The 72,089-nt window shown below is 42.5% G+C and overlaps 1 protein-coding gene across 6 annotated transcripts; it reads left to right on the top strand.

Annotated features, from left to right (window-relative positions):
- The first annotated feature begins 19,824 nt into the window (after positions 1-19,824).
- Positions 19,825-69,809, top strand: LOC103697695 (nuclear transcription factor Y subunit A-7-like). 6 transcript variants are annotated; one of them, XM_039119702.1, is made up of 8 exons: positions 19,825-20,092; positions 20,935-21,225; positions 22,635-22,747; positions 22,937-23,008; positions 23,490-23,654; positions 68,924-69,011; positions 69,120-69,412; positions 69,503-69,809. In XM_039119702.1, exons 2-7 carry the CDS (start codon positions 20,958-20,960, stop codon positions 69,353-69,355), a joined length of 942 nt encoding a protein of 313 aa, XP_038975630.1. In that variant the 5' UTR covers positions 19,825-20,092; positions 20,935-20,957; the 3' UTR covers positions 69,356-69,412; positions 69,503-69,809. The 6 variants fall into 6 exon arrangements, with proteins under 6 accessions (XP_038975630.1, XP_038975628.1, XP_038975626.1 ...); XM_039119700.1 differs by adding an exon at positions 20,264-20,329 and having other exon boundaries at positions 68,924-69,412; XM_039119698.1 differs by adding an exon at positions 20,264-20,329 and having other exon boundaries at positions 19,825-20,173; positions 68,924-69,412.
- Positions 69,810-72,089: the final 2,280 nt, after the last annotated feature.

Raw genomic sequence — 72,089 nt, 5'->3', positions numbered from 1 at the left:
TATCATATTTCTTGTTTTGTATGTGGATGACTATCTTTTAATCGGGAATGACATTCCTGCATTACAAGGAATAAAGGTTTGGCTATCATCTCAATTTGCCATGAAGAATTTGGGAGAAGCATCTTACATCCTAGGGATGAAGATCTATAGAGATAGATCTAGAAGATTGCTTGGATTATCTCAATCCACATACATTGATACTATACTGAAGAGGTTCAGTATGATTAATTCCAAGAAAGACTATCTTCCGATGGGCCATGGAATTAACCTCTCTAAGAGGGATTGTCCGACAACCCCTCAAGAAAGAGAGAGTACAGATAGAATTTCATATGCTTCGGCAGTGGGATCTATAATGTATGCCATGACATGTACTAGACCAGACGTGGCATACTCACTAGGAGTAGTGAGCAGATACCAATCTGATCCAGGTAGCAACCACTGGAAGGTTATAAAAACCATCCTTAAGTATTTGAGAAATACTAAAGATCAGTGGTTGGTCTACGGTGATTCTGACTTAAAACTTGAGGGATATACCGACTCAAGTTTTCAGTCAGATCAAGATGATAGCAAGAGTATGTCGGGATATATCTTTACTCTTAAGGGTGGGGCCATCTGCTGGAAGAGTTCCAAGCAGCATACAGTGGCAGATTCTATATGTGAAGTAGAATACATCGCAGCATCTGATGCCGCCAAGGAAGCTGTATGGTTGCGAAAGTTCATCACCGAGCTTGGAGTGACACCCTCCATTGATGGTCCAGTACCTATATTTTGGGACAATACTGGAGCCATAGCTCAAGCAAGAGAACCCAAAGCACATCAGCGGACCAAGCATATTTTACGTCGCTACCACTTGGTTCGAGAAATCATCGAACGACGTAATATTGATCTTCAGAAGATCGACACAAAAGAAAATCTGGCTGACCTATTTAATAAAGTCCTCGGCATCAAAGAGTTCAACGAACACAAGTCGAAGATGGGTATTAGATACTGTGCCGATTGGCTTTAGGTTAAGTAGGAGTTGTTGGAAATTGTATTCTAAATGTCAATCGTCAGCATGTTGATGATTAAATGAATTGACAAATCAATAAAGTATTTTTTGGCATTATTCATCATTTTACATCTTCAAATGAACTCTTATATGATGAAGTCCTTAGGACTTATTAATGATAAAGGAGGATTTATCTTCGAGTCCTTAAACTAGTTCGCAACCAAATGATATGTTGTTACAAGGACGACAACATTATCAAGATTAGGTCGTTGTGTGACATATACGTTGGTTGTCCTCTTAACCAAGGAGTGTGGAGACACTGGTATGCCACACAGGTGAAGTGTAGGAGTACATTTCACTGAACGTGACCAATTCTGGAACGCTCTACTGTCAAGAGATGTTCCGAGTGGATATGGGTATAATTTTGGCCCTCTGACCTGAGACCGTAACTTGTGACTAGCAAGCAACTCATTATACTTTGGTACCGGACTACCTGGATTTCTAATTCATTGACGGAAGGTCACTGGGTGCAGTCAAGTACTTGCGTAGTCAGTTGTGAGTCGAGATGGAATTGACCCCTCCTGGAAACAGGAGATAATGTCTTGTGATTAATTTAGCAAAACCTTGGCCAGGGTAATCCCAGTGAGGAGTCACGGGATATGTAAAGTTAATCACATAATGGATGTACTAATTATAAAGTTGACAACGAGCTCTAAGTCATCCTGGCATTAAGAGTCAAAGGGATTGAATTATACAGTAACCATAGTTCAGGGTTCCAGAATATTTGCTTCGCATATATTCGGCCTATCTGGACGTCGGGTACTATTGCTAGATGGTCACATCGATTAGTGTAAGAAGTCGTTCCTATACTAGTGTTGGGGGAAAAACCCAAATTAAGTCAGTTTAAAGGCACTCGATCAGGCGCTCGACTAGAGAGCGCCGACCAGGAAGGCGCTCGACCAGAAAGCGCCGACCAGAGAGGCGCTCAACTGGAGAGCGCTGACCAGAAAGGCGCTCGACCAGAGAGCGCCGACCAGAGAGGGGCTCGACCAGAAAGCGTCGACCAGAGAGGCGCTCGACTGGAAAGCGCCGACCAGAAGCAACCCCGCCACGGTACACTCCGCTAGGCGACCTGCTCGGCTTGGCACCTGTACCGGGCCCGTGCCCTAGCCGAATACCCAATCTCCGCCTAATCCTCCAAAAGATCTGACAACTAAGTACATGACTCCACTACAATCTGCCACCGTCCCTAAGTCATCAAGGCACGAGATCTCCACAGGAACTCGGCACGACCTATCATTAATGCATAAGACCCCCTCAGGCCTCCGATGCACTCAGTCATTAAATGAACACGGCTCAAGACGATCTCCGGATCACTGAACCATCAAGACGTGTGGCTCACCCTGACCACCGGTTCCCTCAGCAATTAATGCACTTACCGTCTACGAACCCCAGGCCCACCACGGCCGGCGGTTCAACCACCCCCAACGGGTCCGATCAACCATGACAGCTCCCTGACTCCGGCCTGATCCGGCCTTATTCTCCACAACACCATTAATGAGCATGATCATGCCCAATTATTACAAAAGGAGACAAATTCCCCTGTCACCTCCCAGGTAACATAACATCCCTCTATAAAAAGGGAACCTGGGGAAAAGAAAAGGGGATTCTCCTCCGGGGATAGATACAAACACAAAAGAAACATACCCAGAAGTAAAAGGGGATTCTCCGGGACACCCCCTCGACATATTAGCCCCCTCTGACTTAAGCTTCGGAGGGCCGGCACCGGGAAGCCCGGCCACCGGCTTTCTTGCAGGATACTCCAGGAGGACCCCACCAGTCAACGCACCGCCATCCACCGTCCCGGCAGCGGAGCTCCTTCCCTCTCGGCTTTGCGGCAGCCCCGGGTCCAATTTCCAGCAACAGTTGGTGCTAGAGGAAGGGCCCGAGTTGCTGCCATGAAACTAAGAAGTAAAGGGGCTTCCAATGCCTCTCGACGTCCTCCACCTAGTTCTGGACACTCTGTCCAGAACTCGCCACCTCCGGCCGAGTCAACTCCTCAAGTTCGGCCGGAGCAGTTTGATGCCCTGGTGCAACAGGTGCAGGCCTTGGCTACTGCTGTCCAAAGCTTGCAACCTAGGGGCGTCCCGACGGTACCGCTCCCTCCGGCCCCAGTTCAACCGGAGCCTCCTACAAGTGGACTTCCCCTTCGAGGTCAGGACTCTCAAGTCCGGGCCTCCCTCTGGAGAGAACACCCAGCTAGAGGCCCTGGTGGCTGGCCACAACCCTCAGAGGCCTGAGTCAATTCCAGGGCAACTCGTACCAGAACGGACCGCTGCAGCGATCTCCCAGAATGATGAGCTCGACAAGAAGGTCGAGGAGCTGGAGCGCCAGATCCAGGCACTCCATGGAAGGAAACCGGGACGTAATGGTGACTTCGAGTTCACCATGAAGTCCCCCTTCTCTCAGCAGATTGATGACGAACCAGTCCCGCCGCGGTTCAGGATGCCCCAGGTGGAGCCTTACAACGGCAGGGCCGACCCCCTTGACCACCTGGAAAGTTATCGGGTCTTAATGGCCCTACAAGGAGCCTCGGAGGCCATGATGTGCAAAGCTTTTTCAGCAACGCTCCGAGGACCGGCCCGGCTTTGGTTCACCGGGCTGAAGCCGAGTACTGTTTCCTCCTTTGAGCAGCTCGGCAGGCGGTTTGCCAGTAATTTTGCCGCTAGCCAGCCCCAGCGGCGGACGTCGGACTCCCTCCTTGATATCAAACAAAAGGAGGGAGAGTCTGTCAGGGAGTACTTGGACTGGTTCACCGCCGCAACATGGGAAGTCCGGGAGCTCGACCAGTCAATCGCCATGTCGGCAGTAAAGACTGAAGCCCGGTCTTACAGGTTCCTCTTCTCTATTGAGAAGAATTTCCCTGCGGACCTCACCGAAATGCTTGTTCGGGTGCGGAAGTACGCCAAGGCTGAGGAAGCCGTGGCTACTAGGCGGAGCGGGGCCGAGCAGACCCCCAAGAGACAAAAAAGACGCCGCGAGGAGCGCGGCCAGCCCAGAAGCCCGTCCCCGCGCCGAGCCAAAAATCCGCCCCGCCCGAAGAGTCCACCCCGACTACGGGGACCGCCTCAGCAGAGGCCATCACTCCACCCGAGGTTCCCACCACGGGCCCATGCACCCGAAGGGAGGTACGAAAACTATACTCCCCTCACCGTTCCTCGGGCCGAAATCCTTATGGAGATTGAGGGTCAAGATTGCATCCGACTTCCACCTCTGAAACGAGATTTCGGAGCTCGGCGCGACCCTCGGAAATACTGCCGTTTCCATCGAGATCACGGTCATGATACTGAGGACTGCTATCAGCTCCGGAACGAGATCGAAGCACTCATTCGCCGAGAGATGCTCGATTGATTTGTGCGAGGCCGACGTGGAGAAAAGAAGAGAGCCGAGGAAGCCGCACAGCCTGAAAGTTCAAATGCCAACAGGCCCATCGCCGGCATCATCAACACCATCCGAGGTGGGGCCTCTGTTGGAGAAGCTTCGGGGGAAGGAACCTCCTTGAAGCGCCTACGCGCCTCTGAAGCTATCTCCTTCTCGGATGATGATCTGGAGGGAGTCGAAACTCCCCACGACGATGCCGTTGTCATCTTCATGATTATAAATAGATTTGATGTAAAACGCATCTTAATCGATAATGGAAGCTCGGCGAATGTTTTGTATTTCGATGTCTACTGTAAAATGGGGATGACAGGAGAGCAACTACGGAGGATGAATGCTCCGTTAGTCGGATTCACTAGGGATTCAGTCCCAGTGGAGGGCGAGGTCGACCTCCTGGTCACGGTCGGACTCGCCCCCCGTGAAAGTACCGTGAGGATGAGCTTCCTTGTGATACGCCTGCCTTCGGCCTACAATGCCATCCTTGGAAGGCCAGGTCTCAACGCCCTCCGAGCAGTGGTCTCGACTCACCACCTGCTCGTGCGATTTCCCACCAGCCACGGAGTTGGCGAAGCTCGTGGGGATCAGACGGTAGCCAGACGATGCTACATGGTGACTCATGAGGCGAAGCGACCAGCTGGGGTGCCTATCCCAACAACCGACCAGCCTTCAGCTAAAACCCTGGAGGCGCGAGTTAGCCCTCAGAAGGAGCGGGTAGAGCCTGGTGAGCTACTAATCCAAGTTCCTTTGCGCGAAAATTTTTCCGAGCTAACCGTGCAGGTCGGCTCTGGCCTCAATGAGTGCGAAAGAGATCGCCTCGTCAACTTCTTGCGAGACAACATGGACGTCTTCGCGTGGTCGCCCGCGAATATGCCGGGGATAGATCCAGAGATCATGGTCCACCGACTCCAAGTAAAGCCAACCTGCAAGCCCGTGCGACAAAAGAAGCGAGGCGCCGCCCCTGAACGACAGCGAGCAGCAGCCGAGGAGGTTGACAAACTCCTTGAGGCTGGCTTCATTCGGAAGATATCCTATCCGGAGTGGCTCGCCAACGTGGTCCTCGTCAAAAAAGCCAGCGGGAAGTGGCGCATGTGCGTGGACTACACCGACTTGAATAAAGCCTGCCCAAAGGACAGCTTCCCACTTCCCAACATCGACCAGCTCGTGGACTCCACCTCAGGGCACGAGCTATTGGCGTTCATGGACGCCTTTTCCGGATACAACCAGATCCGCATGGCGCCAGAAGATGAAGAAAAGATGGCCTTCGTCACTGACGGGGGTACCTACTGCTATAAAGTAATGCCATTCGGCTTAAAGAATGCCGGGGCAACTTATCAGAGGCTGGTCAGCCGGATCTTTAAAGACCAAATAGGCCGAAACATGGAGGTCTATGTGGATGACATGCTGATGAAAAGCAAGGTGGCGCAAGACCATGTGGCCGACCTCGATGAAGCATTCTCCACACTCCGAAGATACCAAATGAAGCTTAACCCAGCTAAATGCGCATTCGGAGTCACCTCGGGCAAATTCCTCAGCTTCATCATTACACAACGAGGAATCGAGGCTAACCCTGAAAAGATCCGAGCACTCCAGGAAATGACGCCCCCGAAGACAGTCAAGGAGGTACAACGGCTTACAGGCCGAGTTGCAGCCCTCGGGAGATTCATCTCCCGCTCGACCGAGCGCTGCCTTCCATTCTTTACGGCTCTAAAGAAGCCGAAGAATTTTCTATGGTCGGACGAGTGCTAGCAGTCCTTTGAAGAGCTCAAGCACCTTCTGGCCTCCCCTCCCCTGCTCACAAAGCCTCAACAGGGTGAACTCCTCTACCTGTATCTAGCTGTTTTTCCTGTAGCAGTAAGCTCGGTCCTGGTCCGAGAGGAGGGCAAGCTCCAAAAACCAGTGTATTACACTAGCCGGGTCTTGAGGGATGCTGAGACCCGATACTCTAAGCTGGAGAAGACTGTCTATGCCTTGGTCATCTCAGCACGAAGACTCCGGCCTTATTTCCAAGCCCACACAATGGCCGTACTGACCGACCAGCCAGTAAAGCAGATCCTGCAAAGATCGGACCGCGCGGGCCGGATTACTAAATGGGCCATCGAGCTCGGAGAATTTGACCTCGAGTACCGACCCAGACCGGCGATCAAAGTGCAAGCACTCGCCGACTTCATAGTCGAGTGCACTATACCGGGTGAGGTCGAGCCTGAACCCAAGTCTACGCCAACGGAGCAGACCCCGAGTTTGGCATGACATTACATGTCGACGGCTCCTCAAACTCGGAGGGTAGCGGAGCAGGTCTCATCCTCACCGGCCCAAAGGGGGTGGTCGCTGAGCAGGCCCTATGCCTCGAGTTTCCTGCTTCCAACAACATGGCGGAGTACGAAGCACTCGTCGCCGGGCTCAAGCTAGCCAAAGAGCTAGAAGTGAAGGACCTGGAGGCCTTCAGTGATTCTCAGCTCGTCGTCAACCAAATTCTGGGTGACTTCGAAGCCTGAGACCCCACAATGCAAAAGTATCTTCAGAAGGTATGAGATCTCATCTCGTCCTTGGATTCTTTCCGCATCCAACATGTTGCCAGGTCGGAGAACCTCAGGGCCGACCAGCTATCAAAGCTGGCGTCTTCTCGCATGAGTGAGCTCCCTAAAACGGCGGCACTGGAGTATCTCCAAAAACTCAGTACGGAGGAGCCCCAGCAGGCCCTCTGTGTTGAGTTTGATATAAGCTGGATGGACAAGCTCGTCAGCTACCTGCAAGATGAAGTCCTCCCCAATGATGAACAAGAGGCTCGCCGAATAAAGCGCTCCGTTACCCGGTACATATTGTATGAGGGAAAGCTTTATCGGAGATCCTTCACCTCTCCCCTCCTCAGATGTCTTCGCCCGACAGAGGCTGATTATGCGATGCGCGAAGTCCATGAACGGATTTGCGGAAATCATCTGGGAGGACGAGCATTGGCCCATAAAATTTTGCGCCAAGGATACTATTGGCCGACACTCCAGAAGGATACCGCGGACTTCGTCCGAAGATGCGACCGATGCCAGAGAAACGCCAATGTCCAACGCCGACCCTCGGCTCCTTTAACCTCTATCAGCTCCCCTTGGCCTTTTTCCCAGTGGGGAATTGACATTCTAGGGCCATTCCCTTTGGCTTCCGGGCAAAGAAAATTTCTGGTCGTCTCCATCGACTATTTTACAAAATGGGTGGAAGCCGAGCCGCTTGCCCGGATCACCGAGCAGAAGATGCGGAATTTTGTCTGGAAGTCAATAATCTACAGATTCGGACTCCCCCGCATCCTCATATCCGACAACGGCCGCCAATTCGATAACCTGCAGAGAATTCTGCTTCGAGCTTGGCATCGACTACCGCTTCACCTCGATCGCGCACCCTCAGATGAATGGAGAAACCGAGGTAACAAATCGTACTATTTTGCAGGGGCTCAAAGCCAGGCTCGACAAATCCAAAGGACAATGGGTCGAAGACCTATACAATGTCCTGTGGGCTTACCGGACTACATTCCGTGTCCCCACCGGCGAGACTCCCTTCAACCTAACGTACGGAACGGAAGCTGTCATCCCATTGGAGATTGGACTCCCTTCCCCAAGGGTAGAGCATCATGATGCCAGCTCCAACTCCTCACAGCTCAGGAACAACCTTGACCTGATCGAGGAAACAAGAGAGGCCGCCCGAGTTCGCATAGCGAGGTACCAGCAAAAGACAGCTCAGTACTACAACTCCAGGGTCAAAATCAAATCCTTCAAAGCGGGGGGCCTTGTCCTTAGAAGAACCGAGGCCTCCCGACCAACCGAGCAAGGGAAACTGGCTCCAAACTGGGAAGGACCTTACCGAGTCACACGCATCTGTCGGCCTGGAACTTACAAGCTAGAGTCTCTAGATGGGACTCCCATTCCACGAAGCTGGAGTTCTGAAAATCTCCGCGTGTACTACCAATAGAACCCCGAGGGGTCCCCCACTATTTAACCATAAATTTCATTTTATGAACGGCTTGTGCACTTGTTCGAACTCACCAATTCTCCTATGTTGTCTCATGGTGCCAGGCTCGTTCTCCTACCCCGACCACGGTCGGGATGCCCCGATACAGCGGGATGCGTTCTCCATCGGCCAACGAGCTCGGCTCGTTCTCCTACCTCGACCACGGTCGGGATGCCCCGATATAGCGGGATGTGTTCTCCACCGACCAACGAGCTCGGCTCGTTCTCCATCGGCCAACGAGCTCGGCTCGTTCTCCTACCCCGACCACGGTCGGGATGCCCCGATACAGCGGGATGCATTCTCCATCGGCCAACGAGCTCGGCTCGTTCTCCTACCCCGACCATGGTCGGGATGCCCCGATACAGCGGGATGCGTTCTCCATCGGCCAACGAGCTCAGCTCGTTCTCCTACCTCGACCACGGTCGGGATGTCCCGATACAGCGGGATGTGTTCTCCACCGACCAACGAGCTCGGCTCGTTCTCCATCGGCCAACGAGCTCAGCTCGTTCTCCTACCCCGACCACGGTCGGGATGCCCCGATACAGCAGGATGCGTTCTCCATCGGCCAACGAGCTTGGCTCATTCTCCTACCCCGACCACGGTCGGGATGCCCCGATACAGCGGGATGCGTTCTCCATCGGCCAACGAGCTCGGCTCGTTCTCCTACCCTGACCACGGTCGGGATGCCCCGATACAGCGGGATGCGTTCTCCATCGACCAACGAGCTCGGCTCGTTCTCCATCGGCCAACGAGCTCGGCTCGTTCTCCTACCCCGACCACGGTCGGGATGCCTCGATACAGCGGGATGTGTTCTCCACCGACCAACGAGCTCGGCTCGTTCTCCATCGATCACAAGGCTCGACTCAACCTTCTGTTCGTGATCAAAAAGTCCGTGGTCCGGGTCCCCAAAGAACGGACCCCGAGCAGAAGAGCGTCTTCAGTAGCCAGGCAAAGTTCATAGCCTCGGCATAAGAGCGCTCACGGTACCAGGTACCCGTTCAATTAATGTCTCTACATTACTTTATTCATTTTCATTTTCGGATTTTTCTATCTTATCGGCATCCCCAAAGGAAGGACCCCGAGCAGAAGAGCGTCTTCAGCAGCCAGGTGAAGTTCATAGCCATGGCATAAGAGCGCTCACGGTACCAGGTACCCATTCAATTAATATTTACATTATCTCATTAATTTTCTTTCTTGGTTAATTAATCCGATCACCCGCCTCGGCAACCCGAGGTCCGGGCTCAAAGTTCGCTGAAGAATTTTAAGTTTGTCCTAAGGGCTCGGTCGAATTCTGAGCTAAGCTCGAAAAGATCCCCCCGAGCCCGAGCACGTCCTAGACATAAGCATCGCTATATTACTGGTCTTAGGACCTAAGCTCGGCTGTGCCGAGCCTAAGCGCAAGTCCAACTATGTGGCGGACGAAATTGGAGCCGTAGAGCCCAATTCCTAGGAGCCTAGAAGCGGATCCAAACGAAAGAAGTTCACCGAAAATCAAATCAATAGCACAAGCCAAGTCGCAAGTTATAACGAATACGTATATTCATTTCAAAAAGGCCCGTAGGCTAAGTACAAAGCTCGGACTCGACCTTAACAGGTATAGAGGCCACTCCGGCTTACAAAAAAAAACAACTAAAAAACTACACACAAGGCTCGGGCTCGGCGACTTCAGGAGCAGTTGGCTCCTCTGCGGTCGAGGCCTCTTCCCCGGTAGCCCCAGCAGCATCGGGAGCCGCCTCGGTGACCTCGAGAGCAGCCTCGCCCGCTTCAGCTGGACCCTCCTGGTCGGCCCCGCCAGAGGTCGGAGCTTCTGCCTCCGCCTCTGAATCTTCAACCCCTGCTCCTGGTTTGAGCAGGTTCAGATCAAAATCCGGAAGAAGTCGCCGCAGCTGGTTACGGAAGTCCTTGAAGCCCTGGATGAGCCCGTTGACGCCCTCCTCTTCCATTAAGTCGCGAAACTCTTCCGATTCACGGAAGAGTTTGACAGCGTCTTGGGCCTGCTCCCGAGCCTCGTTCTCCCGAGCCTCGTGGTACGCGGCTTTCCGCTCGAGGTTTTTTATTTCCCGCTCGAGCTCTAAGGTTCTGAGGCGGGCGTTCCCCGCCTCTTGCTCACGGGCGGCCAGCGCCAGCTCGGCCTCGGCTAAACGAGCCTCCGCGGCGCGCACTTCAGATCTCGCCAATGTGTGCGCGCCCTTCTCTTCTTCGAGCTCGCCGGTCAGAACTCGAATCTCGTACTCGGCCGCTCCAACCCTTGCTTGGAGCGCCTGGCGCTCGGCCTCGGACGCCAGGCACCTTGCCTCGGCCTCCTCGTGCCCCCGCTGATGCCTCCGAGCTCGCTCCCGGTAGTCCTGCACGATGTGCAGCAGCGTCTCCGTCTCGTGCAGATGCTGTAAAAAAGAGACGTGAGGAACGTGAGAAATTAAAAATAAAACTTTTGCATAACTGTACAAGTAGGAAGATTAACTCACCCGGACGGCAGAGCAAAGAGTGGAGTCCATGAAGGTGCTGTAGCTCATGGACCGAATTTTGGCCTGGTCGGCCGGGAGCAGCGCGACACGGAACACTTCGCGCGCTACCCGGGGATTGTCGAGGGCCGAATCGCCCTCGAAGACTGACCAAACGGGAGCGTAAGGCACCCGCTCCCGTGGGCCCGACGAGCCCGGAAGGCCACCCTCGGCTGACCCAGGCGGAGCCGGCCCCATGGCCCCTTGACTGCTCCCCGGCTCGGGACTGGAGGACTGGGGTCGGACAGGCGGCCGATCTGACTGCCGCAAAACTGGAGTAGGGCGCGCGAGCACCAAGCTCGCTGAGCTTCTCCCCTGGTCGGCGATGGGGGCCTCCTGCCGACCAGGGATCTGTGAAAGTGGCGCCGGGCACGGGAGCGCTATCGTGGCTCCACCAGAGGTCGCGCCCTCCCTCCGACCAGTTCCGGAGTGTGCGGGGCGAGGAGCGCCTGCCTCGGCCGTAGCGGTCGCCGAGACCTTCGCTTTCTTTTTCGGCTCGGTTGGCTCTCCTGAGAGCTCGGCCGCCCTCTTTTGGAACCGGGCATATAAAACCTCGCTCTTGGTCACCATCTTTGCGATATCTGCAAGGACGAGTAAGATTAAGACTTAGAACAGTAACAAAATGGAAAAGACACCCTACTGTTACTCTTACCGTGGGGACGCGCCGAGCTCAGCCCAACATTCACTAGAGCGTCCTCACTGATGAGGCCGCTCAGTAGGATACCGCCCCCGAGGCTGCGGATGGCGTCGAGGACCCCCTGCTCGCGCGAAGAAAGCCTGGGGACTTTGTTGACGGACCTGAGTTGGGTTGGCCCCCACCTAGGGTCAAAGCCCCATGTCCGTTCAGAACCCAGGGAGAAGAATTTCTTCCAGTCATGAATGGACGAAGGAGCACCCTGAAAGAGTGGCCGACCCGCCCGAAGGGCGATGTAGAGCCACTCTCCGTCTCCCGGATTCGACTTCAACACAAAAAGTCGCCGGAAAACGTTAACAAAGGTCGGAATCCCGTGCAGTAAACACAGCGACAGGAAACCGACCACTGTCCTCCAGGCGTTCGGAGCAAGTTGCGCTGGAACCAACTGGTATTCCATCAGCAACTCATTCACGAATCCGTGAAGAGAAAATCGTAGGCCGGCCCAGAGTGCCTCCAAGTACACTCCGATCCGGCCTACCGGAGGATTAGTTACCCGATCCCCCCACCTGGCGAGCTCCAACCGGAACCCTTGTAGAGGAAAAAACCATTCCTCGGTCATTTCCACCTCCAGTACACTCATGGTGGACTCGACTTCATTCGGACCGGAACCCATTAAGAAGAAGGAAAAGGGATTCTGGAAGAAACAAAGGAGGGGGGAAAGGGACCTGCGAGGCGCCGGGGACAAGAAACTTCGGACTGAGAAAAGCTGAAGGAAGAAGACAGTAAAAAAGCAGGAGGAAGCCAGGTGGGGATTTATATAAATCCCTCCAACGGCCCAGATCAGCGAGGAAAAACGCAGCTCCCCGTTCAGATTACGACACGTGTCAACCTAAAAGACGGAACGCCTTATTTATTTCGGGTTGGCGCTTCGAACACAGAAGCGCCCCATCGAATCATACGGCCCCATCATGAGCCCACGACGCGAGGACGCTTCGGAGAAGGCGTCCCAATAATGAGGCATTTCTGGAAAAGAAGAGACGCCGCCTATTAAAGGCATCTCGAAGCGCCCAATAATTTAAAATGCGCGACAATTTAAAAATTTCCATAATTCATAATGACCCAACTAAAACTACTTCCCGCGCTCAAGCTGGTAGCCAGCTGGAACTCGGAAGTCGGGGGGTAGTGTTGGGGGGAAAACCCAAATTAAGTCAGTTTAAAGGCACTCGATCAGGCGCTCGACCAGAGAGCGCCGACCAGGAAGGCGCTCGACCAGAGAGCGCCGACCAGAGAGACGCTCAACTGGAGAGCGCTGACCAGGAAGGCGCTCGACCAGAGAGCGCCGACCAGAGAGGCGCTCGACCAGAAAGCGCCGACCAGAGAGGCACTCGACTGGAAAGCGCCGACCAGAAGCAACCCCGCCACGGTACACTCCGCTAGGCGACCTGCTCGGCTCGGCACCTGTACCGGGCCCGTGCCCTAGCCGAATACCCAATCTCCGCCTAATCCTCCAAAAGATCTGACAACTAAGTACATGACTCCACTACAATCTGCCACCGTCCCTAAGTCATCAAGGCACGAGATCTCCACAGGAACTCGGCACGACCTATCATTAATGCATAAGACCCCCTCAGGCCTCCGATGCACTCAGTCATTAAATGAACACGGCTCAAGACGATCTCCGGATCACTGAACCATCAAGACGTGTGGCTCTCCCTGACCACCGGTTCACTCAGCAATTAATGCACTTACCGTCTACGAACCCCAGGCCCACCACGGCCGGCGGTTCAACCACCCCCAACGGGTCCGATCAACCATGACAGCTCCCTGACTCCGGCCTGATCCGGCCTTATTCTCCACAACACCATTAATGAGCATGATCGTGCCCAATTATTACAAAAGGAGACAAATTCCCCTGTCACCTCCCAGGTAACATAACATCCCTCTATAAAAAGGGAACCTGGGGAAAAGGAAAGGGGATTCTCCTCCGGGGATAGATACAAACACAAAAGAAACATACCCAGAAGTAAAAGGGGATTCTCCGGGACACCCCCTCCACATATTAGCCCCCTCTGACTTAAGCTTCGGAGGGCCGGCGCCGGAAAGCCCGGCCACCGGCTTTCTTGCAGGATACTCCAGGAGGACGCCACCAGTCGACGCACCGCCATCCACCGTCCCGGCAGCGGAGCTCCTTCCCTCTCGGCTTTGCGGCAGCCCCCGGGTCCAATTTTCAGCAACAACTACCGACTTAGGTTCGAACCTATGAGGTCACACGCATAGAAGATTCCTGATTGATTAAGAAGGCTGATGAATGATTAAGAATCACTCAGGGGTAATTTGGTCAATTCGATTGGCAAATTATCTTATAAAATAATTAAAGTAATTATCGGAGGATTAATTAGTAATTAGATTGCTAATGAACTCAATTGGATTGAGTAATTAGACTAAGGATGAGCCAAATTGAATTAGATTCAATTCTGAGCTCAATCAGGTTTTTTGACCTGATTGGATTAGGTCTGAATCAAGAGGACTTAGGTTGACAAAATTAAATTAGATTAAATTTGTGCTTAATTAGGGATTGACCTAATTGGATTAGGTTCAACTCATGGTAATTGGATCATTCTAATTGTTAGAATTTAATTAAATTAAATGGGTTTGATCTGAAACTGTTCGGATCTTGAAATCCACTTGTCACATATCCATGCATGGCGCCATAAATTGATTTTTAATATGATTAAAAATTAATTTAATTTATTTAATGGTGCCATGGGATATTTGGCAACACCAGAGACCTCTTTCATCATTAGATGGGTCGAAATGGAGAGATAAATTCATGAAAAGAATTGGATAAGATCAAATTCTCTCTCTTCATGACATATGTCATCCTTATCTTTATCTTACTTCTAATTAAGGTTGAATTTCGAATTTAATCATCACAAAGTCACCACGTGACCCTCTAATCTGTTTGGGGGCATGGGAGTTTTGAAATTGAAAGAGGGAAGTGGCAACATGATGAATGGTTTAGATTAGATCAAGCTTCATCATGTAATGGCACATGAACTTGAATTTTGAATTCAAAATTCAAAATCCCACAAAATCCTCCACAAATATGGGATGGTTGGCACGAAGTTAGGTAGGAGAGCAACATTAAAAGGACCTCCATCAGCTGGTGGTCGAATTCAAGGAAAAAAGAAAGAAAAAGAAGAAGAAAAAAGAGAAAAAAAAAGAGAGGAACCCTAGTTCATGCATGAAAAAATTCTGCATTCAATCTAGCTGACTTCTTCCTCCTCTATGTCCATCGCGCCATTAGTATTAGGGGTCCCTGATAAGAGTCTTTAGATCAGATCTAAGTCCTCTTCAATCCCTTTAAACCTTTCCTCCAAGTTCTTCTAAGAAGGCGGATCAAAAGTTGATAGCGTTGGGAAGATCAAATTTCAGCCTCAAGAAATTCTGCGCAAGCTAGCACTTCCGCAGGATTGGATCTTTTCAGAAACTTTGTGTGGACTTTTCGTAGAGGCCATTCATGTGCGTGGCTGCGAAGTCGAGGATCAGATCCACAAGTTTCATCCATCATAAAAGGTATTAATCCTACATTAATCTTTTATTATGGTGTCAAGATTTAGGTCCGATTCTCCGAGGTTTTACCCTCTTTTGGGGCTCCTCACGGAGATATTTGCAGAATCCATTCAATGGATATTCGGATATTAATTGGAATAGAGTTTTAAGTTTCAGATCTGATAGTTAATCATGCATGAAAGTTTTAGCATAATTGTTTAAACAATTTCGGCATAATCCTATGTGTTCTTAAGGTACTGATTTCTAGATTTGATCTTGTAAGCATGCATGAATTAAATTGTTTGATTCGATTTTTCTGCTGCGTTTTAAAACTTAAAAAGAACTACGTATGGCTTGATTCCTCTTATGAAGGGGTACGTAGGCAACCCGATCAGGTTCAGCCATGGTTTTTTTTAAAAAAAAAAATCAGCATGCTTAACACCGAAGAACCTAGGATTCACTTTCAAGGTAGAGTTTGGTAGAATGGATGAGATTTGAGAATACAAGCAATAAGCTAAGAACGAGATGAAGTTCCCCTTACTTGGGGTCCCCTGGCTTGGTTTATATAGAGAGGAGGGTGAGAGTCCATCATGATCTAATCGTATGATTTTTCGGCGAATTATTATACTCTTTCCTAATCTGCTATTTTGGGCAGTTACACCTTTCCTCATTTTGTGTGCTAAGCTACATGGGCTATTCATCTGGAGGTTCATTTGGCTGTTGATTCAATGAGCCACATGTCACCCATCCATTGGTTAGGCAATCTAGGAGGCACAATTTAGTGGGCAACAAATCCTAGCCATATCACATTTCATGATAGAAAATGTGCTTTCTGAATTTTTATGCTTCCTTTCTAAATTTGATTAGCTTTTTAAAATGACATGCATCTATGTAGCATCTACTTGAATTGATAATAGTGTTAGAAGTATGCCCTAAAAGCCAACGTGGCTGACGCATATTTGTAATCTAGGGCATAAATTTGTAATTTGACACTTATTAATAAATAAGATTAGGCAATTTATTTTTCATTCATATTTGTATGTGTCCATGAATCGTTCAAGAAATTAATAGATGATAACACATATTCTCAAAGAAGTTGAGAATTTGAGGCATGTGTCATTAGGGATTAATTTCTAAATGCTCCTGATCGATGGATCCATCACGAGGGACGGTGATCGATCCGCTGAGATTAGTGCACAGATCACTTAGATGGATGAGTTTCGAGTCCACGGTGTAGAGACACTGGAGTGATTATGCAAGTACTTGTTAGAGAACAAGGTACTGAGCGTGACCAAAGATAGTAGTTACATGGATGTCTATCCACTCATCAGTGACTACTTATGCTGAAGTTGTATGACTGGTCCTTTGATCCGCGATGCCTCAGCTATTCACCGTGAGGTTGCTGTAGTTTGACGAGCATGTGAACTTGGGCCCTAGTTGTTCGGATCCTTGTAGTGCGGATTGGCTACAGTAGGTTCATTTTGGAATAGGGTTGCATCTAGATGGGATCTATCGATCTTGATAGATTAGGAGTGATCCTATATGATTTATGAGACTAAGTTCAATAAATTTCTGGCCAGGTATTTTGGAAAAAGAGTTTTTCATATCTCGAACTGGAAGTCGTATAAATTTAACATATGACGGACGATGGGGTTTGATGAGATTTTCATAACCTCCGTCACGTCGGGATCCATGATAGAGGGACTGTATCATACGCTAACTGCACCTAAAGGTTCAAATATTTTATTCTGCTGGGTTGCCACCACATACTGCTAGTTGTCACTAGTGGATTGTGAGACTCGAAGACATTCACTTGGTGATCAGTGAACCCTGAGAGTAGAACTGAAATCGTTTCAGTCCACTGAAAGGAGTTTCAGTGATATTGAGATGGAGATCTCAATATGTCTCACTACCAGTCAGAATAGAATCTACGGGGTCACACACATAGAGGATTTAGTTAGTTAGACTATTATAATTGTGATTTGGAATCACAATAGACATCAATCATCAATATGATTGGTGATTGAATTAACCCACTAAGTGTTAATGAGTTAATGGAAGAAGAATTAAGTAGAATTGATTGCAATTGGGCTGATTTAATGAGCCAAATCAAATTGGGTTCGACCCAAATTGATTTGGGTTCATGATTGGGTCAATTTGATTAAACCAAGGTTTGTGCGGATTTTAAAGACCACATATCGTCGTAAGATGAATATAACTTAAGTCATATTCACACTATGCGGACTTTAAAGTCCACATGGCGTCGTAGGATGCATGCTCCCAAATCAATTAATTCTTCTAATGAGATTAGGAATCCTAATGTGATTAGAAATTAATCAATTGATTAAGTGGATACATGTCATGCATCTATGAGCACAAGGATTGGACACTTGGCATTAATTCAAGGGTGGGTTATAGTCCCATACTCCTAATAAGATTAGGAGAAGCCCTAAACCCAATCTATAAAAGGATAGCAAGGGAGACATTATGAATCAATTCTCTTCTCTTCCTCTCCACGCCTCCCTTTCTCTTTTCTTCTCCCTTCCCACGGCAGCAAGAGGCTTCCCCTCTTCTTCCCACGGCAGCAAGGGAGATCAAGTTCATCTTCTTCTAAGTGTTGGAAAGAAAGAAAGAAGAAAAACCTAGGAAGAGATCAATTCGCCCAAGAAAAGAAGGAGTTCTTTCCTCTATGCCCAAGCCCATTCCTCCTTCTCCATGGCAGCAAGGGGGTCCTCTGCATCCTCTTCTTCCATGGCATCAAGGCAAGGAAGATCTACGCGCAAAGGTTCCTCCTTCCTCTTCCTCCGTTGCGAGTAAGATCAAAGAAAAAATGGTTCTTCTTCAAGGAGGTATGTTGAAAATATCTTCCAATCTATTTGATAGTCATGAGAGGTCTTTGCAAGGAGCCAGCACTCCGGTAAAACCCTATCTCAGATGATTAGATCCTCGTGTGGATACCTGTAAAGGCCGGACACATGTGCCGCTTAACCAGGAACCTAGAAAGATCATCAGGCTGCGGTGTTCTCCACCTGCAGAATTTTTGAAGATGAGATCTTCAAATTTATAACTTTTGATTTTTGTTTCAGTTTTATAAATTTTAATCAACCCTTCTCAGATCCTAATCTCTTATCCCTAATGAGTTCAAAGATCTTCTGGATTTGGATCCAGAAAATTTTTTGAATTCTACGATCCGAGGCACGTTCATACGATGAACGACGTTCCGTTCGAATTGCGCTGCGAACGTCGCATCGAACAGGGCGTAACTCATCAAATAGAAGCACTCTAGAACATATACTTTCAATATTAAGTATACGGAAACCCAAATATTTTAGGTCATGATCAATCATGATCAATATTGCTGCTTCTTAGCTTAATACCCGAATATTTTAGGTCATGATGAATCATGATCAATATTGCTGCTTCTTAGCTTACTGGTTTGCCTTAATATGTTCAATTTTTTTGTATTTTTAAAACAAATTGTTCCAAAGTTCATAGTCTAAGTAACTTGATATATCCAAAACAAATAATCCATTACTGGATGACTAATAGCATTAGTTGGATTCATGTCAGTTATTCTGGTAACTAAACTAGGAATCTAGTCTACCACCTGAAGCACCCTCACAATATTATTGCATGAACTATAGCGTAATCAAATTAGTCTAAAATCAAGCTCTCTTTCAAACATCGCATTACTTAATTCCACACTTCAACCGGCCAATTCACGATAAAATGAAACAGTATTACAAGCTTATCAGCTAGGTATTAATCATATCCCACCTTTGATCAAGCTAAACTCAATTTCTAGTCCCAATCGATCTCCAAATCGGCGTGGCCAGCTCTATACATCCTCATGCGAATCCTAGTATATAATTCACCAGGGGTCCTCCCTCCAGCCCACCAAACAGCAGCCCACGGCAGTCGCGCCTTTTGTCGTCGGGCGGCCCTCGGGGTTCCCCAAACGCAAGCCGTCTGGCCGCCCACGTGTCGGACGCGTTTGGCCTGTGCGGCCGCCCGGGCACCCCGAGCCTGACCGCTCCCCCTACATTCTAGCGGCCCCCATGCCTCGCGACAGCCTTAACGGCACCGTCTCCATGCCGTTACGCCCGACCGATCCCCGGAGCGCCTGCCACGCGTCGGAAAACCAATACACGTAGTACCCACCAAGGATTCCGCGTCGCTGACGCGTGGACGCCTTGAGTCGGCGGCCAGCGCATGAGCGGGGTGGTTGGCCCGTAACTGTCCGCCGGGTTTATATATCCTGGAACGGTAACGGCTCAAATGACGTAAATGCCCTTGAACTTTATAAAATATTGGCTTTTGTAGAAACATATAGGCGTAAATTTGTCGTTCTGTGATGTACTGGTGTTGTAGTCCTTGTTGGTCAACGAATTCACCGCCGGATTCTTTGGAAATGGAACGAAAAAAATTAAGCTCGTGGGTAAAAAAAATGCCGTAACTTGCTTGGCGGTTTGCCGAAATCTAGCGCAAAACAAATCCGAAATGGCTAAATACCCTTTCCGGCAGGAACGGAGTCCCATTTGGTAAACTAATGAAGCCAAGATAATTGGCCGCTTGAGTAGACGTCAGATTTCAATCAAACGGCAGAGAATTGCAGTGGGACGTGGGAAGATAGATAGCGGAGACGTCATTATCTTAAGGTATAAGGGCAAAATGGCCATAAAGGTGTTTTGAGTTTATTTAGACTAGAAACAGTGGGAAAAATAAGAAGAGAAAAGGCGAGAGGGAAACCTTCGTTGAAGTGAGCATGGATCGCTTTTTTCCCCTTTACGAAGCGGATTATTTTTCCTCTGAAAAAGTTTTTTTTTTTTTTTTTTTATCGAATGGATTCTCCGTGGAGACGATGGACGGAGATGGCTTAATTTCTAGGGCTTATTTGGGAACGGTGGAGTTTACGGTCGCTACCTCCTAATCTCTGTCTCGTTCGCTCGCTCCGATTTTGATCGTTGTTGGTGGTTTGGCGGATTCAAAGAGGTCCGTTTAGGTTTTTTTTCTCTCTCTTCCTCGGTTGGTCTCTGGGTATTCTTGACGAGCCTGGAAGATTCGGTCGTAGAGGTGCTTGCTTGCAGCTGGCTTCCTTAATAAATTAAACTTTTTTATCTGAATTTTGTTTTATCTTTGATGATTTGCCGTTTTTGATCTCAGATAGTGGGTTCTAAGGTTGGGTTTTATTCGAAGGAGTCTTTGTTTGGATTTTGTGAGGCGGCAAAGGTGAGAATTATGCGGTTTAAATCGCTCAATTCTCGAGATTTTTAGGGTTCGAGAAGTGATAAGTTCATAAAGTTTCCTATGTTTTTACCATGAAATTTCTTGTAATTTCGGATTTATTCATAAATCTTCAAAAGGCTTGTCGCTTAGATTTGGGAATTCGGGGATTGTACTTCAGCTGCACTTTAACCGTTCTGATTTTGAAATTATTTCCTTAATGGCGGATTTTTCCTGGTTCGGATGGATTTGGTTAGTCTTTCTGTCTTCTCTTGATCAGTTGTTAACTTTAGGTTTTTTCCCGAAATTGTTAGGGATTTTACTAGATTTATCATGATGGTTTTCCTTCAATTTGAGAATTATTGAGTTTCTTCTGTGTATTCTTCTTTCTTTAAGTCTTATAATTAGGGAATTCTTGTTCATGTTTAATTATAGTTAATGTTCATATTAACTAACAATTATTATTTTTGATCTTAGCATTCTCCCACTTCTAGAGTTGTTTCTCTCATCTTAATATTTCCTACTATGCGCACACAAAACTTGTAATATCTTTTCATCTTTTGCCGATCAAAGATATCCGTGCTTATATTACTTGGGTTGGAACGTTATAGTTTGAAGGTCAAGATTTAGAAGCATGGAATCACGAGCTAAGGATACAAATGCAGTTGAAGCCAATGGGCAAAGTGCTCTTCCATCCACAATTAATCCTCAGCCATGGTGGCGGGGTCCTGGATTTGGTGTCATCTTGCCCGCTGTACTATCAGATAGTGCCCCTAAGTCAACCTCAGTCAACCTCCCTCTGGGAGGTGCTGGGAACAAAGGTGGCCAAGCACAATCACATGATGGGGCAGATGGCATGGGTGATGTTAGTAAAGAGCGGCAGAATGTTGGCACACAGAGAGGTTATTCTCTTAGATCATATATTATTTCTTTCTGATGGTGGAGAGCTTGTTGCATTACTCTGTTCATTGTATGTTACTGATTTCCTCTTTGTTTCTCGGCATGATTAGCCATAACCAGAAAGTTACATCTGCTTATGGGTCTTGTTCTGGGCTTTGTGATTACTTGTAAGTTTGAGATGTGCTTGTTTACGAGTCACTCATGTAATTCCTCAAGCAATTTTGTGCAGAATATAAAAATTGTAATAGTAGTGTTAGCAGTGGTAAATGGCACAGATGGGGTGGAAAACATTTCTACTTTACTAGAATTTTTGTAGTTGTTCCTTTTTAAGAATCAGCTTGTTTACGAGTCACTCATGCAAATCCTCAAGCAATTTTGTGCAGAATATAAAAATTGTAATAGTAGTATTAGCAGTAGTAAATGACACAGATGGGGTGAAAAATATTTCTACTTTACTAGAATTTTAGTAGTTGTTCCTTTTTAAGAATCACTACCATCATCATCATCACCGCTACCATCATCATCATCATCCATTCCTTTTCCTAACAAATAGGGAGTTGGCTATAGAGCATAATTCTAAGTTGATAAGGCTCTATGGAAGGACTGAACAAATTTAACTACCAGCTGTCAACAAGAGTCCTTTATAAGCCAAATTCTTAGACAAGACAGATTTAGGATGACAAGGGCTTGTGATGAAACCTATAAGGCCAGATGTCAGGAGAAAGATCCACCTTATTTATTGCAGTTTAAGCTCCTGCAACCAAGGAGTGACCCTCCAAAATTCTCCTAGGCTAGGCTTAAATAAAGTCTGTACAAAGGTGGAAGATGATGACTTTTGGCAGAGGGAGCTGCATTCATCTCTTATTCATACATAAGCTACAAAGCCAAATGAAACATGGGTCCATGAATCATTATGAGCTGTAATAACTAATCTTTTTTTTTTTTAATGATGGGGGGAAAAACAAACCTGTTTGCTTAAATCTGGAAAAGCAACTCAGTAGATGCTTTGGATTGTCAAAATATTCTAACAATTGAAAGATCTCACAGTGCTTCTGAGAATGAAGTGCATGTATAAGTTTTTATTGTGATTTGGTGATATATTGTTGATTTAATTGTCAATATGTATCCTAGTTTCCATTGTATGAGAAAACTATACACACCATATGACCTTTCAAGCTGATATAAATGAAGAGTATTCATCTAGTATACTTGGTAGCATCCATTTTATATTATGTAGTGATTTCGCCAGTAGGGTTCATGAGCATGTTCATACCTGTATCAGTTGCAATATCAACAACCACTATTCCATATTCTGTAAGTGTCTGATTTGGACTATATATGATCTTGAAGTGGGTTATAGTACTGAGGTATGATACATTGTTACTCACAAAGGCCTTGTTTGTATGGTCAGATGGAAGCTTTGGACAGGAACCCCAGCATCTGCAGCCTGTATCACCTGCCATACCTCCTATGATGCCTGAATACCTTGCACCACATACCCAGCTGGAACTTGGTCAATCAGTTGTGGGATTTCTTTCTTTTCTTTTAAATTTTATTTTCCTTATTATTTTGCATTGTACTGTGTAATTTGAATCATTTAATCATTTTTTTTAGGGCTTCTATGTTGAATTGCCAATGGTGTACGTGTTATCTAATTTTTTGTGTATTAATTTTTATTTACCTGATGATATTTATAGTGTCTGATGTATACAGGCTTGTGCAGCATATTCATATTCTGATCCATATTTCGCTGGCATCATGGCTCCTTATGGAACTCAAGCACTGGTATGTAAGTTGCATGCATATATTAAGGGCATATTTCAGGAGTAATGGTGCCTGTTTTCAGTTAGTTATGTATGGTCAATATATTATTTTCATGCATATTCATTGGAAGTTGCTTAATTTTACTTTCTCCTCTTTTACTGGAACCCTGTGTCTCATATTTTCAATTTGATATGACGGTGTAAAATTCTTGCAGTTCTATAATATCCTTCCCTTTTTCTTTTTTGACTGGAAATCTATTATCTTCAGTCTGTTGTTAAATGTGGAAACTAGAGATGCCTCATGAAGTCGAGGAAAAATGGCCTCTGGATGACATTGTGCTGTTTATGTTTATTGGTTGGGGCATAATCATACAGCTTTACTTTCTAAACTTATAGTACTGCATCACTGTATGAATAGAAAAAGCAATGAACTGTTCACTAATTTCCTGCTTAAGATGTGAAAATTGGCTAACTTAACCTGATCTTCGTGGGTGTTGTCTCAGGTGCATCCCCAGATGCTTGGAATGCCTCATACTCGCATGCCTTTGCCTCTTGAAATGACAGAGGAGCCTGTTTATGTAAATGCCAAGCAATATCATGGAATTTTGAGGCGAAGGCAATCACGTGCCAAGGCTGAACTTGAGAAGAGAGTTATAAAAGTTAGAAAGGTAGATGCAGATAAACTCATATGACACACTTTTTATATAGTTCTATTTATTTTTTTGTGTGCATATAGCATCAAGGTTCCTTGATGCATTTTATGCAAATTTGATCTTTTTGTGGCATAAAAGGATTTTGTTTATAAACTGCAATTTTCTCACATAAGTTATTATATTTTGTAACCCTAGCATAAAAAATATGCTATCAATGACTTGATATTACCTTATCCACAAATAGGTTTGAGGATCATGTGTTACAATTTGTAGCGACGGATTTAGGTCATGTACTTGTAGGGCTGTTCCTATTTTTTATATGAAATGTCCTCAAAGTACCTGATTTGGGAATGCCTGCCCCCTCCCATTCTCTCTCCTCTTGTGATTCTTCCACTCTGGAGACATACGGGAGTTCGTACAAATTAAAAATTCTGTCATTAACAGCAGTCTATGTTTGGATTGTGTATCATTAATATTCAAATTTCTATGAAATTTAAGAGTTTTGATAATTATTCAGTATATGCCTTTCAATTTGTTCTCACTTTGGCTCTGCAACAACCTTAGGTGCTATATCTATCATTAATTAAGTAAACCATATTGATGACACTTGTTAAATCTAGCTCTCTATATATGTATTTCTATCATTTGTTCTTGCAGAGATGGAGGTATTACTTACAAGGTCATGAATTTTAGGTTTCTAGATTAAATTAATATGGGTTTCTTCCTCTTTTATGGGCCTACTTCAAAATTTTGTCACTATTTAATATAAATCAGCTCCCTGGGGAGTGGAGAGGGGGTTTCTCTGATGAGCTAGCTGTTCATGAGCAATGTATCTTTGGCCTGGACTTTGCCTTGACAAGGGTTTGAGGCAGGAGAATGGAATCTATGCGTGCAAGTTGGGAATGAGACTTTCCAAGCTTGCTCATGTTGAGCTCAACTAAGATCAATATATGAATCAATGGATTAATGGAATATATAATTTCTTATGTGTTATCAATAAATAAAAAATTATATTTATGTTTATTTAGTAAATACTTTCATCTTATATATTCAGGATGATTTTATCTCACACATTTGACCTTAATCTAACAACTGCATATTAGCTCAAAATATGTATGAAATGCCATGGGGGATACTATGCTTCTGCTAATCCATCTGGTGAACTATATGAGGGCAGCTTAAATTCAGTTCAAAATTAATTGAGCTGAGCTTAAGCTTCACATAGATCTATATAAGATTGAGCTTGGCCCAATTATAATACAACTCTAGTTATAATACAAATCACTCTAATAAGGGTCATTTTTGAACTTGTCTTTTCCTCTTCTAAGTCCCTAGCGTAAATGGAAATGCTGAGAAAGGGTAATCACATTTCCTGGGTTTCTGATTAAGAAACAAGACAGCCAACAATTGTGTTGAGGACATAACACTTAAAATGATAGGAGGAAAAAAAAAGATCAAAAAACCTTATGGCAGAATGTTATGTAGAAAACACCACTCTTTGCTCCTCTTTCTATTATATGGGTCAGACGACAAAAAGAAAATGAAGAAGAATATCATATCTTACTAAACAGCCATTTCCGTTTCTTTTCCCATATGCCTTTTATTTATTTGTTTAGCTTGCAGTAATTTGTTTCATATTAATGGTTAATATATTTTGTACACCGCCATTACTCCTGCTCTTCATGTTATATGGATTCAAAGCTCATATAGGCATGCCATAGATTTATATAATCCGATTACTCGAGAAATGTTCTAATGTCATTTCTCACTATTAAATAATTTTGATGTTTTCCTGCCATTATAGGAGTATATTCTTGTCAGGTTTTCCTGTAATTTTCTTTCTCCTCCCTGGTCAAAATTAGGATGTGACAGTTAATTGTCTGTTCCCCATAGTCATCTTTCATCTCTAAATGTTCAATTTTACTTGAGAGCCTTTTCAATTTGCTCATAGCTATTCCCTCTTGTAAATTATTTTGATTTGCACAATTCCTTTTACCTTTTCTAGAAGCCTTCTGTACATTCCTTATCATCTATCCCTAAGTTATCACCTTGATCACAAGGGTGGCTTTTTGCAAAGCATGTTCTTTTGTTTCTCCCATGTAATCATCATTCAGTTGCATCATACTGTGCTCTGCTTTCAAAATTCTGATCAAGCATGATAAGTTTCATTTGTAGCCCACAGCTTCATTATATGATAGAGAATATAATTACAATGAGACATTTTCTTTAGTTATGATATTGATTATATCCCATCTGCTTATTGTTGACATATCCTATCTCATCTAGTTGGAATGTGTATTTTATTCTTCTTGGTGATTATTTATGATGTAATATAATAGGTCTTAACACATGGTACCCCATACTATACGGAATCAGGCGGTATGGGGCATACCATTCTAGTTCGATACCCGTATATGGTACGGGGGGCGTACCGATTCTTGGTACACCGAACTGGCCCTGCTATCGAGCATATCAATATAGTGACAGGATGGCATCGGTACAGAGCCTGGTACCGAGACGACGTACCTTGGTCCAAGGACTATATTTCTTCAAGCTCATTTGTTATGCAATTTTTTTAACACATCAACTACTAGAGGATGAGCTTTGGGGCAATGATAAGGATGCTCTATTAGGACCTGGAGGTTACGGGTTTGAAACTTGAAACCACCTCTTTGCATGCAGGGACAAGGCTGCATATATCTGACCCTCCTAGGACCCTGTAATGGCAGGAGCCTCATGCATTGGCTTTCTTGCCACTTATGTCATGCCCCATGTAGTCTCACATAAGTGTCCCATGCCTTGTTGAGAAGTTCTATCGAGAAATCTGACGATAGTTAAAAATTTGGGTAAGATAAACAATTCCTGTTTTGGTTGTGCTCGTTTAAAATGGAAACTGAAAAACATATATCACTTTGTTCTGGACCCATTTTGTTCATTTTTTTATTCAAAGCCATAACCAAAATGTCTTCAGCCAAAAGCAACTGAAACCATCCATGACTGGTAAAAGATGACCGCCGCAGCACTGCACTGGTTTTGGCTAAAATATTTGGTGACTTTGTGTGTAGGCTAATTGAAACATCTTCATAATTGTATTTACAATTTTAAGTATGATGGTATACTGACTACTGAGTCTGTAAAGCACGTCATGCTTTATCATAATCCTATGTTTGACCATCTTTATTTTATGTTGCTCATATGTTTACAATCGGTAATAAAGCAATCACATCTAAGAAGGCATTTCTAGAGCCACTTTGAGTCCGATGACAATTTTAACCAATACTAGTGCTTCATGTGCTCTTGAGGCATGATTATAGGCATTGTACATGGTATAAACCAAGATCCGCCGTACCGGTACTGGTGGCCGGCCGGACCGGTACGGTACCGGCCGGGACCGGTACGGGTACCGTACCGGCCGGGACCGCGAGCCAGACATTTTGATTTTTTTTTTTTAAATGTTGTCTCTGTTGGATCTTAAATTAAGTGAAGATTGATGTTTTTTTATTGCTTTTTTCATGATTTTTGATGTTTTTATATTTAAATTTAGGATTGAAATTTGAAACATATATAATGCATGATTGCATGTTTTGTTTTCCTTCCGTTCCAAATGATAAAATGATACACATAAAATATCTTCAAATTAAGATACAATCATCTACATACATTTAAAGTACTCTAGGATATATAAAATCGGGACGAGTGCCGATGGCTCTCGTAGATATCCGGATCATAAGTATAATCAAGAGGAGGCAAATCAACCCAATCAGAAGGAGCACACGCCAGGTTATAAGAACTGTCGGATCTCTCGCTCTGGCTCTGAGAGGTGTCTTCTGATTGTGTAGGGGCCCATCCAAATATGGCGGAAGCAAAATCCAATGCACCATATCCATATTCGTCAGGCTGAGATTGTGGATAATAGAATCCGTATCCGTATGTTGTCGGATCTGCAGTCGTATCCTGTCTTCCTAAACGACCTCGAGGAGCCCGTCTTCTATATCCAATGATATCCTCACGAAATCTATCAGGTGGTCGACTGTGGTCCGTATCCTGTGTAGCACCCGTAAATTGGGACTCACCGGTAAAATAAAGACCACCCTCCGGCTGTGTCTCATGAGTACCATACTATCCTCCGCTTCCTCCATGGCTAGAAGATCCATCACCACCAGAACCTTCATCGCCGCTAGTCCAAGTCTCTTCCTCGACACTCTCCATTGGGACTCTTTGTTTTTCTTTTCTGGCCCTCTCTGTCTGGCTCCCCTGTGCCTGCGGCTGATCAGCTCTGGGAGTGCGTGGAATATTGCGCTCAGCCCATTGCTTTGGATCGACCCCAGCTTCGGTGGCTATGAAGGTAGCTGGTCGTGGAGGCAATCCTGGCTCGTCAAGCTCGGGCTCCTGCTGCTGGCCTACAAGCCAGCCGAGTAGTGGATCATCGTCATCAGTGGTGAAAGTCCCGTAAATCGGATCTGTATACTTGAGCTCCACTTCCTCCTGAATGCACTTTAGCCTCAACCGCAAATTGTAATGCACATAAACAAGGTCGTTGAGGCGCTTTTGCGTCAAACGGTTTCTTTGTTTGCTGTGGATAAGGACGAAGGTGGACCAATTGCGCTCACATCCACTAGAGAAGACTGTTTGGGAGAGGATCCGGATAGCTATCCGCTTTAGATTTCTCGCGGATCCGCCAAAATGCACCCACCATTCAGCTGCAAAAATATTTATGAAAATTACATATATGATAGTTCCATAATAGTAACTAAGTAACACCAGGTGAATGTTTTCCTGATGTGTCACGTACCTGGATTCATATTGTGTTTGCTGACGACAGCCGCTCGTTGGCCAAAACTGTAGTTGCCCTCTCTAAATAATTTGCTCTGTGAAAAATAAGCATAAGAAAACCATGTTAATAATTAAAGATGCCGATATACTTACACATGCTGGTAATTACTAAATCATAATTACCTCTTCAAGACATAGGGCCGCTTTTTCTGGATCATGCTCCATCTTGTAAATCACATTACGCAAAGCATCCAGAAGTGTTTCATCCATACCAATTCCATCTATGCTGTACTGAAACCGGGGGTTTAGGTAGTATGCTGCACATATACGAGACTATCTTAGCATAATTATATAATTACATTACTATAATTATCACTATAATTATATTTTAGCTTACCTGCTAGATGTAATTCCGTACCCATTTGTGCTCCCCACCGTTGCTCAATGATGTTGATGTACGACCGGCCATGTGCTGGATCTGCCTCCATAATCTGATCCTTTGTCTTGACCATCATGTGATACAAAAATCCCATCTGAGGATAGATCTCGCTATCTACGGCCCGCAGCACTTCATATAATGGTTTGATAGCCTTGACTATTGTAGTAGCCCGCTGCCAGAATGGCTGTCTCGTCACCAAGTCTTCGATCTTGCTTCCTTCAGTGCCGACATAAGAATATCTACCATCATACCACTCGGAACTGGCAAACATCTGACGTAGGGCTCCTCTCTTCTCGAGTATGCTATCAAGTGCGATGAAGTTGATAGCAAACCGTGTGACTCCTGGTCTCAGAATCTCTCCCCCTGCATACTTTCTCATTAGTGAAAGGACCTAGTTATGGTTATAAATATATCTGGTAATGCGTTGGGCTGTCTCCACCATTTGTTGCACCCTACTGATCTTTCCAATGTCCATTAACATAAGATCGATACAATGTGCAGCACATGGAGTCCAGAAAATATGTGGTTGCCGCTCCATCAAGACCTGCCTGGTAGCCTTATATTGCGGCCCATTATCAGTGACGACCCGCACGACATTCTCCTCTCCTACCAGATCATCACATCCTCCATAAGTTTCAGCATGTACGAGGTGTTGTGCACATAAGCCGAAGCATCAACCGACTTGTGGAAGAAGGTCCTAGTATCACAGTATGTTAGGAAGTTGATGATGCTCCGCCCGGTCGGACCGGTCCAACCATCGCACATGATGGTTAGTCCATATATGGGCCACTTGCTCTTGTAGGAGTCAATCCAATTCTCCAGCTCCTCCTTATTGTTGTCAAGAAGCTCACCGTATATGTCCTTCGAGCCTGGAGGAGCTACACCGGGACCGGCAGCTTGTATGGCGGCAATGGCAGACCTGTAGTATGTATGGTCTGCCACATTCGCTGGCATGTGGCTGAAGTGAAACTAGGATGTTGCCCAGTAGATACAACCCAAGAGGGGGGGTGAATTGGGTCTTTTAAAACTTTTCAATTACTTCTAAACTTTTCAATTAATTAAGCTAAGTTGTATAGATGCACGGTGGAATTTAAACTTAGCAATAGTTTGATTCTAATCTGATCAAGATTAAAACTATTAAGGAGCGGACTCAATAAACAATTAGTCTAGATTTTCCCAAGCAAGCATTTCAATATAATGAATCTTAATGCAGTTTTATTAAAAGAAACTTGATTAAACAATTTGAATATACTTGCAACTAAAGGATGCGCGGATAAGAGTTAAGCAAGCAATTCAATTAGATATTTATCTAAGTAAGTAAGTGAGGAAATTAAACAATGAGAGAAAGCATCACAAACACAACAAACGTATAGTGGTTTGGTGCACCCCAGCACTTACATCCACTCCCCAAGACCTCTTGGGAATTTCACTATAATCCCTCAGATTACAACCGGTTGTTTTATAAGCTCACAACCTAACTTATTGTTTTCACGAGATCACAACGAACTCGGTCGGTTTTCACAGGCTCACCGACTATAACCACTCGATTATTTTTTCGGGTTCCCAATCAAACCCTGTCGGTTTTTTCCGGTTCACCAACCACAACCTTACACCGTTGGTTTTTCTTTTGGCTCACCAACAAATCTTAACCCCTTGATTCAATCCCTTGATTGAATCAAGTTACAAGATATTAGAACAAGAGTTTAAAACAAATACAAGCTTCTTAAACAAGCAGATATAACAATGTAAACAAGTAGAGTAAAGAGAAGAAGCCCTCAAACAAGTTTTGTAGATGAAGGAACTCGGCTTCTTCTTTACTTGACCCTCTTCTGATTTCGCACGAGGTAGAAGATCATTGAGGTAGCACACAGTTGGAGAGGAAGCCTTGGGATTCACTCAGATGCTCTTCTTCTCTCTCTTTTGCTTTGAATGACCCTTTTGTGCTTTTGGGAGGTTTCTCTTGAAATCTCTTCCCTATGTGTTTTCTCCCACTTCCTTAACTTCTCCTCTAGCTCTCCCATTGATTTTATAGCTTTTGATGGTGTGGGAACAAAGATCTAGCCGTTAGAGACAAAAATAGAGCCGTTGGAGTTGAGAAAAAACTAGCCGTTATGCCTCCCAGCGTGCTCGAGTCGACTCGGCTGAAGTAGGAGTCGACTTGTGAATAAGAGTCTGCTGGCACTGTAGCTGAGAGTCGACTCGAGCACTGTGCGCTGAAGTAGGAGTCGACTCGAGCACTGTAGTGCTGAAAATCAACTCTCTGTCTTTTTATCTGCTCTCAGTCGGAGTCGACTCGTAGAGTCTCGGAGTCGACTCGAGCACTGTTCCTTGAAACTCCAGAGTGCCAGAGTCGACTCTGAACTTCTAGGAGTCGACTCGAGGACTATTCTTTTGAATCTTTCTTTGAATTTGCTCCTCCAACTTGAATCCTTTGAACTTAAAACTTGGGCCAATGAAGTATAACTTTCTTTCAACTTTTTGAGAGCTTTTGAGGCCTTCTTGTATTTTTCCAACTTGCTATGTTCCTTGCAAAACAAATTATCTTTCTTCTTGCAACACAAACATTAGTAATTATACTTCAAGATTTTGTGATCATCAAAATCAATTTTTAAATCAATCTTTGGGTCATCAATCTCCTCCTTTTTGATGATGACAAAACTTGGAGTATGTGCAATATAAAATATATTGTGTTTTAGAACTAATGCATAGCTAAGTTGCATGAAGTAGAAAACATATATCTTTAAAATATACTTCATGATAATGCTTTAGATTTAATCAACTTAACATAATCAACACATAAAGCATTATGAGCATATACTCAGATATTTCTCCTCCTTTTTGACAACATCAAAAAGGTTGCAAGATAATGAAACATTAAGCACGAAGCAGTAAATGATACTCAAATATTCTTTTTCCTTATTGTACTCTGATTTTCAGTCAATGCATGTCGAATTATTGCACAAATATGAATCATATAACTCAAGACAATAATGTCAGAATAAGATTAATAAGCATAGATCAGAGCCAATTAAGATGATTTTAGAGCAAATTATAATGAGAGCACATCGAATGTGATTCCAAAGATAGTTTTCAAATCAAGTGTAGGTAAAACCTTTTTCAAGTTAATTCAAGGAGTATCAAGACTGATTTTCAAAGAAGGCACGAATGGAAATCTAACCCCCTTTTTTTGAAAGATCTTTAATAACAATTATGAAAGCTTGTTCATTTAAGATCTTTTGCCCATTATATTAAATATATAGCAACATGAGAGCAATCTAATCAATTTTTTAGAGTATAATATCAAAACTTATATACTCGAAAAATATAACATCATGTTAATCATTAATTCTTAATGACTTCAAAGTTCTTTTATGATATAAAAACATTGGGGCACAAAATACCGAAATATGAATTCATGCAATTTATGATATATCTTAGAGCATACATAAAATTTAAAGCTTTGAAGGTTTTTTTAGAGCTCTTTTAAAGACTTTCTTTTACTCCGTTAAAGAGAAACACATTTTGATACATATAAAAATGAATTGGCACAAAATTGAAGCTCTAAAGAGCAAGCCAATAAGAACTCTTTAGTGAATTTCAAAATAGATTTTCTAATAGAGACAGATGGAATTCGTTTTCAAATAATTTTCAAGACAGCTGATTTTCTGATTAGGTGCATTTTAAAATCTATAAATCTATCATATGTAGCAGCTACTTTTAAATTTGTGTTCACAAGAGATACTCAAGAAAATTCAACACATTATTCTTCTCCTTTTTTATTAAACTAGAGGCTCTTAAGATCAACTATTTTAATTGCAATTTGGTTCATGATTGATGCATAAGATATATTAACCAAATAGCAAGCCTCAAGGTGTATAATAGAGATTTTCAGATTTAAATTTCAGATATTTATAATACATATTGGAGAGTATTAGGATCACTTCTCATTTAGTATTCTTTCTCTCGTCTTTAGTTACGGATTTATGCAATTAAGTTCCATATGATCTTTTCCTCTGAAATTTTCTTTCTCCCCCTTAATTGATCATTCCATTTAAGAGTTTAGAATTTGAAGATAATTTTCAATAAAACATTCAAATTGTTAATCTTGAAAGTATATTTTCTACAAATTTCAGCATATTTTCAACTTAACCCATTGAGAGCATATTTGCAAGTATCAAATCATATTCATTTGAAATAACAAACGCTCTATAGAATTAAACTCAAAGTATAGGCTATATATAATTAAGATATGTAATGGCAACATAAGGAGGTTCATCAAAATCAATTCATAAAATATTCAAGGTATGCATCATATGATGGTGACTTTTGAATAAGATGCAAAATCTAGAGAGATTGATATGTCTAAAGCTCCTCCTCAAAAGATGCATTCTTCTTTAATCATTCTTTTCTTTTTGTTGAATTTCAGATGTTAATGATAAGCGTTGAATAAAACTGAAATTCTATGATATCAAGAATGTAAAGTGATCTAGAGTTTTTCAAAATTTATAGCAATCACTCTTTTTCATCTTTCAAGAACAAGTTATGCTTCCTCTTAATCTTTGAGAAAATGTACTGAAATATTAATCAAAAAATAATTTATTTGAAGCTCAATTTCTTTCAAAAGCAATTACAGTTTCTTTCTTTTAAGAGTCATTTGAGTGAGTTAAAATGTTTCTAGCTTTAGGAGCATTCACTTTCTTCTAAAAATAGCTTTTTCTTTTAGTGATGGAAGTAACAATCATGCAGAAAGGGATATAGAAGATCATTCAAGTGAATGTTTATAGGATTTAATTTCTTACTCATAGATTCACAGCAATGTATACATGAAACATAATAAATCTTTTTATATCAAAATAAAATCATATATTTAGAAACATTTGTTCGCAATCAAGATCATTGAAAAATACATCATTTAGACTAATTTTAGTACACTTTAAAAATAAGAAATGATATGTTTCAGATGCGTATCGGAGCAATCAACCAAGGCATCAAAATATTTCTATTTTTCTTAAGTTAAAATTTTTATTTAGGAATCATATTGAGTTATTCTCCTGAATGATGCGATCATTGAAGCATATAACTAAGGTTACAAAGATGTAACGATATAAGCATTTTTAAATTAAGTTGAAACTTTTATACAAAATCGGATTCTGAACTTCATAAAGATTTTTAAGGAGGCTTTCAAAGTTATAATTTGATATATGTATCTTCTACATTGTAGCTCATCTTAAGTCACTAAGATTGAAAACACATATTTCAATAACATTAAAGCACATTCAGAATCTTTGTAATTAATATGAATTTTGGTACAGATTGGAGCAATTTAACATGTTTCAGGATGTTATGTACCAAAGTTTAGGCAAGATGGAAGATGATTCAAAATCAATTCATTTTGCCTCAATTGCAAATTCAGTCTATTCTTTCCTTTTATTTTTAAGAAAATATTCATTAAAATCAGAAAAATACAAGAAGAGTTAATGAATCCAGAAAATAAATATCATTGAGGAGTATATTTTGCAAGTGCAAACCATTTTCATTAAGCTTTAGAACACAAGTTACTTCGAAGACAAAGGTGAAGTAAAAACTTGTGTGTAGAGTTAAAACACATTTGAAATTATGAATGCCACATGTTATATGCAAAAAATAATATGCCTTAAGTCATAAATAATGTATTAAAGCATTAGGAATAATCATGTCAAGGATAAAAAAAATTGAATAAACTCCCCTCATTTAAATATGTAATTTTAGTATTAATTGATCCAACTATGATCCTTTCAGTTTGAGCGTGATCTTTTATAAAATAATGTCTTATTTTCATGTAATTAAATATGGAGAGCATAATTGGATTCTTCATTAAATTTTTGACATTAGAATCATTACATCTTATGAGAATCTTGTTTGATGTCAAGGCTCTTAAGTTTTTCATTAATTCATAATCTTAGATTTTATTTTCTTAACAGATTTTATTATTATTATTATTTTTTGAGTATTTTGATATCAATTAACTGTGATTCACTTGAATTAGTTTGATATCTTTGCATATAAGCATAAAATGAGCATACAATTTGTTCCACAAGTTGTATGATACAATGATACAGCTTCAAACAATAGAATTACCTTGCTCATCATTTTTGAACTCTATAAGATGGGCTCATAGACATACCTTTCTTCATATCAAACTTCTATAAGAATATTCTTGTGAACTCACTTTGGCCAATAAAGATCCATTTTCTTATTTATCTTAGTTCATCCGTTCTACTCATTTCGAACTCATCCTACATGAGCTTACTAAAAACTCCACATAGAGCTTCATTAGTAGCATTACAAATAATGTCATCAATGTATACTTGAGCAATTACGATATCAGAATTTTCTTTTTGATACATAGTTTTATCAATATTCCTTTATATCAAAAAGTTACTTAAACTTTTATATCATGCTCTTGGTGCTTGTTCTAAATTAAATAGTGCTTTATCATATCTGTAATGAATATTTTTCAAATATAGGTGGTATTTATTTTTTTTTCGTTTTTACTTTCTTATGCTCTATACTCTATTTGCTTCCTATCTGGTGGAGTTGAAAGGGGCACGAGGTACTACCACTAGCCTCCCTCTTGTCCTGTCCTTAATATACCCTATACCGAATAGTTGGGTCAAATAGTGCCGGGTACTACCACTAGCCTCCCCATTGGCACCATCCCTATGATGAGCAATAGAAAGGTTAAATCGTTCCTTTTAACAACAAAGTATTCACTCCAAACTCTTCGGATTTTATTCCTTCCAAAAACAAGTTTCATAAATGTGCTATATTATGCTTGTTTTGCTTTTACTTATGATTGGAGTATTTAATTTTACTTAGCTTTTACTTTTCTTAAACAATATTCATGTTCTTTTTCTTTATCTTTCTCTCTTTTGATTATTTTTCAAGTAATTTTCATGAAAGAGCAGAATAAAGACATGATCTAATATGTTATATAACATATGACTATATATCATGTAAGCAAACAAAGTTTTCATCATGCTCAAGGATTCATAGCTTATCACAAGTTATTTTGAGTCAAAATTTAAAGCATATACTTGTATATTTCATGGTTATGCATGACATATGAAAAGGCATATTTTAATTTAGGCAAACCATGAAATAATTTTCAAAAGCATAAGTCAATCAATACATATGTAGACATGATATTAAGAAATTAGTAATTAAAGACTTTAATCATGCCACAATAAGATCTAAGTCATTGACTTTGCTTAGTGATGGGGACATCAGCTAGGTCCCCATTTTATTTGCATATTTGTTTATTTTTATTTCTGGGTTTATTTGCATTTTAGGGTTTATTTGTGGTTTATTTTATTTCTGGGCTTATTTGCATTTTAGGGCTTATTTGTAGGTTTATTGGGCATTATTTTTGTGTAAGGGGTTTTATTTTAATTGTTCTTATTGGGCCCTATTTATAGGGAACTTTTATGTTGATTAGGGTTAATGAAAGATTAACAATTTTCTTCCCCACGTCTCCTCCTCCTCTCTTTCTCCTTCTCTTCTCCTTCTTTTCTTCCTCTTCCTCCTCTTCTCCCTCTTCTTCTGTTCCTGATTTAAAATTGCAACGTGAGTACCTCGTATCCACTGAAGTCTGCCTTCCCGGACTTGGTTCTACACCAACTTGGTATCAGAGCTAATCGGTTTTGCTTCTATTGCCAAAGCCCCTGATCCCGTTTCCCTCAGTTTGGACCTGATCCTCCTTTGTCTCTCCCTCGGTGTTCAGCTAGAAAAGGAATCTCTCTCTTTCTCTCTCGGTTCACACCAGAGGAGAAAGAAAAACCCCCTCATCGAGTTTCCCCTCCCCACCAGCCATCACGTCCGTGCTCGCCTCCGCCGCCGCCATCAGTTCTGCTCACCAGAAAATTCTCACAAGAAGGAACAGAAGGGAACAATCCCTCGGTTTCAAAACAGAAAAAAAAAGAGGAACAGGGTCGTCGCCCCCGTTCGTCCGTTCGCTGATACCATCGTCGCGGTTCCTCCGACGTATCCTGCCCGAGCCGACGCTGTCCCACCACCTGCAACCGCCGTCAGCCGGTGTATGGCCGAGCGTCGCCGATTCTCAGATTTCTGTGGCCGCACGAGTACTATGCCGTACCTCGACCACGGACGCTGGAGCGTGTCGAAGGGCCACGAGCGGTTCCCGCCGCCGGAAAGTAGAAGAGCGTCACCACCCTCCTTGCGGCCTTGTCCCTCGAACCCGCAGTCGCCACTGCGTCGGCCGCCCCGCCTGCAGCCGCCGGTCCGCCTTCTGTCCCGCACGCAGTTGCCGCTACAACCGCCGCCGCGACCTCCGCCCCGAATCCAGTCGCCGCCGACCACGGAGCTGCGGCCGCAAGCTCCGTCGCCACGCCGTTCGGCCGGTCCGCAACCACCGCCGAAGCGATCGGGCCGCTCTCCCGAAGCGATCGGGAGGTTGAAGACGAAGTTAGGTAACAGGTAAGTTTAAACCCGTTACCCACAACCTGATAGTCCGGATCCACATCCAACAAGCCAAAAAAAAAAAAAAAATTTGCACGTGATCTGCACGTGCTGGGCTTCACCGTTGTCGGAGCGGGTTTCAATCGAAACCCGAACCCGATAACCCGAACCCATAAAGGGTAAAAAAAAAAAAAAATTCTGTAGGATCATGTGATTTACACGTTTCCGAAAAAAAAAAAACTGTTACCTCTGTTTTCGCCGAAGGAAACCCTAGGGTTTCGCTGCCATCGCCGCTTCCTCCGCCGTGCTGCCGAGCTTCCACCGCGCTCCGCTCGCCGCTGTTGCCACCGCCACCGCACCCGCAGCGCCATCACCGCCTCCGTCTACGCTCGCCGCTCCGCCTTCCCCTTCCCCGAGCACGCCACCCTTCAGCACCGCCTGTGACGCTTCGCCTCCGCCGCCTCCGCCAGTGCCGCCGCCGGGCATCCAACCCGAGCTTCTCCGCCTGTGCCGCTCCGCCTTTGCCGCCTCCGCCAGTGCCGTTTCCTACCGCCGTCGAGATCCGCAGTCGCCTGAGGTCGTCTTCTCCCTTCCACCGAGCCGCACCACCTTGCCGTCGCCGTCCCCGCCGTTCCTGCGATCGCCCGATCGTCGCCCCTCCTTGTTTCGCCGCTGTCCGTCCCTCCTCTGCTCCATCACCACTTCACCGCCTTTCCCCCTCCCCCAACCTCATTTCCCCCTCCATTCTTCCATTCACCCCCACCTTTCCCCCCCCTCTTCCATCACGGGCCGACTCCACGCGCCCTCCACCCTCCTTTTCCCATTGGGCCCAAACCACCCGCAACCCCCCTAAGGGCCCACCTTCACTCTGACCAGCCCACTCTGTGTTCTCTGCTGCGGGCCCCTAACCCGCAGGCCTTTTGGGTCCAATTTCAACCGGCACTCTTCCACAAATCCAACCTAGTTGCTGTGATCAGATCCAATTGGAGCCGTTTCGCGAGTCCATCGGCTACAACCACGCCCCGAACGTCGCCCCAGTCCACGAGTACACGATTCTGATTGACTACATCCGCCACAGGTAACAGGTTCTTCTTTCTTTTGGGCTTGTTTATCTAATTATGTTCTAGTTCTCTTGCATGACAGCTCTATTTTGAAACTTATTTCCTTGTTACACTGCAAAACCTAGGACATTTACCACCATACTCATGCTACCCACCATTTAAACTAGATATTAAATTAGCACCCCTTAGCGACAGGACAGTTCTCAGCATCCATAGATCAGATTACTTTCGGACTTTAAATGACCGTAAAACTTGTTTGCAACCAAATTTCTTATAGTGACTAATTTTCTACTTTAATTCTGCAGTAACCAACGCACAAATTAGTAATATTTAATTTTAAGTTACTTTTGTGAAAAAATTTGCTGATTTCTGAATTCATAGTAGATTGCATTAGTAGGTTGTCCTGCATTGCATTTGGTCAGTTAGGGTTCATTAGTAACATTGTATATTATATTACCAATTAGAGTAGTCTCTGCATGCCAACCCGTAGTGGTAGAGAGTACCTCCTCACTGACTCTCAAACCCCTTTACCCACTATGAACCCCAGAGTTTTACAAGATATTTTGGACCAATTAGCTGCATTACGAGCTGATCAAGACGAATTCAAAAGAGAGATCCGTGCTCTAGTGCAACACTCTAGGACTCCTGAACCGTTAACCCCAATCGCAACTTATCCTGAGCTTGGTTTGACCACACCACCTGTAGCTTTGCCCCATCCTCCTAGGAACCCACTCCCTCTTGATCACCAGCGCGATCTTGATGAGCGACTACTTTGTACCGTCCGAGTAGATGCTCCCACATTTGCTGGTCAATTAGAGCCGAGTGTGTATCTTGATTGGAGAGCAGCCATGGATAACTATTTTGAGTGGTACGAAATGACTGATGATCGAAAAGTACGGTTTGCTAAAATGAAGCTTATTGGGCAAGCTCACTGGTACTGGCATAACGTAGAACATAGGCGTGAGACCCAGAGGCTTCCACGTATCACCACCTGGGAGGATATGAAAGAAAAACTGAATGAGAAGTATCTGCCATTTTCTTACCGACAACGCCTTATGGATAGGTGGCAGAAACTAACTCAAGGAACGTCAACTGTTGCCGATTACATTGCACGATTTGAGGAGTTTCACATGAGGTGCGGTGTAATCGAAGAGGAGACTGTTACTCTTTCTAGGTTTCGGGCAGGACTCCGCGAGGAGATCCAGAAAGAATTAATCCTCCGAGAGATTACCACCCTTGGCCAGGCATACCAGTTGGCTCAAGATGTAGATAGTTTTTTACGAGTCCCTGTAGTGAGATGTATCGACTCTCGGTTTTTACCCCCAGGCGCCCGACCTAATCAAAGCTATCTCCCGCAATCTAGACCACTCTCCAACCATCCTACCCAGCCCGGCTCTAGCCAAACGCTGACTAAGCCGTTCCCAATGCCTGCTTAAAGTACGTCAACTGATAAAGGACATATTAGGGTCCAACCCGCCCGCAAGAAACCAAACTCTAGTGTTTCAGGTGCCAAAAGTTTGGCCACATCGCGTCCCAATGTAATGCCAAGACTTATTTAATGACTGAACTGGAAGCAGGAACTCAGGAGACTGAATGTGTCGAAGAAGTCTATGAACCAAACATCGAGGATTTTGTAGAAGACTTTGGAGACGAACAGACCGGGTTAGAGTTTGCCCAGCCTACATCCCAATATGAGCCCACTGATCGGAATGACCAAAACCGTAGGCTTCAGGTGGTTAGGTGTACACTAGCCCAAACAAAGACCGAACAAGATTGGCGTAGAACCTCCCTATTTTACACACTTATTAAGATCAATGGTAAAACATGCAAAACCTTATTTGATAGCGGGAGTTGCATCAACGCCATTGCATATGGAGTTGTCTCTCGCCTTGGCCTGAAATCTATCCCTCATCCTAATCCATATAAAGTAGCCTGGGTAGATAAGACGTCTATTTCGGTATCGGAAAGATGCCTTGTCCCGATTCAATTCCTATCTTATAAAGACGAGATTTGGTGCGATTGTCTTCCGATGGACGTGGGTCAAGTCATTCTAGGAAGGCCTTGGTTATACGATAGGGACGTCACACTTCATGGTCGTTCAAATTCGTGTAGTTTTATGTTCCAGGATCGGAAAATTATACTGAATTCATTGCCTCCTAGAGAGCCCGGCCTGAGAAGAAGGGTGCTACACCACGAAAAGATGAGTCACTTCACATCATTACTTCAAAAGAGGTAATGAAAGATATCGAAAGCCACTCACCTGTGATCGCTCTTGTGGCTAGAGTTATCAATGTGGAGTCAAATGCCGAGCATCCGACCGCCATAGTTCCCCTGTTGGAGGAGTTTCACTCTGTTTTCCCAAATGATCTTCCAGATGCACTCCCTCCAATGCGTGATATCCAACACGTAATTGATCTCATTCCTGGAGCGTCATTGCCCAATCTTCCTCATTATAGACTCAACCCAAACGAGCACACTGAACTAAAATGTCAAGTTGACGAACTCTTTACGCAAGGGTATATTCGTGAGAGTCTGAGTCCCTGTGCTGTACCTGCACTCCTCACTCCGAAGAAAGATGGCTCTTGGAGGATGTGCGTCGATAGCCGTGCTATCAATAAAATCACGGTTAAGTATCGTTTTTCCATTCCTAGGCTGGACGACCTTTTAGTTATATGTCTGGTGCTATAGTTTTTTCCAAGATCGACCTAAAGAGTGGGTACCACCAGATTCGGATTCGTCCTGGGGATGAATGGAAAACTGCATTCAAAACCAAAGATGGACTCTACGAATGGTTAGTAATGCCTTTCGGATTAACAAATGCCCCAAGTACTTTTATGAGGGTGATGACACAGATCTTTCGACCTTTCTTGAATAAATTTGTCGTTGTATATTTTGATGACATCCTCATTTATAGTTAAACTCAAGAGCTCCATCTCTCACACTTACGACAGATTTGTGATGTCCTGCGGAAAGAAAGTTTCTTTGCAAACCCTAAGAAGTGTGCCTTCCTAACTGATCACGTCACTTTCTTAGGGTTCATAGTGTCTTCCAAGGGGCTGATCCAGAAAAAGTAAGCGCGATAGTCGATTAGCCTGAGCCCAAGACCCTAGCAGAAGTACATAGTTTTCATGGTTTGGCTACTTTCTATCGTCGCTTCATTAGAAATTTTAGTTCGATAATGTCTCCCATTACAGATTGCATGAAGAAAGGAGACTTTATCTGGACTAAGTTGGCATCCCAAGCATTTAAAGATATTAAGCATAGGATGATCGAAGCACCTGTCTTGCGCCTCCCCGATTTCACTAAGGTATTCGAGGTCGCATGTGATGCCTCTGGCATTGGCATAGGTGGCGTGTTAAGCCAAGAAGGTCACCCTGTCGCGTTCTTTAGCGAAAAGTTAAGTGACAGCAGGTTGCGTTATTCCACCTATGATTAGGAATTCTATGCGGTAGTGCAAACTTTGCGACATTGGCGACACTATTTGCTACCGCAAGAATTTGTCCTGTATTCAGACCATGAGGCTTTAAAGTATCTCAATTCTCAAAAGAAACTAAACCTTCGACATGGCCGATGGATTGAGTTTCTGCAAGCCTATACTTTTGTGCTGAAACATAAAGCTGGAGTTGAGAACAAGGCTGCTGATGCGCTCAGTCGACGGATCTTCCTCCTATCCGTGATGAGCACTGAAGTAATTCGTTTTGAAAGGATCAGGGAACAATATACCACCTGTCTCGATTTTAGTGATGGATACCTGACCTTACGAGATGGAGTAGAGAGAGAGCAAGATGATTTCTTTTTACAAGATGATTATCTCTTTCGCTCCGACCGTTTGTGTATTCCTCGAACCTCATTGAGAGATTTTCTAGTATGGGAAGTACACGCTGGAGGACTGTCTGGGCATTTCGGGAGAGACAAAACCATTGAAATGGTGGAAAGACGTTTCTTCTGGCCGAGTCTCAAGAGAGACGTGGCCAAAATTGTCGCTCAGTGTCGCACATGTCAACTAGCCAAACAACGTAAACAGAACACGGGGCTTTACACTCCACTACCTGTTCCTGATTGTCCGTGGCAAGATGTTAGCATGGATTTTGTGTTAGGGCTTCCACGTACCTCGACCAAACACGATTCCATTTTTGTAGTGGTGGACCGGTTCTCTAAAATGGCTCATTTTTTCCCATGTTCTAAGACTTCCGATGCTTCTAGGATTGCGAAACTCTATTTTGACGAAGTCGTTAGACTCCATGGCCTCCCAAAATCTATTGTGTCCGATAGGGATGTTAAATTTATGAGCTATTTTTGGAAAACTCTTTGGCACATGATGGGTACCAAATTAAAATTTTCCTCTGCCTATCATCCCCAAACTGATGGCCAGACCGAAGTTGTCAACCGAAGTCTAGGAAATCTTTTAAGATGTCTGGTAGGTGAGCATGCTAGGACTTGGGATCTCGTGTTACCACCTGCCGAGTTTGCATATAATAGTTCGGTCAATAGGACCTTAGGCATGAGTCCTTTCGAAGTGGTGAATGGATATAAACCTAGGCAACCCATAGACTTGATTTCCATGTCTCATCAACATAGAGTCTCTGAGTCTGCACAATCATTTGCTTCACACCTGCATTCATTGCATCAGGAGATCAGCAAACATATTCACTCTAATAACTTAAAATATAAATCCCTTGCTGATTTGCACAGACGTTATAAAAAATTGAATGTAGGCGATTCTGTCATGGTAAGAATTAGACCTGAACAACTTCCTTCGGGGACGTTCAAAAAGTTGCAATCTCGTAGTGCGGGACCGTTCAAAGTCCTAAAGAAAATCAGTTCGAATGCTTATGTTGTAGATCTTCCTGAAGACTATGGGATTAGTGCGACATTTAATATTGAAGATTTAGTCCCATACAAGAAATCAACATTCATTCCTTCTGACCCTTTTGTTGATACATCCACTGTTGTTGATCACCCTGATCCAGCACCTGCTATTGAGCCTCCACCTCCACAATTTCATGCACGCAGAGAACACATAGAACATATATTAGATGAGCAGGTTATATCTACCAGGAGAGGAAGCTACCAACGTTATCTTGTTCGGTGGAAAGGTCGACCCGAATCAGATGTGACGTGGATTTCGCGAGCTGAGTTGCAGCGCCTTGACCCTGATCTTCTGGAGCAGTACGACAGCCGGCCAGATCTACACTCGACTGGGTCGAGTTTTTTCCACCCGGGAGGAGTTGATGGGGACATCAGCTAGGTCCCCATTTTATTTGCATATTTGTTTATTTTTATTTCTGGGTTTATTTGCATTTTAGGGTTTATTTGTGGTTTATTTTATTTCTGGGCTTATTTGCATTTTAGGGCTTATTTGTGGGTTTATTGGGCATTATTTTTGTGTAAGGGGTTTTATTTTAATTGTTCTTATTGGGCCCTATTTATAGGGAACTTTTATGTTGATTAGGGTTAATGAAAGATTAACAATTTTCTTCCCCACGTCTCCTCCTCCTCTCTTTCTCCTTCTCTTCTCCTTCTTTTCTTCCTCTTCCTCCTCTTCTCCCTCTTCTTCTGTTCCTGATTTAAAATTGCAACGTGAGTACATCGTATCCACTGAAGTCTGCCTTCCCGGACTTGGTTCTACACCACTTAGCTAATTTACAAGAGAGGTATTTAAAATTACCAATTCATTTTACATTCTTCACGTCAAATACCTGCTAGATTTCTTATGTGCAAACTTTTGGCTGAAGAAGGTCCTCTCTCTTGTTTGCATGTGAATGTTTATTATACTTTACATCGAGGTGTCCTTCAAGTTGAAAATTCTCATTTCTTCCTCAGGATCCTGCATTATTAGCAAAGTCTTTTTCTTTCTTGAAGGAAAGTCATTAGATTCTTCAAGATACAAAACATTCATATAGCATATTTCTTAACTAGATGACTCAACATAAGATATGACAATAATTGAAAATTGAGTCACTCTGCTTAAGAGATTGCCTAAACATAAGCAAGCACAAGTCACTTGAACTAAAGAAACAATTCTATTAAGCAAGATGGTTCAAGGACAAACATGTGAGGCAATAGAAAGATTCACCAAGGTTAAATCAATTTTTTTGTTTTCAGAATCAATTTAGCTTGGATTCTATTTGCTAAAGATAATTATCAATAAGATATACAAGTTAAGTTTTGATCAAATTATCTTAAACAGTTATTTCTATCAAAATTCTAATTATGATTCAGCTTTCAACAAATAATCATGTTTCAGGGAGATAAGCAATCTTCTTTTAGAGCAAATACAAATCTTATTTTCGACTTATGAGATATAGTTAATATTCATGCTTCAAAAGATTTTTATGCTTAGATTAAACATGATAGGGTAAAAATAATCAGCAGAGTTCGAGATAATTTTAGAGAAAGATATTAATCATGGATACAATGATTATGCTCAATGAAATATTTTAATGATCAGATTTATTGATTTTGAATTTTAGAATAGTCTTGAGCATTACTTGTAAGAGGGAAGATGATTTGTTATTATAAAAATTTTAACGTAAGTTTCTCATTATGAGCATAACACATTAATCATTTATGATTGAACCAATTTGAGATGATTATGATGTAACATATAATGCATTTCAGATAATCATATAAGGAATGAATGGTATAAAAATAACATGATGAATTACATTCATACCTTCACAAAGGATGAAATAAGATCTCATAAGTATTATGCTCAATAAAGTTTTAGCATGAAATCAGCATCAAATATTTATACTAGAGAGAGAATTTAGATTTTGAAAAACTTAAAGAAGAAGGTTATACATATTCATTCATTGTTTTCTTATTATCAGGCAAGCACTAAAAAAATTTTATGCTAAGATCACTGAGATAAACTTTAACATATATATAAGGTATTAAAGACTTTAATGCAAAGAGTTTCGCAATTCCAAACAAGGATAATCTCAATACACGATGTAGAATGTTAAACCTTATATTAGATTTAGTGAATAAATTGAAACTTATTTGTAATTACGTGTCAACGCACCTATTTGTATGAAAGTTTCATTTGTTCCATGGGTAGCTTGGCACACCTACATCTACACCCTCATATTTTCAATTTGGGTACCCAAGCTTGCTTGTGTCCTTGAGGGTTAGGACATATGGTTCCTTTTGTAATCCAAATCTGTTTAATAGTAATAACTTTACCATTTGATTTAATTGTACTAGAACTATAGGTAAAGTTGTTATGTCCATTCTTTTGATGTTTGAAATACGTTATCCTTTTTGATGATTTGCTTGACGAATTTATAACCTTTTTCTTTAGGGGTTCATTGCTAAGCGAAGGAGTCAAGCCAAATTTTGATTTATCAAAATCAGCATGTTGGCTTTCAAACATCATTTTTAATCTTCCTGAACTTACAATGAATTTGTTAACAAAAGATTTCAATTGGTGAATTTCTTCACTTAAGTTTTGATTTTCTTTAATTAAATTCTGATTTTTCTGAATCAATTGTTCTGAATTTAACCTTAAGCTTTCATTTTCAGAATTTAGTTTGTCTTGTATTTCAGCAATAGAATTTCTTTCTTTTGAAATTTTCAGATTTGGCTTTTTAAGATTTTTATTTTTCATAACTAATTTTCTACATTCACCATATAAATCATTAAAAGCATTTAATAATTCATCATAAGAGAATTCTTCTTGAAAATTATTTGATGTAAAATTAGATTCAGATTTTACCTTATCTTCTTGTGCCATAAAGCATAAGTTAGTTACCTCTTGTAGCTCTTTGGAGCTAATATCATCATTGTTGCTCCTAACTTTCATTTTCTTGCTCGACTCTTCCTTGGTCAAGGCTTTCTTGCTTTTTATCTCTTTCTTCCTTTCTTCTTGCTTCCTCTTCTTCTTTGACTTTAGGAAGCTTTTGAATTTTTCGGTGTTTGGGAATGGATCCTTGTTTTCATCACCGAATTTTTATTTGTTGTTCTTTCTTCCTCGAGTCGACTCGGGTTTACTTGGAGTCGACTCGACTGACTTGAGAGGCGACTCGAGATCTTCGAAAGACGTCTCATTCTCAGAGATCGGAAAATTGATTCTCTATCTTTTGAACTGATCTGCCTCGGAGTCGACTCGGGCCTTGTTGGAGTCGACTCGGCTAACTTGGGGGTCGACTCTGAAACACTTGGAGTCGACTCGTTCACAGGATCTCCGAAACTGAGTCTCTGCCTTTCAGACTGTTTTCCTCTGGGAGTCGACTCGGACAAACTAGGAGTCGACTCGGCCGATGTGGGAGATTCAACATTTTTTTCTGCTGTCTCACTGTTAGTACGTAATTGAAGCACATGTGAGCTAATTTGGAATTTATCATAAATATTTTTTAAAGTATTCCAGATTTCTTTAGCAGATAAGCATGCAGAAATCTTATTAAATATAGTTTCATGGATAGCACAATATAGTATGTTCATAGCATTAGCATTCAATTGTGCTAAGTCTTTTTCATCAACAGTTTGAGAGTGTGTGTTAAGGTCATTTATTATGATATTCCATAAATCATAGTTTTGTGATTGAATAAAAATGCGCATGCGTGCTTTCCAATGTGTGTAGTTTATGCCATTAAATAGTGGAGGTCTATCAATTAATTGTCCCTCTCCTAGAAAACTATCTATTTGAGTTGTCATGATCTTTGGCTCTTGAACGTAAGATCAACAATTAACCTTAGAGCACCTGCTTTGATACCACTTGTTGCCCAGTAGATACAACCCAAGAGGGGGGGTGAATTAAGTCTTTTAAAACTTTTCAACTACTTCTAAATTTTTCAATTAATTAAGCTAAGTTGTATAGATGCACAGTGGAATTTAAACTTAGCAATAGTTTGATTCTAATCTGATCAAGATTAAAACTATTAAGGAGCGGACTCAATAAACAATTAGTCTAGATTTCTCCAAGCAAGCATTTCAATATAATGAATCTTAATGCAGTTTTATTAAAAGAAACTTGATTAAACAATTTGAATATACTTGCAACTAAAGGATGCGCGGATAAGAGTTAAGCAAGCAATTCAATTAGATATTTATCTAAGTAAGTAAGTGAGGAAATTAAATAATGAAAGAAAGCATCACAAGCACAACAAACGTATAGTGGTTCGGTGCACCCCAGCACCTACATCCACTCCCCAAGATCTCTTGAAAATTTTACTATAATCCCTCAGATTACAGCCGGTTGTTTTACAAGCTTACAAGCTAACTTGTTGTTTTCACGAGATCACAACGAACTCGGTCGGTTTTCACAGGCTCACCGACTAGAACCATTCGATTGTTTTTCCGGGTTCACAATCAAACCCAGTTGGTTTTTCCCCGGTTCACCAACCACAACCTTACACCGTTGGTTTTTCTTTGGCTCACCAACAAACCTTAACCCCTTGATTCAATCCCTTGATTGAATCAAGTTACAAGATATTAGAACAAGAGTTTAAAACAAATACAAGCTTCTTAAACAAGCAGATATAACAATGTAAACAAATAGAGTAAAGAGAAGAAGCCCTCAAACAAGTTTTGTAGATGAAGGAACTCGGCTTCTTCTTTACTTGACCCTTTTCTGATTTCGCACGAGGTAGAAGATCACTGAGGTAGCACACAGTTGGAGAGAAAGCCTTGGGATTCACTCAGATGCTCTTCTTCTCTCTCTTTTGCTTTGAATGGCCCTTTTGTGCTTTTGGGAGGTTTCTTTTGAAATCTCTTCCCTATATGTTCTCTCCCACTTTCTTAACTTCTTCCCTAGCTCTCCCCTTGATTTTATAGCTTTTGATGGCGTGGGAACAAAGATCTAGCCGTTAGAGACAAAAATAGAGCCGTTGGAGTTGAGAAAAAACTAGCCGTTATGCCTCCCAGCATGCTCGAGTCGACTCGGCTGAAGTAGGAGTCGACTCGTGAATAAGAGTCTGCCGGCACTGTAGCTGGGAGTCGACTCGAGCACTGTAGCGCTGAAAATCAACTCTCTGTCTTTTTGTCTCCTCTCAGTCGGAGTCGACTCGCAGAGTCTCGGAGTCGACTCGAGCACTTTTCCTTGAAACTCCAGAGTGCCAGAGTCGACTCTGAACTTCCAGGAGTCGACTCGAGGACTATTCTTTTGAACTTTCTTTGAATTTGCTCCTCCAACTTGAATCCTTTGAACTTGAAACTTGGGCCAATGAAGTATAACTTTCTTTCAACTTTTTGAGAGCTTTTGAGGCCTTCTTGTATTTTTCCAACTTTCTATGTTCCTTGCAAAATAAATTATCTTTCTTCTTGCAACACAAACATTAGTAATTATACTTCAAGATTTTGTGATCATCAAAATCAATCTTTAAATCAATCTTTGGGTCATCACAGGATCCAATAGCTCGCCACATAGTTTTCTTCTTATCCTTCATCCACATTGTGTCTACCCTCTGCTGCCTTGAATCTCTACTGGGAAGAGCATGTGGATCTATATCATGAATTGTCGCTCCTTGTGGAATTTCTCTAGATGACTTCTTTCGGCTACCAAACTACCCATCATAGATGCAATCTGGCCACGTTCTTTGCCGACGCCCTCCCTGACTGAAGTTGTCCTCAAGAACTCTTGATCTTGTCTAGTGCTCCTAGAATCGCCGCCCGACTCGTATGCAGAGGGCCCAAATCGAGCCCTATGCCTGGCCACCTCCTCCTACTGCCGCTGATCATCCAGGTTTGCATGCATGGCCGCCTGAATATTTGCCTCCTCATCTAGATTCTCGACCTCCTCTAGCTTCCTAGAGTGATAGGAAGGTGGCTCTGCCGCTCGGCGATCAACCTCCGCCCTCTTCTTGGAAGCCATCCCCTTCGCTTCTTTGACCTCAGCGAGATTCTGCCTCATCAGCACACGAATCTCGCTAGGACAATTTGGGCACGTAGCAACCTCACCGGAATTTCCGGCTAAGTGTTGCTTCAACCTGGTTACCCCTCCCTTGAAAATCTTGTCGCAAAACTTGCATTGAAACTGGTGTTGTTGCCCCACTTCCAAGTCTTTGCCCATAAGACCAGCCAATATCACGCTTTGCAGGGTTCGTTTTTCTTGATGGCTCCATTTCTATCATAAAAGGACAACTTATCAAAAAATTAAGCTAATAAAGTAAATTTTTGCATTATCTTATTATTTAAGTAATTTATAAAATATTTTTTTAAGTTACTTATTAACAAAATTAATGAAATAACATAGGACAAAAAAAACGCACCTTAAATAGTCTCCGCTGGATTTTTTGGGCAGGATCTCCTCCTCAATTTGTGGGCTATCTCTCAAATCTTCCCGTCTCTAATTACTCTTCAGAGGCTCACTCTTGGATTTTAGTTACTCTGGAGTCTGGACAGAGTCTCTCGTTCGGTTTTTATAACCGAACGAGCGAGGAAGAAGTGGCCGAGAGGCCACTTCGTTTTCGTACTGTCAACTGATGGGAAAGGAAGTGGCCTCTCGGCCACTTCTTTTTTTAAAACAAAAATAACAAAAAAGAAGTGGCCGAGAGGCCACTTCTTTTTTGATTTGATAGAACAGAAGTGGCCTCTCGGCCACTTCTTCCTTAAAACCACACGCTGGCGCATGGTTTTTGAAACCACGCGCCACGCGGTGGTTTCAAAAACCACAGCGCGAGGCGCTGTGGTTCCAAAAAAAAACCGTACCCGTGTGAACCGGCCGGTTCGCACCGGTACGGGCTCCGTATTGGCCAGTTCGCAAATGAAAACCGGAAAATATCGGTTTTCATCTGTTTCTGGTACCGATCAAGGACCGGACCGGTACGTACCGGCCGGTACGGCATTCCTTGGTATAAATTGTCACGATATAGCCACTCATTTTGTTTTCATATGGGTTTCAAGGATGCTCATGCCCCTAATGCCGGACAGCAGGGAAGGGAAAGAAGAAAGAGAGGAGGAGAGGAGAGAAGGAGAACTAGGCTTTGCACCTAGCCGTAGCTCACGGTTTCACACCAAGGCTAAAAGAAAGGGAATCAGAATTTTTATTCATAGCATACCACATACGATGTATGGTCCATATATTTATAGGATGCTGAAAATGCAAAGACCCCTAACAAAAAACTAATCTCACAAAGACCCTTAAAATAATGAAATACCAAAATAATCCCTAAAGGCTATCAAATAACAAAATACCTAAATAAGCCCAAAATAAAATAAAATCACCCCAGCCATAAAAAAACTGGCTGAACCATCCTCCTGCAGCGACTGTAGACCCGAGTGACGGGTGATCTAGCACTAGTGTCCGCACCAGATCTTCCGAGTGGAAAGAAGTCGACCTCGACGAGCGCGGCTTCATGTAGCTCTGGTAATACACCAACAGGTCCGGATTAATTTGCTGAACTCCTCGTGCGTGATCCAAGTAGAATCGGACTTTGTTCGTCCTCGCTAACGAACCAAGAAGCACTGGATGCCTCCATCACTGGTAAAAACTATTTGATCGTCTAAAATAGCATCAATGTGCTCTTTTTGTGCTCGGTGGAGGGGTAAAGGAATCAAAGCTGGAATGGAATCAGTAATAGAAGAATCATTGGAGATTGTTGGTGGGCCCTTGTAAGCAACCAAATTTTCAACATTAAAAGTTGGGCTAATACCAAAATTAGATGGGAGGTCAATAACATAGGCATTAGTGTCAATCCTTTGCAACATCCTGAATGGCCCAGCACTACGAGCCTGCAATTTCTTAACGGTTTCAGAAAAAACCGCTCAGGCCGAATATGGATCATTACATAATCTCCAATTTGAAATTTCTTAGCACGCTTGTGGAAATCATCTTGCAGTTTATAATAAGCGTTACTTGCATGAATGTGCTTGTGGATTTTTTGAAGCAACTCATGAATGTGTTGTGCAAATGCATGTGCAGACTCAGAAATTCTAACATGTGGTGACATGGGTAAAAGATTTAGAAATTTTCTAGCTTTGTAACCATGCACTACCTTAAATAGACTAATGCCTATAGACTTGTTGACTGAATTATTGGGGTGAACTTCTTTGACAAGTAAAGCGGACAACAAAGATTCGTTGAACACTTTCTGCTCAAATTTTGTGGGATGCAGGATGTGGAGATCGTCGTCCTTTGACACTTTTTTTTCTTATTCTTATATGGTGTCTTGGGCTGCAAAGGATTGAGTTTAATCGTTTTGCCCTCGAACACGAAAGAACAAGAGTTGGAATGACCATAGATGGTGACATCTAGGTCGAACAACCAAGATCTCTCCAAAATTAGATGTCCCACTGAGGATGATAGTGTTATTTTGATGATCAACAGAATAATTGAGGAAATATCTAATTAGTACTACAAGTTAACGTGATATATCACTACCGAGTTCGACACTCTCGATACATTAGAAGAATGAGATCAAGATGTCCTTCAACGATTAATAATGAGATTAAATTTGTGATAGAAAAGGGATTGAGAATTCTAAATTCTAATTTAGCAAAGTTTCAAGTGAAATGTATTCTTAAGGGCAAAATAGTAATTTTGATTGTTAAGAGTATGTAGCACTACTATGGCATACATTCAAAACTACTTCAAACATATTTCATTGATTGTATGGATAAGTCTAACCTTAAGATGCAGCAAAGTGTGAAATGAGACGACCCCAAAATCGGTGGAGTCGACCCTGGCACATCATGGAACCATCAGGCACATCTGCAAAAATGGCACGGATGAACAGTAGTGGAGTCGACCCCAAGTAAGCTTGAGTCGACCCCAGGAAAGGAGCCGACCTCAAGGAACCTTGAGTCGACCCCAACTTCAAGTCTCAAGAAAACAAGTCTCTGGAATTTACTGAGGGGGCCGACCCCAACTTTCCTTGAGCCGACCCCAGATGGAGCCGACCCCAGGAATGCTTGAGTCGACCCAATGGAGCCGACCCCAGATGGAGCCGATCCCAGGAATGCTTGAGTCGACCCCAACTGAACATGAGTCGACCCCAAGGCTATGTGGTTCAAAATTGTGTCTTTGGAAACCCTGAGAGGGTCGACCCCACTATGGCTTGAGTCGACCCCAAAAGGATTTGAGTCGACCCCAGTGAAAAACAGCTGAAATACAAGGTTCTGTGTTTCCTGAGAGGGCCGACCCCATTGTAGCAGGAGTCGACCCTAGTGAAAGTTGGGTTGACCCCAGTGAAAGTTGAGTCGACCTCAAGTATGATGAACAGTGGGTTGAGTCGACCCCAAGAAAGTTTGGGTCGACCCCAGCACGGGTAGAAGCATAACGGCTAGTTCTGTAAAAGTACTTTTTGACATTCCAACAGTAAGTAACGGCTAGTTTTTGAAATCTAACCAATGAGGGGTGACCAATGGATGAGGGAAAGTATTTAAAGTGACACTATTCATCAGAGAAAAAAATCTTTTTGCAAAATATCAAAGCTCATTCAAGAAAAAGCCCTAGCATTCTTCACTCAAAAGCTTCATTCAAAGAGCTAAAAGGAAGTGGGTGAGCAGATTCTGAGAGACATTAAGAGCTCCATCAACCCTTGAAGAGTGAAACAATCTTGACAAAGAAGAGAAGTCTTATCAAAGCGATAACTATATTCTAAACTCTTCTTTGTAGTTCATAGTTGTTATATTTGCTCATGTAGGAGTTTCAACTTTCTTCTTCTTTATCACCTTGTAAAGGTTTGTTGGTGAGCCCGTAAAACCAACGGTGTAGGTTCGTTGGTGAACCCGTAAAACCAACTATGAAGGTTTGTTGGTGAGCCCGTAAAACCAATATAGATTTTTGGTGATCTCGGAAAACCAAAGTGTAAAGGTTTTTGGATTGTGAGCCTGGAAAACAATCCAACTGTAATCCGCGGTATTATAGTGAATTCCCAAGGGGTCGCTTAGAGAGTGGATGTAGGTGCTTAGGAGAGCACCGAACCACTATACTTCTTGTGTGTTTGCATTGGTTACTGTTTTAACTTCACTCACTCATCAATTAACTCAATTAAGGTAGTAAAAATTTAGAGAAACCAATTCACCCCCCCTTTTGGCTTGTCATCTTGGGCAACAAGTGGTATCAGAGCTTGGTACTCTCATAGTATTTATTGATCTCATAATCAAGAGACAAAGATCATGACAACCCAAGTAGGATGTTCTATGAACGAGGGGCAATCCACAAATAGACCTCCTCTGTTTAATGGCACTAATTACATATATTGGAAAGCTAGGATGAGGATATTAATTCAAGCTTTATACTATGACTTGTGGAATATCATAACTAGAGGACCACATACACCCACAATTAGTATAAAGGGCACAATCATTCTCAAACCAGAAATGGATTGGAATGAGAGTGATAGAAGACTAGCACAACTAATTGCTAAAGCAATTAATGTACTTTACTGTTTACTAGATGTAAGTGAATTTAATAATCTCCGCGAAAGAAATTTGGGATAAACTGGAGGTCACACATGAAGGAACTAATCAAGTCAAAGAGTCAAAAATAAATATATTAGTACATAAGTATGAGTTGTTTAAAATGGAATCCACTGAGTTCATAACTGAAATGTTTACTCGATTCACGGAAATCATAAATGAGCTAAAGAGCTTAGGAAAGTCTTATACTAACTCTGAACTAGTGCAAAAAATTCTCAGGTCTCTACCAAGAGTTTGGAAGACCAAGGTAACTACAATTCAAGAAGCAAAGGACCTCAATACACTGCAATTGGAAGAACTTCTAGGATCACTCATGACTCATGAGTTGACCATGAGGTAAAACTCAGAAGATGAGGTCAAGAAAAGAAAGATCATTGCCTTGAAGTCTAACACTTCAAAACAGAAAACTGAATCAGAAGAATCTGATGATGAGGAGGAATATGATGAAGAAGGAATGGCTATGCTTGTAAGAAAATTCAGAAAATTATGAGAGGAAAGAAGAAATTTCATAAAAGGAAGCCCTTTCTCAAAGGTAGCTCGAGCAAGGAAAAGGATAAGGACAAAGAAAAAGAAAGGAAAACGCCAATTTGCTATGAGTGTAACAAGCTCGGGCATTTCAAGATAGATTGTCCAGAATTGAAATGGATGGCCAAAAAATTTAAGAAGAGGAACCTCATGGCTGAATGGAGTGAAAGTGAGGAGTCAAGTTCGGAAGAAGAAGATCAACAAGAGGCGGTCCAAATCTGCTACATGGCCGATGACGATGAGGTAGATTCTAAACTTGAATGTGATTTTACAGTAGAAGAGTTACATGATGCATTTTTAGAACTCATGGAAGAACACAAGAAATTAATCAATAAAAATAAAGTTCTAAAAGATGAAAATCAATCTCTTATGAAAGAAAAGCTAAAACTATCTAATGACTATGAAACATTAAGTAGGAGATTCACCAATGAAACCAAAAGTCAAATTGTTGAAAATGTCAAGTTAAAAGAAGATGCAGAAAAATACAAATCCTTAGTGGATAAGTTTACACTTAGCTCAACTAAATTAAATATGATTCTTGATAGTCAAAAAGCTGTATATGATAAAGCTGGTTAGGATATAAAACAAATAGGAAGCAAAAATACTTAAAGAACATATTTGTGAAAGCCAAAAATGAAAATATAACTTGTCATTGCTGCAATAAAGTAGGACATAAAGCATATGAATGTAATTATAGAAAGTCTAGCTATAACAAATTGAGTGATAATTATAAGCCAAAATCCAAGAAAATTTGGGTTCCAAAAGGAACATCAAATACTAACCCTAAAGGACCCAACATAGTTTGGGTACCTAAAGCATATTCTTGATCTTGATTGCATGGGTGTCTTGCAGCTAATAAGGGGGATAGACGATGGTATCTAGATAGTGGCTGTTCAAGACACATGAAAGGTGACGTAGAACAATTTGTCACCTTGGAATCTAAGAAGGGTGGAGTGGTAACCTATGGAGACAATGGAAAATGATTTATCATTGAAAAGGGTAAAATTTATATTACTCCATCCACCTTTATAAAAAATGTTTTATTAGTTAATGGCCTGAAACATAACTTACTTAGCATAAGTCAATTTCGTGATAAAGGTCTTAAAGTCACCTTTGAAGCCTCAATATGCATAATGACAAATCCTAAAGATAATAGCATTGTACTTATAGGACAAAGGCATGGAAATATTTACATGGTAGCAAGAAAAATGGATTATGCTTAATTACTAATGAAGAAAGGAAAAGTGAAACAAGTTGGCTTTGGCATCGTAGACTAGGACATGCTAGTATGGACTTAATATCAAAACTAGTCAAGAAGGATTTGATAAAAGATGTGCCAAAATTGATCTTTGAAAAAGACAAAATCTGTGGACCATGCTCATTAAGAAAGCAAACAAAATCATCCTTCAAATCAAAGAATATAGTATCAACTACTAGGCCTTTTGAACTCATACACATAGATCTATTTGGGCCTACTAGAACTGCGAGTCTAGGAGGAAAAAAGTATGGACTAGTTATAGTAAATGATTTTTCAAGATATACATGGGTTTCATTTCTTGCATATAAGAATGAAGCATTTTCAGTATTTTTGAAATATTATAAAAATATCATAACTGAAAAGAAGCTCACCTTAATAGCAATTCGCAGTGATCATGGAACTGAATTTGAAAATCAACACTTTGAAGAATTTTGTAATGAAAATGATATCTCACATCAATTTTCAGTACCTCGAACGCCTCAACAAAATGAGGTTGTTGAAAGGAAAAATAGGACCTTGGCAGAAATGGCATGCACAATGTTGTGCGAGTCAAATCTTCCAAAGTACTTTTAGGCTGAAGCTATAAGTACTGCTTGCCATATTCTAAATCGTGTTTTAATACGACCTATAACCAAGAAAACTCCTTATGAACTTTGGAAGAATAAGAAACCAACTGCTAAATATCTTGGAGTATTTGGATGTAGATGTTTCATTTTAAACAATGGCAAGGAGGATCTAAGTAAATTTGATGCCAAGTCAGATGAAGGTATCTTCTTAGGATACTCTACATCTAGCAGGACATACAGAGTGTTCAATAAAAGAACTCTTGTAATTGAAGAGTCAATTAATATCATTTTTGATGAGTCTGATAGTGAGTCTCCTAGGAGAGAAAATACTCTTGATGATGATACAGGAATTATTGACTTTGAAAAATTGAATCTTGATGACGTGCCAAATCAAGAAAAGGAAAATGATCGCGTGTCACCACAATCTCAAGACTTGCCAAAGGAATGGAGGTACGCACATGGACATCCTAAAGACTTAATCATTGGCGATCCATCTCAAGAGGTAAGAACTCGATTCCTCTTTTAGAAATTTAAATGACTATCTTGCTTTTGTTTCACAAATAGAACCCAAGACTTATGAAGAAGTTGAAAAAGACATAAATTGGATAAATGCTATGTAAGAAGAATTAAATCAATTCAAAAGAAGCAATGTATGGACATTAACTGAGAGATCAAAGCATAATTCAGTAATTGGAACAAAAAGGATCTTTAGAAATAAATTAGATAAAAATGGGGTAGTTATAAGAAATAAAGCTAGACTTGTAGCTAAGGAATACAATCAAGAAGAAGGGATAGATTTTGAGGAAACATTTGCTTCCGTGGCCAGATTAGAAGCTATAAGATTACTTCTAGCTTTTGCATGATTCATGGATTTCAAATTGTATCAAATAGATGTAAAAAGTGCCTTCTTAAACAGTTTTATAGAGGAAGAAGTATATGTAGAGCAACCTCCTGATTTTGAGAATCATGAATTGCCAAATCATGTGTTTAGATTACATAAGGCATTATATGGATTGAAACAAGCACCTAGGGCTTGGTATGATCGACTAAGCAAATTTCTACTGAATAATGATTTCAGCAGAGGAAATGTAGATAAAATATTTTTTCTCAAAAGAAAAGATAAAAATTTGCTAGTAGTACAAATATATGTAGATGACATAATCTTTGGTGCCACTAATGATAATCTTTGCAAAGAATTTGCTAAATTAATGCAAGGAGAATTCGAGATGAATATGATGGGAGAACTAAATTTCTTTTTCGGATTACAAATCAAGCAAACTAAGGAAGGTATCTTTATTCATCAAACTAAGTACACAAAGAAAATATTAAAGAAGTTTGGAAATGAAAATCACAAGGAAATAAGCACCCCAATGAATCCCACTAGTAAGCTAGACAAAGATGAAAAAGAAAAAAGTATAGATATGAAGCTTTATAGAGGCTTAATTGGATCTTTGCTTTACCTTACTGCTAGTAGGCCAGACATAGTGTTTAGTGTGGGAATATGTGCTAGATACCAATCAGATCCTAAGGAGTCACATCTAAGTGCTGTCAAAAGAATCCTTAGATATTTGAGAGGAACCACAAACATAGGATTATGGTATTTTAGAGACTCCTATCTAGATTTACTTGCATATTCTGATGCAGATTTTGCTGGATGCAAATTAGATAGGAAGAGCACTAGTGGAACATGTCAATTCTTAGGGAATAACTTAGTATCATGGTTTAGCAAAAAGCAGAATTCAGTAGCATTGTCAACGGCTGAGGCCGAATATATAGCTGCCAGGAGTTGCTGTGCTCAAGTACTATGGCTCAAGCAACAACTAGAGGACTATGAAATTAAACTAGATAACATTCCTATAAAGTGTGATAACACTAGTGCTATTAACCTTATCAAAAATCCGGTTTAGCACTCTAAAGCCAAATATATTGAAATAAGGTATCATTTCATTTGAGATCATGTTCAAAATAGAAATGTATGTATTGAGCATGTGTGTACCGAGAAACAACTAGCTGACATATTCACAAAACTTTTAAGTGAAGATAGATTTTGCATGCTTAGGAGGGAATTAGGCATATGTGATCCTTTTAATTGAAGACATATAAAAGGAACAAGTTGTCTCATGATATTCTCTTCCCATTTCGAAAAATCCATGAAACATTAGTCAAACTAGCCATTTATAGACTCCTTACTCATGTATCATTGTCCCATAAAGAATTGGTAAGGATTGGAAGAAAGCAAGAATTCAAATTTTTTTTTTTTTTGCCTGAACTGGGGCCGACCCGAGCCAGAATGGGGTCGACCCCATGTTGAGTCGACCTAAGAAAAATTTGGGGTCGACCCAACGGCGGGACCCTATTTTTAAAGGACCCGTGAGCTATTTTAGGGCACTGTTTCATCTTGTCCTCTTTCTAAAACCCTATTCCCACTTTCCAATCCCTTCCTATCATCTCCAAACAGCGCTAGATCGCTTCTCTACGCCGTTAGATCAAGACCTAAGGAAGGATTTTGTGAAAATGGGACCCAAGCAAGCCGTTGCTAAGAGATCCGGGAGAGTCTCATGCCCAACCATTGTAGATATACATGCTAGAGACTCTTCTACAGTACCCCCACAAGGTGAGACACGTGTAGAACCTCCTCCACCTCCTTCCCCTTCAGTACAACTTGCAAAATATGCGGGGAGACCGGTAATCATGGGGAGAAGGATCCACTCCGAATTTTTGGATCAAGAAGGGTTCCGTTTGGGGGATTGGATCCGAAGGCAAGGATGGGAGTATCTTTACTCCCTAGACTTGGTGACCTACCCGGGCTTGGTTCGTGAGTTCTATGCCTTCCTTAAAATTGGAATGGGAGGGCTTGTGTCTGAGGTCCGAGGAGTACGGGTTAGGGTTTCAGAAGAAAGTTTGAGTGAGTTGCTCCATCTCCTCTGCGAAGGTGCAACTCCAGAAAGGCCGGAAAGCAAGTTGAGAGCTCTATAGTTGATCTTTGAGAGAGATGATTTTGACTATTTCGAGAATGTGATAGCTAGCTCTCTATCAGCTGAGATGAGGTTGTTGCACAACTTCATAGGTCGGATTTTGTTTCCGAAAAGTGGGAGATTTGATCACATATCTGAGCGAGATTTGGTCATTATGGAGCACGTCATTCAGGGCATTCCCCTGAACCTCCCAGCTATGATGATCAGGCAGATGAGAGAGGCTATATGCAAGTCGAGAGTTTCACTGCCCTATGGTACGATACTCATCCTGGTCTTCCAACAGCATGACATATCTGTAGAGGGAGAGATCTCCAGGCATCTATTATTCACTGACACTTACACTGCACGGTCTCTAGTTCACATGGGTTATGAGAAGGTGAATGGGCAGTGGGTGCGTGGAGCAGGGATACATGCACCGGAGGGTGATGCACCAGAGGTCGGAGACCCCATCCCTGAGGCTGAGGTACGTGAGGATCATCTTACGGCACCTTCAGAGGCTGGACCGTCGTCATTCGTACCTACGGGGTGCAGAGAGGAGTTTTGGAGTAGGATGACTGAGCTTGTGTCAGCTCAGGTGAGGACTCTCTCTGATGGGTTGACGAGCAGGATGGACATTATGACTACTAAGATTAGAGATCTTAGAGAGCAGGTAGGAGCATTACAGAGAGAGAGAGGCTCACGGTCCATCTGTGCTCCAAGCAGCTGAGTCGGAGGTTTCGGCGAGGTCCACGCCAGACTCAGTCCCATCAAGCTAGACCTCTCCTCGCCACTTATGCTAGGAGGATGAGGACTAGATCACAACCCTTAGGTTCCCCCTAGGCACGATGTTAGCACTTCAGTAGTCTATCATGACTAGTGCTTAGGATGTATCTAGTTCTTATATGCTTTTCACTTGGTTAATGTATTTTGGACTTTAATTGAAGAACATTGTACTTTTGGCATTAATGTACTACAATGTTCCATTTTGATCAATGAAATTTGAACTTTTATCATTTACTGCTTCTACTCATTTATTGCTATACACGTATTTGATGATAACAAAAAGGGGAAGAAGTCAATAGAAAGGTAAAGGGACAAATAAGTTTGAAAATTATAGTAAGAGATAATATTCACTTGAGGGGGAGCAATATGTAACAATAAAAAAAACAAGAAAGTCAAAATTTTTAATCAAAATTTTTGAATTTGGCACATACCTCTCATGCCTCGATACATAACATGAAACTCTTGCTTTATCTCAAATTTTTGGAGTTTCATCCTTAACCAAATACAAAAGAAAGGGGAAGAAAATCAAAAGTTCTAATTGGCAATATTTGGATGAAAGAGGGAGAGTATTCACTCTCAAATTTGAAAAGCTGAAATTCAGCAACTTGAGCTCCTAAAACAAAACTCCTAATTTCAATATAAGTATCAATCTGTTTATACTCAATGTTGTGTAATCATCAAAAAGGGGGAGATTGAGGATGATAGTGTTATTTTGATAATCAACACAATAATTGAGGAAATATCTCATTAGTACTACAAGTTAACGTGGTACATCACTACTGAGTTCGACAATCTCGATACATTAGAAGAATGAGATCAAGATGTCCTTCAACGATTAATAATGAGATTAAATTTGTGATAGAAAAGGGATTGAGAATTCTAAATTCTAATTTAGCAAAGTTTCAAGTGAAATATATTCTTAAGGGCAAAATAGTAATTTTGATTGTTAAGAGTATGTAGCACTACCATGGCATATATTCAAAACTGCTTCAAACATATTTCATTGATTGTATGGATAAGTCTAACCTTAAGATGCAGCAAAGTGTGAAATGAGACGACCCCAACATCGGTGGAGTCGACCCTGGCACCATGGAACCATCAGGCACATCTATGCAAAAATGGCACGGATGAACAGTAGTGGAGTCGACCCCAAGTAAGCTTGAGTCGACCCTAGGAAAGGAGCCGACCCCAAGGAACCTTGAGTCGACCCCAGCTTCAAGCCTCAAGAAAACAAGTTTCTGAAATTTACTGAGAGCCGACCCCAACTTTTCTTGAGCCGACCCCAGGAATGCTTGAGTCGACCCCAATGGAGCCGACCCCAACTGAACATGAGTCGACCCCAAGGCTATGTGGTTCAAAATTGTGTCTCTGGAAATCCTGAGAGGGTCGACCCCAATGGAACTTGAGTCATCCCCCCAAAAGGATTTGAGTCGACCCCAGTGAAAAACAGCTGAAATACAAGGTTCTGTGTTTCCTGAGAGGGCCGACCCCATTGTAGCAGGAGTCGACCCCATTGTAGCAGGAGTCGACCTTAGTGAAAGTTGAGTCGACTCCAAGTATGATGAACAGTGGATTGAGTCGACCCCAGGAAAGTTTGGGTCGACCCCAGCACGGGCAGAAGCATAACGGCTAGTTCTGTAAAAGTACTTTTTGACCAGCCAACAGCGAGTAACGGCTAGTTTTGAAATCTATCCAATGGGGGGTGACCAATGGATGAGGAAAAGTATTTAAAGTGACACTATTCATCAAAAAAAAAATCTTTTTGCAAAATATCAAAGCTCATTCAAGAAAGAAAAAGCTCTAGCATTCTTCACTCAAAAGCTTCATTCAAAGAGCTAAAAGGAAGTGGGTGAGCAGATTCTGAGAGACATTAAGAGCTCCACCAATCCTTGAAGAGTGAAGCAATCTTGACAAAGAAGAGAGAAGTCTTATCAAAGCGATAACTATATTCTAAACTCTTATTTGTAGTTCATAGTTGTTATATTTGCTCATCAAGGAGTTTCAACTTTCTTCTTCTTAATCACCTCGTATAGGTTTGTTGGTGAGCCCGTAAAACCAACGGTGTAGGTTCGTTGGTGAACCCGTAAAATCAACTATGAAGGTTTGTTGGTGAGCCCGTAAAACCAACATAGATTTTTGGTGATCCCGGAAAACCAAAGTATAAAGGTTTTTGGATTGAGCCCGGAAAATAATCCAACTGTAATTCGCGGGATTATAGTGAATTTCCAAGGGGTCGCTTGGGGAGTGGACGTAGGTGCTTAGGAGAGTACCGAACCACTATACTTCTTGTGTTTTTGCATTGGTTACTGTTTTAACTTCACTCACTCATCAATTAACTCAATTAAGGTAGTAAAAATTTAGAGAAACCAATTCACCCCCCCTCTTGGCTTGTTACCTTGGGCAACACCCACATTCATCGGAATTATGTCACGCCATACGGTGTTTTTGTAAGAAAGAATGTGAATGGACACGACATTTTTCTGTGATGTGAATAGAAGATGTGTCAATCCAAGAGACCTTATAGGGGTGTAGTAGGAAACAAGAGTCAAACCTAAACAGAAGATGATGCTGGAGGATATTGCATTAATGCAACTCCCGCTATCGATGATGACCTTACAATCTTTCTGTCTGTATTTAATATAAGTGTGGAATCGAGGTTCTTCTTTAGTCATTAGTTTCTTTAGGTTGTGCGAGGGCACATCTGACTACACTCATGGTGGACTGGTCAGACTCTCTTTAAAGGTGCAAATGAAATTGGTGTAGTGCGGATGCATCCTAGGGTATCAGGTCCTTCATCACACTCTTCCTCATCAATGTTCTGAATGTCATCGATGTTTGGTTCATAGACTTGCTCCTCCAAGTCATCTGTATCACCTTCCTGCTCCTGCTGATTAATAACAGAGTTTTGTTAGCACAACGTGACCAAAAATTTGGCATTTGTAGCACTAAATTCTGGAATGTGGTTTGGGAGGTTCACCAAAGACTTTCTTGCCTTTGGTGTCTCGGCTTGGGACATGGGCAGTAGGAGTTTTAGGGGCAGAGGGCCCCACAGAAGGTCTGGGCCCCGAAGAATGAGAATTAGTGGAAGTGCTCTGATCGTCAGAGCGCCTCATAAACATGGATTTGGAGACCTGCTCATAGTTCTGCATGAATGTATAGGCTTGGTCTAAAGTGGACACCTCTCGAAGGACAAGTTTCTTCCTGAGTTCATCATTGAGACCTCTACGGACCCGGCTCAGGACCATTCTCTCGTCCTCAATCACATTACATCGCATCATGTATTCATCAAATTGGGCAATGTAATCAGTAGCTGATCGGGTGCCTTGTCTCAAGTTGTTCCATCGGTCTAGAAGATCATCTTAGTAGCTAAGGGGCAGGTTTTTTTTTTTTGAGTTTTTCTTTCATTTCGATCCAGTTAGTTATGGTCGGTTGATGTCTTCTAGCCAGAAACTGTTCAGTGCTTTGCCAGAAAAGCTTAGCTCGACCAATGAGCTTTATTCTGGCAAACTAAACCTTTTTTTCTTTAGACAAATTATATTACTCAAAAAAGTGGTCCACTTCATGCAACCAGTGTGAGAAGATCTTTGGGTCAAGGTGACCATCAAAGGTGGGGGCTTAAACTCGAATGCCTCTCATCACATCTTCATCATGGTCACGAGGCTCTCTAGGTTCTACATTGTGTCGATAACCTCTATCGACAGTAGGGAATGGACCCAGTCCTCTGTAACGAGGGTGGGCTTGAGGACGGCATGTAAAAGGGTTAGTGTCAAAGTTGCCCTATCGAACAAGTCCCTGATGTTCTAGGGCTTCATCCTCACCCTCTAGGCCTTCCAAATGGGAGGCACTACCTTCTTTGGATCCCATAATCCTCTGAAGAGAAGCCTCAACCGAGTTTAGTCGAGCGTTGGCCTGGGTGGACACTGTGGTCAAGTCTTAGACAACCTTTAGCAAGGCTTCGATGTTTGGATCCATGGCAAGTTAAAATTCTAACTGGGAGACAATACGACCACTACGAAGGTGCATATAATGTGCGTGCAAAGTTGTGCGTGGCCCTATAAAGCTAAGACGGTTGTTCTTAAGCAGACCTAATGCATAAAAATGATGCCTAGCGCTTACTGTATATGCTCAATATAAACGGAAAGCTAATCTTTAGCAACTAAAATCAAGCAGAGGATCACGTAATAAATGCAAGTAAGTAATTGCAGTCAAATAGTGTCAGTATTTCGTGTGTTGCAAGATATCACAGAGCCTCGAAGAACTCCCAAAGATTAGCAGCCGTACAATTAATAGTAAAGACGGGCCACTACAAGGGTTTCTTAGGTTGTTTGGGTGTATGTGTGGAATTCACAGTAAAATAAATCAATAGAACACAAGGAGTTCATGATGCTGAATTTAGACGAACAAATAGATTTTCCAATAAGAGAAGAAACTTGATCTGTGTTGGGACGACAACTAGAAGTGCGGTTGTGGCAAGCAGGCTCTTCAATTGGCTCAATAGGACTTGAACACAGCAGCTCGGTGGACCTAAACTCGGCAGCTCTGAAAAAGATGTGGCGGGCTTGACGATAGTGGCCTGTTTGCGTAGAAGAGAGGGGGCCTTCAGGCTGTGGGCCTGATGGGAAGTGGAAGGAGGGGTGATAAGCCTTGCAAGAGGGAAAGGCCGTGTGGGCCTGCTTAGAAGGGGGGCCTAATGGGCCTGAATAAAAGGGGAAGGGGTGGGCTTGCTAAGAGAGGAAGGGGCGGGCCCGTGATGGTATGAGGGGGGTTTTGGGGGGGTAGGGGGCGGACTCGGGTGAGATGTGGTCGGGCTCGAGCGCCTGATGAAAAAGTGGGGTTTTGGGGGAGGAGTCACGAGGGGGTTGGGGGTGGGGGGGTGGTGAAGTAGGGTTTGAAACCCTTTGATCTCGAAATAGAGAGGGGAAGAAGAAGGAAAGCGATGGAACAAGGAGCTGGGCAGGGTGCTTGGCGGCGGGAACCTAATGCCGAACCCTCAAAGGGGAAGCAAAATGGTTGGGGAGGCGAAGGGGGTGGTGGGGCTCGGGTGGCGGCAACGGAAGAGGCAGCGAGGAGCGGCGAGGGCAGAGCGGCGAAGGTGGATGCGGCGAGGGCGGAGGCGGTCGTGGAGGAAGAACAGTGAAGAACATGATTAGTTTTTTTTTCGGGATCCGATAGGATTTAGGTTATTGGATGTGACCCGCTTCGATATGCCACTATGGGTCCCCATGCATGACTGGGTCACGTGCCCCTTTTTTTCCGATACAGAGCCTTCATGGAGCCTTGAAGCTTGGAGGGGGTAGTCGGGATCAGTGGGTTCCTTGTTCACCGTGGAGGGCTTGGGCGTCCACAAGGGAGGATTGGGTGCTTGGGGACTGGACGACCACGACTCCTTTGTGAAGAGAACCGTACAGGTGATCTATGCCTCCTTGGACTACTCTCCTCCGGGGTGGGGCTCATAGGGGAGAACACGCTGCCACGGTACGATGAGGCGGTGCACGATCAGATCATGCAGACGGCCGTAAAGGGCGAGAAGATGAAGGCGTTCACGTACCTCAGGGTGGGATGGGAATAAGTGGGAAGAGAGAAACAATGAGACATATTTGAGGCTTCAGGCTTCTGAGGGAAATGACGAGACAGAACAACCTTGCTCTGATAGCAATGCTGATGCTGGACAATAGGGAAGGGAAAGGAGAGAGAAAAGGGAGAGAGGAGGGAGGAGAGGAGAACTAGGCTTTGCGCCTAGCGCTAGCTCAGGGTTTCACACCAAGGCTAAAAGAAAGGGAATCAAAACTTTTATTCATAGCATATCGCATACGATGTATGGTCCACATATTTATAAGACCCAGAAAATGCAAAAGATCCCTAAAAAGAAACTAATCTCACAAAGACCCTCAAAATAACGAAATACCAAATAAGCTCTAACGGCTATCAAATAACAAAATACCTAAATAAACCCAAAATAAAATAAAATCACTTCAACGACAATGAAATTGGCCGAGCCATCCTCCTGCGGTGACGGTAGACCCGAGGGATGGGCGATCTAGCACTGGTGTCCGCACCAGCCCCTAGTCAGAGAATCTACAATACTTTTTTTTGCATGTGGGTCTGTGTGAATTAACTAATTATCAAACAAGTCCTACTTACCCACATTGAATTTATGTTGATGTGGAAGTAGATAATGTTTCTACTATTGATTGCCAGTTTGTATCAATACTTGTCTTACTAAACCTAACATTGCTGATAATCAGTTTTTGTTAAATGGCTCTTTATGTTTCTATGATAATGTAAAATATTGCTTGCTGCTTGGAACCACCTTTTCACATATTATGCCTTCTGTTTCTTTCCAATTTCAACAGCATCCTTTATGTCGTTTTTGATTAGGCCGGCAATATACATCTGTTTTGCACTATTAGATATACCGCTCTTCTCAATGATTCCTTATTTCCTTTGAAAGCAAGGAGCAAATATTGGCATATTTGAGAGAGAATTTGTGCCTTGGGTAGCCAGAATTTCCTTACTAGGGTCCCTATACTTTTTAAAATCTCTTCGAGGTCTAGCTCCATCACCCACATCCATGGTGCTTCTTTAAACTTTTTTCAGAGCTCTGCTTCCTCAAACCCACAGCCTCTCCTGTTCAGGTAACTAAGGCTATGCTTTGCATTATGATGTTAAGAGCCATCTAAATAGCAATTAGATTCATCTTCTTGTGAGAGCTAAGCATCTCCTAGCAATGTCTTCATTGCTTTCTCTTTCATTGACCTCCCGTACAAAGTCATAATTCATCCCTTTGTTTTCTTACAAGTGTATATGTAAGGTTTAATTATATATACTAACGCAATCCCGTAAACATACCATTATAATGACCATATTATTGTATACAGATTTGCTTTTCTTACTTGGCTTTTGAAGAGCATGTCCTTTCCAAGTCTTCAATTTTTTGCACTTGCATGGTGCATTTTTGTAGCTAGCGTAAATGCATAATGTCGAGGTTTCTAAGCTTTACTGTCAGAAGCTAACGCCTTATGGATATGATCAATCAAATTAATTTGTGTAGTTGAATTTTTATTTTTCATTCTTTAGGTTTAATATTTTATTGGTTTTTCTAGTTTCATACCTTTTCCCTTTCGGATTTTTCTATATGTATCAATAATATCAAACCCATATGCCAGTTCAGATAGTATATTATTCCTTATTTTTCCCTTTTAACATAACAACCTTTTGGTTATTAGGACGCCGCTCGGGGCATCTTGAGCAAGTTGAATTATAACAATTTATAACTCTAGCAATTGAAATTCTGTGTTATTTCGGTTGTTATTTTCTCTTATTAGTTTATTCTCTATGCAAATTTATACCAGGCTGAATTTTGCTATATGTGAAGAATTAAATAAACATATAAAATTCTCTCACTCATCCCCCTCCCCCCCCCGCCCCACCCCGCAAAAAAAAAAAAAAAAACGTGTATGCATGCATGTGTATGCAGCAAAAAATAAACAGATGTTTAAGCTAAAAAGATGTCAAAAGATTCTTTGAGATTTTTTTTTTCCTGATTGAGGAAAGATCCCTGTTCTACATTTCTTATTCGTACCATTCTCCAAAAAAATCGAAAATGGTTACCATGATAGATTCAAGTCCAGGGTGCTTATGTTTCTCGATGCGCATCTATGCCTTCTGAATTGGGCATTTCTCTTATTCTGGGTTTGGTTTTATCGTTTTCCATTGTTCTGCCAATTTGTCTAACTTGTAGAAGTAACTCAGCCTAGAAGGGTAGCAAACAGAAATTATTGTTGAATGGATAAGTTTTCTAAGGATACCAAGGTCTGATACTTGTGATCCCTATGTTGTCTTTGCAGAGTATATGATGAATACAACCCATAAACTTTAGAACTGAAGGTTAATATTTATTGAGAAGCTTAGTTTCTAACCTCAAAGTTGTGACAATCATGTTGTAACTGTGTGGACAAAGATATAACTTGCATGCTCCTGTATCTTGCTGTTTCTTCAGCAGATCTTTCATTTCCATAATTCTGTCATGAACAATTAAACTTCTCAGCATTTGGCACTGCAAACATTGAAGGCATCTAAAGTTTAAGGGCATGTATGTTATTGCTTCTGTTTCTTATTTTTTTAATTTTAAAAAACGAAATTAGAGAAACTGAGATAAAAGAAAATGTTTGGTGCTATTCTTTTTTACTTTCTATTTTTCAAAAGTTATTTTTTATTAGTTTTAAAAAAAATGAAAGTAAGAAATTTTACTAGTTTCAAAGACAAGAAACTCATATCTTTTACCACATCATTACTGATGTCACTTCCATTGCCATCTCGATCATTGCCTCCGCTGTTGTCTCCAGCACCACCGCTGTTGCCACCACCATCTCTATAATCATTGCCACAACCACTACCACCACCTTAGCTACCATCATCATGTTTATGTTTTTGAAAATAGTTGACTATATCAAACATGTTTATATTTTAAAAAATAAAAACAAAATAGAAACAAAATTTCTTTTTTTTCTGAAAATTAAAAATAATGGTGATGCTAAATGACACCTAAACATTTTAAATATAAACAAGCCTTAGTATTCAACCATAATTTCAATTTCAAACCTGACTCCTTTGAAACAAAAAGTCTCTTCCAGTCATTTTTTTTAGTACACCCAACCTTTGCGTATCTAGTCTACTTTTTGGCCCTTTTACCTGTTTTCCTTGTTTGTGTGCTAACCATCTTACCATTTTCTGCTTTCTCAGTCTCATCCATATGCATCTATGGATCTGTTCTTTCTGATTTGTCCATTACTTATCTCAGCATCCTCCACTCTGCTGGACCATCACTTGCTCAATTAAATTTATTGTCCAACATCTTTGATCTATAGGACATATAAAATGATCTGCACTTGCCATTCATACTTGTATTGATTTGCTGTCTTAGATGAAAAGTCCCCTGCATATCTGATAAGACTTTCAACTTGAGATTGACTAGTTTACTTTATTCAATATTTATAGTTATTGATAATTATGACTACACCTGTGCCATCCTGCTACTGAGTATGATAGAGATCTCTGCTTGAAGATCAAATGATGTGATACATGGATGTCGCTTTCATTCTGCAGCCATATCTTCATGAATCTCGTCACCAGCATGCATTGAGGAGGGCAAGGGGTTGTGGTGGTCGTTTTCTCAATACAAAGAAAGCTGATGGTAATGCTGCTACTGCTAACCCTGAGAATGGGGCAAATACATGTGCATCACTTCCAAGGCAGTCAGCTAGCTCATCTGGTTCTGAAGCTCTACCCTCCGACTGTTCAGGAAATCCAGATTCAGGAAGCAACATGAATGAAATCAAAAGGCCAGTGGTGCAAGGCTTATGCGAAGCACGGGCATTCACCAACGATAATGGTGGCCACCAACAGCAGTCTGGCTTCCAATTGTCATCTTTTCACTCCAAATCAGGTGGGAGGGTGGAAGAAGGGGACTGCTCGGGACAGCAGCATGGTGGCATCCTTGTGAATCAGCCTCCAAACAGGGCTGTCACCATCCAGTGATCATCCCTTGTCAGCATGGCCAGTGTTTCCAGCATTGCTCAGCCAGTTCTGTAATAGGTGAGTCAATTTCTAGTTTAATTCACTCACACATTATGTTGGTGGTACTTTTGAGAGGAGCTCCTCAACTTGTTCCACCCATTGAATTAGGTGAACGCTAGAGAGCAAGCTGGAGGCATGGGGGCCAATTCAAGTGGAATGTCATTGGTAGGTCTGATGTCTAAGGCAATTCATTCTTGGCTTTACCTTTTTGTTTGTTTTTCTTTCTTTATTTTCTTGTCTTGTGGTGTGGGAGAGAGCATGCAAAGAGGGAACAACTGTGTAGGTCGGTCTAGTATAACACAAGGTCTTATTCTACTGTTTGTTTAGTGTCTTCTTGGATTTGTTAAATCCTTTTCCGATGAAAAAGCGATGGCAGTTTGGATGCAGTTTAATCTACTAATTGTTACAGACAAAAGCATGCCCTTTTTTGCTTGCTTTATTGGTTTGAAGATTACAGCAATCAGAATCAACGGTATGGCTGCTGTCCAACTAAAACACAATTCTAACTCATCGACTGTGATCGAGCGGCTTTTGTGATCTTTGATATTGTGCGTGCACTCGGCCATTTCAATGTGCCAGAGTTTTAGAGGTTGATGGATGTCGGTTGAAGGTTTATCTGCCGGAAGACGATGGCAATAAGTTGAGCTGGTGTATTCTGAGCTACTGGCCTATCGAGGAAGCAGCCTATGAGTTGGTGTAAGATGATGTTTGAGCAAGGGGTACAAGAAAACTATCCCGCCCCCGATCCGAGATTACGAGCCGAGGGTCACGGAAATCGCCGTAGATTCATAGAAAACTCTCCTCACGAACATTTAAGGTATCTCATCATGATATTAAAATCAAGCTATAGAAATAATTTAATTTCATTAATTAATTCAACTTACAATATTTTATAATTTTAATTCTAGTCCAAAGTAATACATAATTTAAATAAATTTTAATCTAAAATAACTTATGTTACGGTTTTTTTAGTTGCTTTTCTATATTGAGAACTCCGGTAGGCTGGTTCCTGTATCTATAAAAAAAAAGAAATTGTATAATAAGCTAGATAACCTAATAAGCAATGAACATTTAAGCTAGATAAATCAAAAAATAAAATAATAAGATGCTGAAATTAAGCATGCAAAATATATTGATCCAAAGTTAAATCGATACACTATCCACTTACTTTAAAATTTTAAATCTTATTTTCTAAATCAATTATTTTTCAAGTCATCAAGTTCATCTTGATAGCCAATGTGCCACAGCATAACTCCCAATAATAGGGTATCAATATGCCAACGTATAACACCCACTTGTAGGGAGTGAATAACCCCCACTGACGGTGTCGATGTGCCAACGTATAACCCCATTGGTAAGGTGTCGAGATACTATCAAATCACCTCTACTGGCAGTGTCAACGTATAACCCCTACTAGTAGGGTGTCCACATGCTAACGTAAAACCCCCATAGGCAGGGTGTCGATGTGCTAACAAATAGCTCACACTAGTAGGATGTCAATATACGAGCGAATAACTGCCACTAGCAGGGTATCGATACATAGCCTGGCTACGAGTCTAAATTTGTTTCGAAGCAAAAACTCATTTTTGTATATTCAGTATTTCAAATTGTAAGATACATAAATTCATATATACAAATTGTTACGGGGGAACTCAGCCACCATGCCCCACGTGACCGGCACGCGCGCCCAAGAAGACTACAGCTGCCCCTTGATCCAGTAACCCGACCACGAGTCGGATATCTTCGGCTTCGCGGCCCGACCCCGAGTCGGCTGCCCCTTGATCCAGCAGTCCGACCCCGAGTCGGATATCTTCGGCTTCGCAGCCCGACCCCGAGTCGGCTGCCCCTTGATCCAGCAGTCCGACCCCGAGTCGGATGTCTTCGGCTTCGCAGCCCGACCCCGAGTCGGCTACCCCTTGATCCAGCAGTCCGACCCCGAGTCGGCAATCTCTCGACAACGACAGGCTGTTCCCCTGAAGCACGCCGCGACCCTCTGCTCCACTACTCCCTGCAACGGTCGTATCCGGCGCTGCTCCACGATCTCCTGTAACAGCCGTACAAAGCGGAGCTCCACTACGCCCTGTCATGGCCGTACCTAGCGCTGCCCCATGACGCCCTGTAACGGCCATGTCAGTGGCAACTCCATCGTGCCACACGATGACCAACCCCCCAGAAGGACCCCCCAGCCTAGTATATATGCGGCTGGGGGGAAAAGGGGGGGGGGGTAAGCAAGAATTTCCAGTGCATTCTCTTACTTGCTACGATTATCTCTCCTTCTCCTCCAATCTCCTCTGACTTGATCGTCGGAGGGCCCCCACTACCCCAGTGGTGGTGCGAGGCTTGCTTGCAGGTTTTCCGGTGGAAGGTGGAGCGCAATCAACACCAACCAAGGCAACTCGAACGGAACCCCGTTCACACCGCTGTGCCAATCGTTCTCGGTTTGGACCACCAGCAACAGTTGGCGCTAAAGGAAGGGCCTGAATCTCAGAGCGATCGTAATGGCACGGCGAGGTGGTCGTGGAGCTTCCAATGCCTCCGGTCGCGGGGCCTCTCGCGCCTCCGGCCGGGAGGCCGCTGCGTCTCCAACACATTCTCAGCAACACTCCACCGCTCCACCTCCCATTCAGATGGTCGAAGCCGCTCAGTTCGACCAGTTAGCCCAGCAGGTTCGCACCCTCGCGGAGGCAGTGCAGAA

The sequence above is a fragment of the Phoenix dactylifera genome, unplaced genomic scaffold, assembly GCF_009389715.1.
Source record: "Phoenix dactylifera cultivar Barhee BC4 unplaced genomic scaffold, palm_55x_up_171113_PBpolish2nd_filt_p 000600F, whole genome shotgun sequence".
NCBI classification, from domain to species: Eukaryota; Viridiplantae; Streptophyta; class Magnoliopsida; order Arecales; family Arecaceae; genus Phoenix; species Phoenix dactylifera.
This window is presented reverse-complemented; position numbering and strand designations above follow the sequence as displayed.

Bases quoted from the DNA above. Each gene is read 5' to 3' on its own strand.
- LOC103697695 (XM_039119697.1), top strand. From the start codon at position 20,958: ATGGAATCACGAGCTAAGGATACAAATGCAGTTGAAGCCAATGGGCAA. The intron at 22,748-22,936 runs GTGGGATTTCTT...TGATGTATACAG, and splicing joins TGGAACTTGGTCAATCAGTT to GCTTGTGCAGCATATTCATA. The intron at 23,655-68,923 runs GTAGATGCAGAT...TTCATTCTGCAG, and splicing joins GAGTTATAAAAGTTAGAAAG to CCATATCTTCATGAATCTCG.